This window comes from Cryptomeria japonica, chromosome 6, assembly GCF_030272615.1.
Source record: "Cryptomeria japonica chromosome 6, Sugi_1.0, whole genome shotgun sequence".
Taxonomy (NCBI): domain Eukaryota; kingdom Viridiplantae; phylum Streptophyta; class Pinopsida; order Cupressales; family Cupressaceae; genus Cryptomeria; species Cryptomeria japonica.
Window position 1 is genome coordinate 538,900,994 of NC_081410.1, and position 72,089 is coordinate 538,973,082.

A 72,089-nucleotide genomic window follows, 5' to 3' on the forward strand; every position below is an offset into this window, starting at 1 on the left:
AAAAAACTCTCAAGGAAGAGAAAATAAATATGTAATGGGACAACCTTGAATACTCATTCCAATTGACAATGCAATTGTGATAGCTTTCCACATCCACTAAGTAGTCCTCTCTTTATCATTCACCTATATTATTGGACATAGATGACCATCCCTTTTTTACGGTTTCTTGAAATGGAAGGTTCCCATATAAATATTTTCCAACCTCCTCTACTTACTTAGTTCTCTTGTCTTCTTTCCATTCCCTCTTCATGTGACACTCTCTCTCCTCTTAAAATCCTTCGCAACATGATCCGAACAGAAAATGAAGTTTATATTCTTCTCCATTATGCATGGCACCAGAAAAATCCAATCAAAATATATTTTAATTTCAGCACTAAACTAATAATTCCCTAAAGGAAATGACCCAAGAAAAATTCAATTTCACCAACGCTTGCACTCTGTGTTTTGGTGGATCATTTAATATGGTTAGCAATAGTTGGAATGCTCTAAGTAGAATAGGTGACATGTATTAAAATTCAAATTGCTAGTACTAAAAATTAGGTAATGCTTCTACACCAATTGATAATTTTTAAAAACACCTTAGAAAGTTGTTATATTGCAAAGGTCAAGTTCTCCTTAGTCAACCCCCTTGATAGGCTAACTTTATGACCCTACAAAAATATCAAATACAAATACTTTCAAGCACATAAGTTTCATAGATGTACATGGATTGCATGATTCTAATTTAGATGCTCCAATTCATTTTTAAGCTCTAAATAAAAATATTTCTAAGATAAATATTTCTTATTTGATTATATAAGTTAATTCTAATAAAGAATTCCTTTCAATAGAAAAAGATAATTAGGAAACACATAAATGTATATCAAGTTGACCTTCAAGGATTAATGAAAAGGGATGACAATTATTTAAATATTCAAATGTTGAATTTTGGAATCAAATTCATAGAACTAATGATTGAACCTATAAATCATAAGATTGATCTAATATAACAATTTAAATTTTAAGAAAAAAAACAAATATATGAAAATGAATATAAAGATAATAAAAAATAAATAAATAGTAATTACAAATAAAAATAAAAATAAAAAAATTAAAATTGAAAAAAATATATATATAATAAATAATAAGGCATTTTGTTGAAGAAAATTTACATTAATATAAACATTTCAACCTTTACAAATCTAGAAAATGGTTCAGATACTAAACTTAAAGCTTATCGAATCAAAATAGTAGACAATCAAAATTTGTGTGAGCTGACAAGGGAATGTATTCTCTTGAATTTATAGTTGGAGGCACCATTTTTAGAGGCTCTCAACATTGACATGGAGAAAGAAATTTAGAAAAATCTGGCATCTAGATTCCCATTTCTTAATAGAACCAAAAAAGTTGCAGGGTGCGATCCATAATGAGCCCATTTCTTTCAAACAATTCCTGCATTTAACTTTTGTCACTTACAGAGGATTATTACTAAAAAAATCCATATTATTCTGTTTGGCTTTTTCTTTAAAGAAGACGATGACAAATCTTGAAGGAACATGTAATATATACAAACCTTATGTGGATAGTCATTGATCTAACTGTTTTATTCAAAGAAAGCTACGAAATTCATTGTATATCATAGAGTAATGTCACTTCATCAAAAGAAAATAATCATTTTCTCTCTTAGCTTTGCATGATTCTAATTATAATTATAATAGCTAAGTTTGTATCAAATGAAGAAGGTGCAATGGTAAAGTCGATAGTAATATATACTAAAAGTTTTGCATTCTTAAATATAATATGAAATCTTGTTTTTCTTTCAAATTACTAATCCATCACAGTAATCATTATGAAATGCATCACCATATTTTAATATAAAATTTATTGACGTCTTAGATTTTTCAAAATGCATGTATGTTAATGATAAAACCAATAATTTATGATCTAAAATGGACATTTCTTTTATTATACATCATTGCTTTCTATTATTTTTATTAATTTTTTATATTTTATTCACTAAATTTTTATTTCACACCCTAAGTTTACCATTTACAATGACTTAGGTCAATCCATAACCCAAAAAAGGAAAACAAATAATAGATTTGTACGACAATAAGTGTTGCTTAAATGAGTTTCTAAGAACGGAAAATACATATTGAATCTATAAGATAATAACAGACATGCTACTAAGATTAATTGTGTAAATTTTATTTGTATGAATATTTTAGGTTACACCTTATAACAAATATTGATACAAATAAAACTCATCTAGTTGTTTCCATAAACATTCCAATCTGTTCATAAATAGCAAATAATTATTCAATTTAGGCTTCTACTTATGTTGAAACCCATGGTAAAACTTTGACACAAAAAGTTAAAGGTTATGGATTCCTTCCAAAGAAAATAGTGATTCAAAATATTTGAACCTAAAAGATCCATTAAAACTACAATTAGTTTATACAATAAGTTATATACTTTTTTCCATGCGAAAATGTTACATTTCATATATAATTGTGAATTATTTTATTTACTTCAAAATTATTTTATTTTACTTTATAATTACTTAAGATTTATTTTATTTTATTTATACTATATAATAAACAAAAATATTTATTTACATGACAATTATTGTTTCAATTATAGTTTTGAGTTTATTTTTACCAAATTTAGTTATATTTGAACGTGTTTAAGTTTCATTTCAAAAATTGAGGAAAAAGTCCTAGATTAAACTCTTAATTATCCTTAAATTGCATAGCCTTTGTACTCTGCCCTAGTTTGATGTAAAATTTCTATTTAATTAAGGGAAGGGATTCAACAATGTCTTGTCATCTTCCATCAAAACATGTTGTCATTATACAAGATCACAATAAAAAAATAAATAATAGAATAAAATTTTGTCGAGAGTCAAGTCTCCTATTGTATCTTACCTTTTATTATATAGATGCACAAATAAGATCTACTTGACTAGGATGATTGTAGATCACCTCATTAGGTGGAAGAAATTGTTTGTTGAATATTTTATATGGGAACATGAAGGTTTCATATAGAAACATCAACAATTAGAATACCATTTATTTGAAAGATGGAGAAACCTACATCACTAACTTATTGATTGTATAGGGATGTAATAACCAATAATTTCTCTCACAATCCTTAATTGACTCATTTATTATCCACGACTGTAACTATTTTAAGATAGGTTATCCTCAATGATATTATAGAATTAATATTTTGGTAGATGCATATGAACAAGTACTACTAATTAGTTATTTTGACTGATGTTATAATGTTCTTTTATTGTATACTTTTGACACTTTTCTCTTGTAGTGGTTTATTTTATGAAAGTATCTTCATATTATTTTATATTACACTATTGAGTTATTAATTAACTTCATTGCACCATTCATCAATCACATAAAATTAAATTACTTAAGCATAAGTAATCCCAAAAGATATGAAAAACAAATAGAAAATCTCATGTTTTATTGCTTTTATGGTAAAATAAAGAAGAAAGCAAACAAACACTAGAAAGTAGTGAATTAGAATGAATTATCTTGTCGTGTGACAAATATTTTAGAAGATCTAAAGATGCATCTCAAAATAAGATCATAACTCATAAAATATAAGATATAATATAAAAAAGATATTTGTTACTATGGATGAATTAAGATTGTGAGGTAAAACAATTGTGTTTCAATGATGATTGCTTCAGTATTAATACCTTGAAACTAAATTCTAAATTAGATGTAATTCAAATACATCCAATTAAATATGTTATTATTCAAATGCGAACTCATTGTCTTTGATTCAGAAGGGACCAGTCTAGAGTATAAATTTACAGCATCAAAATTTGTGTGAGGTGACAAGGGAATGGATTCCCCTGAATTTATGGTTGGAATCCCCTTTTCATTTTCAAAATAACAAAATAATACTGAGTGCGATCCATAATGTGTCTCTTTTTTTCCAAACACTTCCTGTATTCAACATTTGTCACTTTCAAATATTATGACTGAATAATGTTATGCTTGGCTTTTGCTTTAAAGCAGACGACGACGAATCTTGAAGGAACATGCAACATACACCAACCTTTTGTCGATGGTCGTTGACCTAACTTTTTTCTTCAAAGAAAGCTACGAAATTCAATGTATTTCACGACTTATGTCACTTCATCTACAGAAAATTATCATTCTTCTTCATTGGTTAATTTTTAAGAGCATTTTTTTGGGGTTTTCTTTCTTATTTATTGAAATTAAGAATTTTTAGTTTCTTATATGTCTAATCTTCTAGATTCTTAGGTTTTTAATCTAAATTTTTGGGATCATTTTATTGATTTTTTATTATGTGGATAGTATGTACATCAAGATTGATGTTTATATAAATAAAAAATTGAATTTGCTGATTTTTAGTGAGAAACATATATTAAAATTTAATATATGTATGTATGTATGTATGTTATTTGTTACTTGATGAAGAAAATGATAAAAGATTACTATTTACTTACTGTCAATTAAAAGTTACTAATTAAATTGTTTGTTATAAGATAAAAACTTCATGTGTATTAATGATCTTAATAAAGCTAAGGGTAATTAATGATGATAGGTTTCATTAACAGAATAGATTCAATATTTTCTTAAACTTTTATGCCATATAAATTACTTGAAGAAATAATAGAACTGAAGGTAATTTTTCAAGCTTAAATTCCATCTATTTCCTTAATACTCTATTTGAGACAAATGAAAGGCTTATTTTTAAAGAGACTCATTGTTCATGTCATTTGGCTTATAGTAGATATCCAAAGATACACAATGAAAATATCTTCCTCATTAACGTAAGTCAATAAATTAAATTCATGTCAATTAGAAGGAATAATAAAACAAGTGTAAGAAAGGATCTTAGAGAATGTTTGGAATGCTAACCAAGGAAATATTTTTAGTTATCAAATACAAAAATAATGTCTCCAATATTTGAAGAAAATCATTTTAGAAATCAATAAGGGATATTTGAAAGGGAAAAGGTGCACCTAAAATCATTAACATCTCTCCATGTTCAACATATTTCCATTCAATTTTTTAATTCAATTAGAGATATTAAAAATATTGTATGTTGCATCAATTTTTACCCTAATAAATGATAATAATATGATAGAATAGATAAACCTAAAATTGAGTGTACTTTGCAATAACCTTCACCTTGACAAGAGGAAACGAGGATTCCTAGAGAAAATATCATTGATACACTATTAAGACATTTTTTAAAAGAGAAATTTAATAGACAACGGCTTGGAGGGAATAATTGATCAATTGACTAAAACATCTTTATAATAAAATATAAATAGAAAAGGGTAAAGGAGACAACTTTGTCTAATAAGAAAAAAGTATCCCAAAATAAGAAGACTATTAAAAATTGATCATAATATAAAGAAAAATAATAAATAAATAATAATCGAAACAATAATTTACAAATAAGAATCAGACAATCCCAAAACTATAGTAATGAAACTAGGGAATTCTGTCAAACGTTTTCAACATCAATACAAAGATTTCAGTTATAAATCTATGGATTTCTTTGAATTTATGGAAGGAACCATTTTAGAGCCTCCCGAAAGAAATTTAGTAATATCTGCCATCTAGATTCCACTTTTCATTTAAAAGTAGAAAAAAATGGTAAGTGCATTCCATAATGAGTACATTTCGTTCAAACAATTCCTGCATTTAACATTTGTCACTTACAAATGATTATCACTGAAAAAATCTCTGTTGTTATGTTTGCCTTTTGCATTAAAGCAGACGAGGACGAATCTTAAAGGAACATGTAATATGTACCAATCTTTTGTGGATGGTCGTTCAGCTAACTTTTTTCTTCAAAGAAAGCTACAAAATTCAATGTATCTCACTAGTAATGTCACTTCATTTCCACAAAATAATCGTTCCTTTGTTTTAGCTTTGCATGATTCTAATAATGCTTGCATAAGGCATAAAATATGATTCAAAGAGTTTTTGTATGGTTTCTTAAAGTTTATATTTTATTACAATTATTAAACATCTCCTAAGGTTTAAAGGAATCTCTTTTTTTTTTTCATTTTTCTTTAATTTTTAGATCTTACGTGGATTGAAGTACTCTAATGAGAGCACACATCATAAATTATTATAGGTTTGTTACTTTCAACTATGACATCTATATCTCTACATGATTTAGACCTCTATTTCCCCTTCATGATTAGAAACACCAATAAACAATTTCATACATGGCATTGCTATTATGGATTCCTCTCTTTTAAGTTGTTATTAGACTTATTAGTAGCATAAACCTATATTTTAGGAAAATTGGTTTAAGAGTCTAATATACTAATAAAGGGAACAACATGCAATTTTGTATATTTAATTGTTAGTTTTCAATTTTGATGAAATAGAGTAAATTAAATCTTATTAATTTTCAATAGTTCTAATTTTTTTTTGAGGATGTACTCATATTTTTCAATCATTAAAAAAAAATCAATTATAGTTCAATGTTTTCTTTTTGGATTTCCTAATAAATTCATGTGAATGTGTGGAATTTTTCTCATTCTTTGGGAGATTATGGATACTCAACTAGAAGGACTAGTTCTATAGAGATAAGTTCATTGATACTATAAATCCATACATGTATACACATTGTGTATAACTCCTTTAATTGTTCATTATTTATGTTATCATTTTTTTTCAATTATTATTAAATGAGTTTCTTAATTAAGTTTTTATTCACTACTAAATTTTTAATGTTTCATGTTTATTGAGGATTAACATCCTAGTGTCCATTATAATGTGTAGTTGTGAAAACTTACTTTTTCTTTCATTTTCTATGCTTGAGTAACATATTATTAGACATTAAAACTTAAAAATATTTAGAGAATGTTTCTTTCATAAAATCCTTTTAATTTATAGCATACTTTTTTTAGTTTTCGAAAATTTTAATTTGATAAATAATTTATTTATAGGAATTTTTAATTACTTGTTTTTTATTAGAGAAAATATATGTTTTGAAGGGACCCAAAACCCACTAGAATTAGGCAAGCATCCAGAACCAACAAGGAGAATGTTGTAGCAAGATACAAAACACAAACAACCATCAACCAATTATCAAAGAAACATTATCAAGGCAACTAAGAACTAACAAATCCACCTACCAGGCTTAAGCATCAAGCAAGAGATATCAACAAGAGAATATTCAAGGGTTTTTCCAAGCACCCTTAACCTGAACATTGGGTTTTAGCAAGGATCCCCAAACCATAACAACCAAAGTCAAGAAGAGAAACCTTAAAGAACCATCTAAAGATGATAGAGCCACCCAGGCATTCAAAAACAAAACAAGGATCATGAGGTTTTGAAAGGCTCCCCAAACCTTCAGATTGGGTATTGACTTACCTCCCAAAACCAATAGGATAAAACAAGCAAAGCTTCTCTAGTATGAAGTCAACTCCCCTCCAACGAAACTCCTCTCGACCTCAATAGAAAAGAAACCCACCTCAATAGGAACTGAATAGAAATGGACCAATAGCTGAAAGAGACAAACATGGAACAACCCAACCACTTCTAGAGAAAAATGATCAACACTTAACTAAGTTTTTTGGAATATTGGGTTTTATAAAGGCTCCCAAAACCTTAAGAAAATACAAATATTCAAACATATAATACACCAAGCAAGAAAGCTCCACTAGGATCTCCACCTCCATAGGAGAAAGGTGACACAGAAGCATAAGCGGGGTGACAATATTAGCAAAACAACCTTCCACAATAACCAAGGTAGAAAAAGCCCCCAAAAAGATCCTTCCAAATTCACCCCAACCACTCTCCACCTCAAAAGGATTGACAAAGACAAAAAAAGAGGGAATGAATAACTCCACCATTGGGTTCTCCATCAAAGAAAGAAGGAAGAGAACCAAAGCAGTAGTAGAACAACCCCAGAAGAAAAAAAGGGAACCAGAGAAGCAAGCGCCATAGAACAAGTAAAAAACAAACCCCCAAATAGTTCGAAGTGACCACAAGGCTACCACAAGGAAACCGAGCCCCAACAAAGCATTTATCAAAAGCATTAACCATAGGGGAACAAACAACCTCAATGAAAGAGCCAAGCAAAAATACCATTCCCCAATGAATAGAAGCCCCAAACATAGCCCATACAAATAGGGAAATACCAAAGGTAGATTCCAAAGAGGAGGATCTAAAATAGAAAACATTTCCCAACACCACAACTCCCAAGAGAGAGAGGCACCAGAGAAGAACAGGAGTGGGAATCACAAAACATAGAGAAGACCACCCAAAGTGGCACCAAAAGGGCTTGAAAGCATAAACTAAGCCACCCAAAAGAATGGGATGAGAAAGACCTAGCAAAGCCAAGGACCATAGCTCCCAACCAACACTCCAATGAACAGAGAAGATCCTAGAAGTTTTGAGGCCATTGTAGGGAACACACCACACCGTACAACCCACCAACCACCAAAGAGAGCACAAACCACAATCTAGTAGAAGGGAGCCCGCCCAAGCCAAAGAATAACCAATGAGACAAAAAAAGGGAGGGAAAAATTGATAGCCCTAAACAGATTGAAATAATCACATTTAAAAACCAAGAGGCCATCAGCCTCATCATCGCCATCACCATCTTTCGAGTCCTCTGCAACCTCCTTCAAAACCTAGCTCCACCTTTATTCTTGCTTCCATGCTCCATTATAAATAAATTGTTTTAGTTATATTTTCAAATTTAGTTTTATAAATTTTTGTTAGATTTGAGTATGCTCAAGTTTTATTTCAAAAATTTAGGAAAAAATTCTAGATGAGATTTTCAATTATCCTTAAATTGCATAGTCTTTGTACTTTGACCTAATTTGACATAAAATATGTGTGATTCAAGTGAAGGATTCAACAATGTCTTGTTATCTTCCATCAAAAAAAGTTGTCATTATACAAGATCACAATAAAAGAATAAATTATAGAAAATAATTATTGAAGATAGGTGAAGAGTCTAGACTAATATTGGATCTTAAATTCAATTATTTAGATGCACAAATAAGCTAGAAAATAGGATGATTCTAAATCACCTCATTGTTGGCAAGTGACACTCAATTGGCTGGTTTCACTATGTTGTCATTGATGGCAACATGGTATTTTGTTCCGGCTTCATGTTTTTGTTTAGTTGTGTACCGACAAGCACTTCATAGAAATTACACCAACATCAGCATCGGCATCGACAGGACAACAGGATTTCTTTGGTTACCGGTAGTGCATGCCGACATGGTTTAGAATATGGTTATCGGTATTCGAGGCCTACATCTCTTGGATCCGACATCGGCAATTGTTTTTGATATTTATGCATTTATGTTATCTAGTCGACATGTAATTTGAGATTGTAATTATCTTTGTAAGCCGACATAAGGCATGATAAGTTGTATAGGATATATAGGTTAGTTGGATTAGATCATTTTTATATAAGATGATGGATATGCAAATGTGAAATATATCAGAGAGATTATGTATGTGAGGATATTTGTGTAACGGTTATTCTGGTAAAGGTTTAGGGTTTCAGACTAGAACAGATAGAGCTTAAACTAGAACTGTATTCTAGCATAGAAGATGTTATCTTAGCAGTTGAACACTTCTGCGGATTGTAGTCTAGGTTTATATGTAGTCAGTGAGGCTCCATTTGTGAGTGAGCAGTGTGCTCTAGGCTATAAACCTTCCTGCAAGTGCAGGCCCCTTTTATTTTTTAATATCTCTTCATATGGCCAGTGGATTGATATTGTGGGTCACAAATCCCACTGTGGTTTTTCCTCTTTGAGGTTTTCCACATATAATAATGTGTGTTATGATTCTCATTTATGTGATTGGCTTATTGGTTTCTTTACTTCTTTCAATTATGTATGTATCGGTATACCGGTTGGTGTATGCATGTTTTAATATGGTTAAAATTAATTCATCTAGTATAACACTAATTCACCCCCCCATCTCAGTGTTATTAGATTCCAACAATTGGTATCAGAGCCTTGTGCCTCGTAGGAAGTTTAACAACTTGAGGAAGATCCTGAATCCGGAACCCATGGACATGGGTTTGGAGAAATAACTTGAGATGGCACTTGAAGATTATGATGTTGAAAGGTTTAAGAACTTAAAGCTACAATATGAATTGAATTCTGCTAAGGAATTCATTCTTGTCCTACAAGAGAGGCTATCATCTATGATGGGGAGTGATACTCAAAGAGGGTCAATCCTTTATCAAAGGGCAGTCAAGTGTTGTCTTAGTGGGCTCACTTCCTTATTCTTTGGTCTATCAATCAAATTAGGAATCCAAACTCTCTAGGAGTGCTCCCAATCAAGATGTGTTCACTAGTTACTCAGTCATGGTTGAGGTTCACAAGAGTAAATCCAACCTTACACTATCAAACTCCCAACAATGCTTGCAAGGGTTGTGGTATGTGTTTATGAGGTTTTCCAAGGCCAATCAACTAGTTTTTAGTTTGGGTTTGATCCATTTCCCCATCACTCTTTCCTTTCCCTATTTTCTAGGCCTAGTAACCCTAGAGCCCCAGTTAGCCCTACCTAACCGGTTTTTCTAGATTTGTTCACAATTTCCCCAAAGACCCAAACAAAATCATTGGTGATTTGAGTACCCTTTTAGAATTATTTCAAGCTTCATGAAATGAGAAAACCCAGTCTAACCGTACAGGTACAAAACCCGAGAAAGGCTTGTTTTAAGGGGTTTTAGGCTTTTTTGGTCTTCATTCAAGGGTTTGGTGTCTTGCCTGATCTACCACACCTCCAAACTCTCAAATATTCTCTTCCACACCCCACTTTCTCATGCCAAACACTCTAAAACTCCAACCCTACTCATCCCTGCAAACACTTGCATAATTTCATTCATTTCCTAACCGGGCTATGATCGAGTTGACCTAAGAAATGATGCTCAATGGCCCTTCAATGACCCCCAAATGAAAAAAAAGACTATGTACACTGTACAAAGGTTCCATGGCTTTATTCTCAAGGGTTATTGCGAAGAACTCAAAGGACTTCAAGCTGGAACCATGTTTGGGCCTCTCAAACCCTTACTCAAGCCGAGAGCTTTCAAAATTAAGAACTTAGTTCAAACCTGCAACAAAACTAACCAAAATTATTTTTAAGTGCTACAATAAAATGTACAAAAAAATGATCAAAGAACAAAAATGCAATCAATCCATGAAGTATGGACTGCTACTCTAATTCTTAGAAAAACACAAGGTAAAAACTTAAAAATTGTCTTCAAATTGTATTAAGATCTCCTTCAGGCGTTCACCAACCTCTTTATAGTCATTCTTAGGGAATTTATATTCCATTTTAGGCCTAACTAACTCTCCATTTTTTTCCTAACTAACCCTTTGCTCAAATTTACAAAAAGTTGCTCAACGTTGCAAAATGTTGTCAAACAACTTTGACAACTTTTGCCAAAAAGTGCATTTTTGCATTACATGCTTTGTTTCCTTTTTCAAACCATCTAGGATGACTAAAAACCACTACCATAACATGTCCCAATTCCAAACAATAATTTTCAAGAAATTTTACATTAAAATGCATGATTATGCCATTTTAGGCTTGCAAGGGCTTACAAGACAAAATTGAGCAAATGCATGATCCTATGGATATCCAACCTACCAAAGAATATTAAAAACACATGAGGACCTATGAGAAGACTCTTATTCTCCATTCAAAACCAAACTAAGGACTAACACACCAAAATGAAGAAATTGCACTCAAAACTAGGTGCTCTTGCATCATACTCCCCCATGAGAAAAAAGTCAAGTGACTCCTTTAGGTAGCAAAGAAAGGGGAACTCAATGCATAGAAAATTATTCCTTAGGTATCCAAGTAGCCTCAAATTCTGGAAGGTGCTACCATTCGATCAAGTGTAGCTGGAAAGGGTAGGTCTGAAAGTGCTTGAGAGACCTCTGAGACTCTACTATCTTCTTATGGAAGTGTGCCCTTATACTGCACCAAATATGCCACATTGAAAATGGGGGATAAAGACATATCACCGAGTAAGTATATCTTGTATGAATTATTGTCATATTTGGCCAAAACATTGCAAGGACCTATCCTCCTCATCTGAAGCTTACTAGGGACACCTTTTTGAAGCCTTGCCTTGTTCAAATGAACCATCACCATGTCACTAATTGCAAATTGGATATCTTTTCTTTTCTCATCTACTCTTTCCTTGATCCTTTGATTAGTGTCCAATAGGGTTGTCTTAACCTACTCATTAGCCTCTTCCATTGTTTGAGCCATGTCTAAGGCATGTCCACTCTATTGTCCCATCTTTCCCACATCTCTGAGCTCCAAAACACCTCTAGGATGAATGCCATACACAATCTCAAAAGGGATTTTACCAGTGGACCTATTCACACTATCATTGTAGGCAAACTCGGCTTGATGGATGATCTAATCCCAAGCTTGTCCATACTCCTTTTTCAGGCATCTAAGAAGGTTTCCAAGTGTTCTATTGACCACCTCAGTTTGGCCATCTGTTTGGGGATGATAGGCTGAACTGAAAGACAAATTAGTACTCAATCTCTACCACAAAGTCTTCCAAAAATGACCAATAAACTTTGCATCTCTATCTGACACAATGCTGATAGGTAAACCATGGATTCTAATAACCTTCTTGAAAAACAAGTGAGCAATGTGACTAGCATCATGAGTGGCCTTACATGGAATAAAATAAGCCATCTTACTAAATCTATCTACCACAACATAGATGCTATCAAAACCTGATTTCGTTTTAGGCAAACCAACAACAAAGTCCATACTTACACACTCCCATGGTCGGTTGGGGATAGGTAAAGGTTGATAAAGACCAGCATTGGAAAATGTACCATTAGCTCTTTGGAAAACCACACATTGCTCAACATATCTCCTGATATCTCTTTGCATTTTAGGCCAATAGTAGAATCTTTAGACAAGTTCCAAAGTCTTGTTCAAACCAAAATGTCCACTCAAGCATCCATTGTGCTTCTCTTGCATCAAGTTTTCTCTCATAGTTATTTTAGGCACACAGAGTTGTCCTCCTTTGAACAAAATTCCATCTTTCAAGGTGTAATCTGCATATTCACTATGAAAATGGTTTCCAAACCCGTGGCAAACCTTGTAGGCAGTAGCAAAGTCTTCATCTTCTTCATACAAATTCTTGAAACTATCCACTCCAATACTTTTGAGCTGCACTTCTTGCATTGTAAGTAACCTCCTACTCAATGCATTAGCTACCTTATTACATTGTCCTTTCTTATGTTTAATGGTAAAGGTATATGACTGCAAATACTCTACCCATTTAATATGCCTATGGTTTAACTTTTCTTGAGAATTAAGAAAGCTAAGAGCTTGATTATCAGTATAAACCACAAATTCCTTAGGCACAAAATAATGCCTCCATTTCCTAAGAGATTGGACAAGTGCATACAATTCCAAATCATAAGAGGAATACCTTTTCTTTGTATCATGGAGCTTCTCATTGTAAAAGGCAACCGGTCTATTGTCTTGGCTTAAAACTGCTCCAACCGCTATGTTGCTTGCATCACATTCAATGGTGAAGAGTTTGTGAATGAGTACTAGTTGAGTAGTCACCTTTGTATTCAAGAGATAAAATCCTCTTTATGCTTCCTTTGTCCATACAAACTTGTTTCTCATACCTCCCTTGATTGTCTCAAGCATGGGTGCACATATTTCACTAAACCCTCTGATGAAGTTTCTATAAAATTGAGCCAAGCCATAAAAACTTCTTACTTCACTTGCTATCTTAGGTGTAGGCCAACTGATTATGGCTTTCACCTTAGAGGTATCCATCTTCAAATCACCTCTTGAGACTACAAACCCAAGATACACCAACTCCTATTTCATAAACTCACATTTCTCCAAATTGATGGTTAGTTGCTCATCACATAGTTTACTCAATACAATTTCTATATGCTTAAGATGTTCATCTTTAAACTTGCTAAAAATTAAGATGTCATCTAAGAAACAACAACAAATTTACCAATGTATTCCTTGAGTGCTTCATTCATGAGGCTCATGAATGTGCTAGGAGCATTTGTTAGTTCAAATGGCATAACAAGCCATTCATAGAGTCCTTATGTGGTCTTGAAGGTTTTCTACCATTCATCACCCTTATTTTGATTTGGTGGTAACCACTCTTGAGATCTATCTTGGTGAAGTATTCATCACCTCCCAAACAATCCATCAAGTCTTCAATTGTTGGGATGAGAAATCTATACCTGATAGTAATCCAGTTTATGGCTCTAGAATCAGTGCAAAATATCCAAGTACCTCCCTTCTTTGGAGCCAAAATGGTGGGTACTGCACATGGGTTGATGCTCTTTCTGATTAGTACATTGTCCAAGAGTTCTTGTATTTGTTTGGATATCTCCTTGTTCTGATCTGATGTCATTTTATAAGCTGCCTTATTGGGCAATGAAGCTCCAGGTATAAAATCAATTTGGTGACTTATGGCACATTGAGGAGGTAATGTAGTTGGTGTTCCATCACTGATGATGTCCTTAAACTAATTTAGGACTTGCTGCACTTCTTTAGGAATTCACACCTTCTTCTCTTTGTTGTCTTCTTTTGGCTTTACAACAATGGCAAACCCCACTCCTTTTCCTTCCTTGAGTGTGTTGATGAACTCTTTCCCACCAACTAGAAGCACATTAGAACCTTTGGATCTTCCTTCTACTTGATCACCTATGGACTGAATTTTGTAGGTGGTTCCATCCTTTTGAAAGGTATAAGCATTCTTCTATCCATGGTGTATTGCTTTTCTATCAAACTGCCATGGCCTACCTAGGAGTAAGTGGCAGGCATCCATGGGCAAGATGTCACACAAGATTTTGTCCTTGTAGCCTCCCATAGTGAACTCCACTCAAGTTTTCTCATTCATAAGAACATGCTGCCTCTTGTTGAGCCATGTAACTCTATAGGGATCACTATGTGGCATTTTTGGTAAATTGAGCTTACTCATCGCTTCCTCTGACACTATGTTGTCTGTGGATCCTGAATCCACCACCACTCTACATACCTTTCCCATGATCTTGCATTTTATTCTAAACAAGGTTTGTTGCATCCTCTTGAGCATAATTTACTCTCCTCTCACCTCCTTGGGATGAAGAAGACTTCTCAGGACATCTATAGGATGGGTGTCCAAGTTGATGGCAATTATAGCACTTCATTGTGGCAAAATAAGACCCTCTTCCTGATCCACTAGACCTTCCTCTACTAGAGTTTCTAGATCCCCTTCCTCTATAGCTTCTCTTGCTATTGGAATCCCCACTTTTCTCAACCAACTTGGATTCCTCTTAGGATATTTGGTCTACACTTCTTCCACCAAAGCTACCTCTTTGACCTTTTCCATCTCTTCCCCTACCTCTGCCTCTATTACTTTGCTATTGTTTCTTCTTTCTCTTTTCCTCCACTTTCAGTGCCAATTGATAGCACTTATGCATGGTATTAGGGCATAACAAACTTAATTCCTCTTGAATATTCCAACTCAAGCCATTCAAGTATCTGGCTACCTTGATGCTTTCATCATAGTTTTGTCTCCTTTAGTGAAACTAGATCTCATAATCTTCAGGGATGTATGTTTCTTTCACCTTGGCTAACATGCCTTTCCAAGTGGCTATTGGGTTCTTACCCTCTTTTTACCTCTCTTCTTGGATAAATTTTCACCAAGTCAAGGCTTCTCCTCTCAATCTAGACTTGGCCACTTTCACCTTTGGTGCCTGACCAATTCCATTACATTCAAAGTGATTCTCCAATCCCTCTATCCATTCCAAGACTACCTCAGAATCCATTTTCCCACAAAAAAGTGGCACTCCTTTCAGGGATTTTCCTCCTAAGGCTTTGATTGCTTTAAGGAAAGGTTCTTCAGGTAGAATAGGGTCTGGTTCAGGTGTTCTATCCTCTTCTACAACTTCTTTACCCTTCCCTTCATTGACCTTAATTGTCACTTTCTCAGTTTTGTCTTCAACTGTGTCTAGTTTGCTCTCCAATTGTAATAATCTTTCCTTGAGGAGCCTATTTTCTTCCTCTTGATCTTCTACCTTCTTGGCTAACTTTTCATTGGTCACCATCCTTACACTATTCTCTCCTATGGATTCTGTGTCTTTCATGTATTGGCTTCTTCCCAAATCTTGGTTGCTCTGATACCACTATGATGGGGAGTGATACTCAAAGAGATTCAATCCTTTATCAAAGGGAAGTCAAGTGTTGTCTTAGTGGGATCACTACCTTATTCTACTCTATCAATCAAATTAGGCATCCAAACTCTCTAGAAGTGCTCCCAATTAGGATGTGCTCATTGGTTGCTCAGGCATGGTTGAGATTCACAAGAGTAAATCAAACCTTACACTATCAAACTCCTAACAGATGCTTGCAGGGATTGTAGTAGGTGTCTATGATGTTTTCTAGGGCCAATCAACTAGTTTTTAGTTTGGGTTTGATCCATTTCCCCATCGCTCTTTCGTTTCCCTATTTTCTAGGCCTAGTAGCCATAGAGCCCTAATTAGCCCTACCTAACCGGTTTTTGTGGATTTGTTCACAATTTCCCCAAAGACCTAAAAAAAATCATTAGTTATCTAAGTACCCTTTTGGAAGTACTTAAAGATTCCTGAAATGAGAAAACCCAGTCTGATCATACAGGTACGAAACTTGAGAATGAATTGTTTTAAGGGGTTTTATGCTCTTTTTGGTCTTCTTTCAAGGGTTTGGTGTCTTCCCTGATCTGCCACACCTCTAAAATCTCACTTATACTCTGCCACACCCCACTTTCTCATGCCAAACACTTTGCAACTCCAACCCTGCTCATCCATGCAAGCACTTGCATAATTTCACTCATTTCCTAATTGGGCTATGACTGAGCTCACCTAGGAAATGATGCTCAATGGCCCTTAAATGACCTCCGAATGAAAAAAGGACTATGTACATTGTACAAAGGTTCCTTGGCTAGAGTCCCAAGGGTTATTGAGAAGAACTCAAAGGACTTCAAGCTGGAACCATGTTTGGGCCTCTCAAACCCTTACTTAGACTGAGAGCTTTCAAAATTAAGAACTCAAATCAGACCTACAACAAAACTAACCAAAATGATTCCTTAGTACTATAAGCACATGTTAATTTTTTTTATCAAAGAACATAAATTCAATCAATCCATGAAGTACGAACTACTGCTCTAATTCTTAGAAAAACACAAGGTAAAAACTTGAAAATGGTCTTCAAATTATATTAAGATCTCCTTCAAGAGTTCACCAACCTAATTAAATTCATGCTCAGGGAATTTATATTCCATTTTAGGCCTAACTAACTCTCCATCAATTTCCTAACTAACCCTTTGTTCAAAGTTGCAAAAAGTTGCTCAACGTTGCAAAATGTTGTCAAGCAACTTTGACAACTTTTGCCAAAAAGTGCATTTTTTCATTACATGCTTTGTTTCCTTTTTCAAACCATCTAGGATGACTAAAAACTACTAACATAACATGTCCCAATTCCAAACAAGAATTTTCAAGACATTTTACATTAAAATGCATGATTATGCCATTTTAGGCTTACAAACCAAAATTGAGCAAATGCATGATCCTATGGATATCCAACCTACCAAATCATATCACAAACACATGAGGACCTATGAGAATACTTTTATTCACCATCCAAAACTAAACTAAGGACTAGCACACCAAAATGAAGAAATTGCACTCAAAACTAGGTGCTCTTGCACCAATTTGTTCAAGCTAGGAGGAAGAAACTTTTGCAAAGTCAGGTTGATGAAGAGAAAGATGCACTTAAGGAATAATGTTACAAATTGAGTCAATATAAAATGGTTATGAGAAATAAAATGCAAGTTATAACTATGATAATGTCTAATGAGATTGAGGACCAAAAGAAAAAGGAAGAAATCTTGTTGTATCCCTGAAGAACAATTTTGAAGAATGTGGTAGGTTGGTTCATGAGAATGATATGTTGAGAATTGATTTAGTACAATCCTAGAGTAATGAACAAGATCTTGAGAGGAAAATGATAATTCTGAGAGAAGATCTAACTACTGCAAGTGATTATAAAAATAAATTCAAGATTAGCTCAACACAGCTAGATGAGTTGTTGAAGAGACAAAGGTAGATTGGAGATTCCAGCGGACTTGGATTTGAGCAAGGACAAAGTTTTGGTACTACTAATGAAGATCAAAACCTTAAGGCACCAGTAAGGAAATATAATGCTTATTAAATTTAATGATAGATGTTTTTTTTGCAATAAATTTGGTCACATGGATAGACAATGTAGAAATAGAGTAAACCAGAACCCTGATTCTGCTCTCGGTAAATGTTTTAGATGCAATAAGTATGGTCATAGGACAAAAGATTGTAGAATGAATGTTAAATTCTATGCATGTGGAGAGTTTGGACATATGGCTAATTAGTGCAGATCAAGCAATTTCACCATTTTTAGCAAAGCAACTCAAAGGAACAATGAACACACATATTATGCATGTAATGAGGTTGGACATATTGCTAAATTATATAGAAGAAAAAATTCACCGGTTGGTAATGGAGGATCAAATGAGAAAGGGAAAGAGAAGGTGACTGAAATCCGTCAAAATCATACTCATAGATGGGTTAGAAAGACTGAAGAACAATAATCAGATGGAAATGCACCAGTTACTTATTCAGCATAGGAGATTGCTCCTGCACAGGCAGGTAGCTCATCTAGTAACTAAGGAGGATGCCTTAGGGGTAGGCAAAATTCATGAAGAGGCTGCATATGCTACGGGAAGAGGTTCTGGAAGATGTTCCAGGCATTGGAGATCCTTATCTAGCATGGATATGTTCTATTCGAGATCTGGTATCTTTCACCGGCAATCATTTATGTCAATGGAAGATTAGAGTTTTTCTCGGAGGTTAAAAGGTCGAATTCACTTCATTATTGATCACCTTGCATTTAGAACAATTTCAGAGTGATTAAGAGTGACTAAGAGCAACCAAAGGCATTTTAGAGCAATCAGATTTCTTCTTGAGCGATTTCACCAATGACTAGAAGAATTTGTTAAGGGTTTTCACTGAAAGTGATCAACATGTATTTATCTTTAAACATGGAAGCATGATCATCATCTATTCCTATCTTTGTTGCAAATCCAACTATAGTAGAGGCCATAGACCACCCCAGGCCAATTTTCAAGTGGTATCTGCATGTGGCTACCCTAGAAGATTTGATTGGATCATTTTCCTGTGTTCCAGAGGGAGTTGTCTATGTTAGGGCATACATACATTGTCACGTTGAGGACTTGGGAACATTTGAAATAAAGGGAATGTACATGAGTGAGCTGATGGGAGAATCAAGAAAGATCCAACCGATATACAAGCACATGGAAGACTTAGGGTTTATCGACATTCTAGACATCCCGAAATTCAAAGATGAGATAATCAGGTATGTTTTGAGCAAAGTACATGGGGAATTTATCTGGCTAGATAGACCTTACAAGATCACCAAGGAAGTCAACAGGGCAATCATTAGTTTACCATCGGTTGGGTAACATCCTGATTAGAAGATTTCGAATGATTGCATGAATAAGATCACCGACGCACCATCTAATAGGAGATCTATGAGAATAAACACTATTACCGATATGAACATCAGATTCAGAAGCATGATCATCGAATATAAGGTAACTCGGTCAAACCGTCTGAACTCTGTTTCTAGTTCCCGCATTTTTGCTGCATACAAAATGATGAGAGAGAATGTGAAATTGGATCTATGTGGTTGAATGTTAGATGATTTATTAATAAACCTAAGAAAGATTAAGGGAGAAAAGAAAGGAACTTTCTGATATGGCAACTTAATTGGTTGTTTAGTGTTATTTTTCATGAATGACACACCCGGTTTTGGGAAGAGGCAATGTGCATTTGATATCCCGCTAGGGAGACAATTGAAACAATTAATTTCTACTTTAGGTAGTCAAAGAAATGACAAGGTATGGGGATATTTCAAAGCATTCCAAAAATCTATGAAGTCTAGGGAAAGGGTTCCTAAGCATATTGTTGAAAAATATTCAATTGGCATATGCTTCATGGTGAAGAAGGATGAAACACTTATGGAAGCGGTTAAGCCCCAGAAGATTTGGATTGAGGAAATGGGCTACGAAGTGGATGCATAGATCCTTGAGGCTTATGTAAAAATGTTGATTGATGCACCTATTGATGATGTAGTGAAGCCCTGTGGTACTGCAAAACAAAAATCACAAGAGGTTGAAACAAAGCTCAACCAGAAGAAGAGAGAGAAGCGGGAAGGAAAGGCTAGCAAATTTGTTGAGAAGGTCTCACAGGACATGAAAGAAATAATTGATGCTATCCCAGAGAAAGGCAAGAAGAGGAAGAATCTAGAAGTACACATTGAGCTTGTTACAGCAGAGTTTGAATCTGAGGATGACACACCCTTGGCATTCAAGAGGTTTGTAGGGAAGAAAACATAGGAAACAAAGGTAGAGGCTAAAAAGAAACTGGTTAGGAAGGTTACATTCAAAATACCGGCACAAAAGCAAGCACCAAAGGCAACACCTTCAGCTACATCTAGTACTGCAAAGAGGAAGAAGAAGAGTGACATCGATCTGGCAATTCAATCTGGTAAAGTGACTATAATTTCACCAAAAACTTGTGCAGAGTTAGTAGATGAAATCACTAAGAATGGCATGTTAAATAATATACAATTTTATTATGAACACTTAGAGGATGATAAACAAAGATGTTGCTCTAAAATCGAGCAAGGCAAGGGTATGAATATCAATCCTTATGACTATCTCCCACAACTTCCATAGGGACAATGTAAGCACGCTCAAACTTATGAAACCAGGTGGAGTCAATGCCTTGTACCTACAACCCTGCGTCATCAAGAAAAACATACATACATATATCCCATAACTATAGGCACACCGGTGAAGGATAGTCATGACATTCTGTGTCTCTCTGAAGTGAGTGGCAGAAGATCATCACCTCACACCTCATAAAGAATCAAACACATGTATGAAATCGAACACATGATACATCTCATAAGTTAAGAAATTATGTCAATCCATGGGTTAGTGCACACAAATAAAATCCAACATCTAATCATGAATGAATCGACATAAACCCTCACAACATGATCATATCCTAAATCTATCACTATCCACTTTAGGAGCATAATGTATTAAATAACATCATAAAATATCTCAATCAAGTAAAATTCAATCATCAATACGGAAGTCACAAGCACGCATGCGATTCATTAGCATCTAAGATAACTATCATAAGAATGATTTTTGGAGGGGCATTACATCAATCTTTCAACTTTAAAATGATTGTATTTTTTATTTTTATTTTATAGCAGTTAGACCACACATCATAAATTATTATAGGTTGTTACTTTCAATCAACCAATCGTAAACAACACACACGAAGCCTTACCAGTTAATGTGAGTGTACAAGTGCCTATTTTATTATTATTTTATAGAGATATCAACTAATTTGTAGTTTGTAAGAGTATTAAGTTGTAGTATTTAATTTATTATATATTAAATTATAAGTTTTAAATTTTTTTAATATTTTTTTGTTCTTTTAAAATTTAACAATTTTAAATATTCTTTAGGTTTTTTTTTATTGGTAATGGATCGAAGCCAATAAGGTGTACATACCCTACCCCCTTGTGGAATTTGAACTTGTGACCTCTCTTTCAAGAGCACAAGTTCTCCACCACTAGGCCAAATCAGGTTGTACTTTTAAATATTCTTTAGTTATTCATATAGTTTTATTTAATAATTGTTTTATACATAATTGCATTTTTTTTAATTTTTTTTTTGTGTGTGAATATAGATATATATAAATAATTCATTTGTTTTATTCAACCTTTTTTTAGTATTTTTAGCATATTATAATATTAAGTTGTTGGTTTGATTCACATTATATTCTTTTTTTTTTTTTTTTTGATAGGTAATTAGCCGAAGCCTGAATAGCTCTTGACTGGAGCTATGAACCAATGGGGCCACAATAGGGAGCCCCATCCCATTACATATCTTTGAATTATTATTATGATGTTTGATTAGATTGACCCCAAGACCTTCCCCATCTTTTGGAAGGCCAAGAGTCACAGCTTAGAATTTCACTTTAGATGTCCCTATTGGGAATCATTGATTTTTCTAGTGGCTAATATTCGCCAATTGGCTATTTTCTTAAATTTGAAAATCAAAATTTGGCTAATAGTTCAAGTTTTAAGGTGACATAAATCGCCACATTTTTACAAAATTTTAGTTTAGTCTTATTTAAATCGCCAAAGAGTATTTTATTAAAGTTTTGAGCTCAAAGATTTGCCAAAATTTTTGACATTCATTGTTAAAAATTAAATTAATTCACCAATAATACATTATAATTATTAGTTACTTTAGAGTTTTATTAGCAATTTTTAGTTGTCATCATTGCATTACATGAGGTAAATTGTACCTATAGTAATGCTCATGGAGGTTGAGTTGCTTTTCAATTGTTGACCTCAATAGAAATCAATGGTATAGAAACAGTTTTGGGCCCCATGAGTATTACAAATTTTAAATAAATTTTATCTGACAAAGTACAAAGAGGGATATTAGATTAATTAAAATTAATGGCAGGAACTAAATAAAGTAGTGTCTACCCTTTAAAATCATTAATGATTTCCACCTTAGGCCTCTAATTTTCTATAAGAATTTATTTATTAAAATGAAATTATTTGCAATATTAATTAATTCATACTCATATTATTTTCTTAGATTTGCCAAGATTTTCTACTAAAAAAAATATGTGTAAAACTCGCCAATAAAATTAATATTTTTCTTTTAAAAAATGAAAGATTCGCCAATAAAAATTCTTATTTTTATCCAAAATAAATAAAAATTCACCAAGATTTTATATCTTTTTTTGAGGGTGGGCTTCTTAAAGTTATCACTATTGGAAATTGAACTTGGGTCTCCACAATGAGAACCCAGTGTTTTAACCAGTTAAGCTCAACCCCTTGGACACATTATATTCTATTTTTAAGCCTATATATAATTGTAAAAAAAAGTAGTTTTTTTGTATATAAAAATTATAAAAAATAAGCATGAAATTTTAAAAATTTAATAGATTTGCAAAATTTTAAACAATAAAAACTTACCTACAATTTAAAATATTATACTTTAATATATATTAAAGTAAAATAACAAATAACTTAATTTTATTCATACTATTTGAATTATCTATAGAATTTAGTGTTTGAGATCTCATATATGTGTATATTTTTTACTATAATTTTATTTTTTTCTTTCTATAATTTAATAATTCTTGATATTGAATTAGATATCCCTCCATGGACAATATATTTTTAATATTTCAATATTTAACTTCATTTCTCTTTCAAAAATATTAATTTTAGGTTTTAAATAATTCAATGTATTACATGTTGTTATAAGAATTTTCATATATATATATATATACATATATATCTAAAATTAAATATGTTGATTTATTAATTTTTAAATATTAATATTTTTTAATTTTTTAACATAAAATCTATCTTAGATATTAAATATGTATTATTTAAATTATATTACACCAAAATTAAGCATTTTAATTTACTAGTTTTTTTAATTTTAATATTTTTAAATTTAAATATATATTATTTAAATTAATTTTGTTTCATAGATATTTCCTAGATAAAACATTAGAATGTAGAAAAAATGAAGTTAACAATATAAAAAAAAATAATTAAAATATAAAAAATAAGAAATTGACTAAAAATATATTAAAATATTCATAAAGAGTAGTTGAATAATCTTATATAAACAATGAAAAAAAAACAAAGATCTTAATTAAACAGTTTATAATTGAGAAACAAAAACAATACAAAATTTTCATTTCTTTCAAAAATCTTTAAAATAAAACCATAAAATAATTGAATACAATATAATAAGGAAACTTTTATTTTATCCTTATACTTGTGTACATAAGCATAAGTACTTCAAAATATAGATTAGAAGTTTAAATTTTTTAGAAAAAAAAACAAAACTATTAATATTAAATTTGAAGATAAAAATATTAATATTAAATGTGTATAAAGTATGCAAGAAATTTTCATGCATTACATATTCATTTAGAAGATGGCATTTGCAAACAAGGTCTTATTAATCTATATTCTATTGAAACAGTTTCATTTAAAGAGACAAAACTATTGGGATATCATCCACTTACTCTAATATTGTAGAATGGCTTTTAGAGAGCTTACAAAACCTTAAAATTATGGAAAGATTTCTAACATTCTTTCAAAATATGTTGATGTATCTATTCTATTGGGGGCATACAAGAACTTTTATAAGGAGTTGTTAACTTTAATCCACAAAAAAACTTGCTTTAATATTTCAATCCACAAAAAAGTTCTTCTAAGTTGAAATTTTTCACATGTGACATGCCTCAAGAAGAAAAGGAAAGCGTCCATATAACCACAAAATTTCAAAGTGATATTTGTCTCGTGAAGATCAAGGATTTTAAAATAAAGGAAGGAACCCATAAAATAAGTAGTTAAAGAGTAGAAACATTTTAAAGTTTTTCCCTTAATAAATAGAGAAAAATATTATAGAATGAATTAAATCATCAAGTAACAACCAATGAATATTGATTTATAAAGGATTGAATGTAATGTGTATCCATTTAAATACATGTATGTCAATGCTTAGCATGATGAACCTATTTTCGCAAAGGTTGCAGAGTCTAGCTTTGAACCTGTCGATTGCATTTTCTTGGAAGTTTTTGAGGCCTTTTCAACAAATATTTGTAGCGTATATCTTGTAATCATGAGACCACAGTTCTTTAGGGTATCCTGTCAAATGGTTGAGACACATTGTCTATTCTTGCACATAATGCATGCATGTATACTAGGGTAGTTGCAACTACGACATCCCACAAAATTTCTTACGTTTAACCTGTGCTAGATGTCCATATTCCATTCCAAAACCTCTCATTTCGACAAAGGCATGGAGGATACTGGAAAAGCTTAGAGTCAATCAGAATCAATTGAAGGTTTTGTGCATATCTTCCAATTGTACCATTCGAGGAGGCCACGTTTCTGTGCATATCTTGCAAAGTTGTTTAATGTTCAGCATTTTGCATACATGTCTACTAGAGCATTTCCTGAAGGACTTCCACATCCAGTGGCAAAGCTACCATTTTTTGCACAGACTGGGAGAATGCGTGAAAACTGTTTACGTTGGAAAGTTGTTTCTTGTATATTGAGATAATATGGTGCGCGGGATAAAACTGTTCAAAATATATTAAAATCCGTGCGGGCTTGGAAACCAACGGAAAGGGTGATGGAAATGGTAAAAAGAATGGTTAATGGACCCCAGCAACCACCTAAGCACGATCAACACTTAGTGTGCGATGGTTAAGCTAGCCCCTCTACCACTAGATGATTTAGAACTCTAGCCTATTTCCCCTTCATGATTAGGAACATTGATAAACAATTTCATACATTGCATTCCTATTAAAGAATCCTCTCTTTTAAATTGTTATTGAAGACTTATTAGTAGCATAAACTTATATTATAGGAGAATTGGTTTAGAGTCTACCACATATACTAATAATAAAGGGAACAACATGTAATTTTTGTATATTTAATTATTAGCTTTCAATTTTGATGAAATAGAGTAAATTAAATCTAATTAGTTTTCAATAAATTTAGTTTTTTTACGACGTACTTACATTTTTCAATCATTTAAATAAAATTCAATTATAATTCAATATTTTCTTTTTCGATTTCATGATAAATTTATGTGAATGTGTGAATTTTTTCTCATTCTTTGGAAGATTATGGATACTCAACCAGTAAGACTAGTTCTATAGAGATAAGTTCATTGATAGTATAAATCCATACATGTATGCACAGTGTGTACATTATTAACTATTTTTATTGTTCATCATTTATGTTATCATTTTTTTTTCACTTATTATTAAATGAGTTTCTTAATTAAGTTTGTATTCACTACTAATTTTTTAATGTTTCATGTATATTAAATGTTAACGTCTTAGTGTCCATTATATTGCGTAGTTGCGAAAACTTACTTTTTCTTTCATTTTGTATGCTTGAGCAAGATATTATTAGACATTAAAACTTCATAATATGTAGAGTGTTTCTCTCATAAAATCCTTATAATTTATAACATAGTATTTTTAGTATTAGAGTAATTTAATTTGATAAATATTTTGTTTATAGGAATTTTTAATTACTAGTATTTTATTAGAGATAAAATAGGTTTTGAAGGGGCCCAAACCCACTAGAATTAGACAAGCATCCAGAACCCACAAGCAGAATGTTGCAACAAGATGCAAAATACAGAGAAACAACAACCAACCATCAATGAAACATTAGCAAAGCAACTAAGAACTAACAAAGCCACCTATCAGGCTTAAGTCATCAAGCAAGAGATATCGACACAAGAAGAACAAAGGGTTTTCCAAGGGTTTTTCTAGGCACCCTTTGTTGGCAAATGCACACGCCAATGAGATATTGTAGGTGATTGAAGGTTTTGTCATTGATGCAACCTTACAGTCCTGTGACATCGGCAAGAGAATTTACTGGCACCGGCAAGGTCAAACTCTACACCGGCACACAGAGACCACCGATAGTAAAAGGAAGCATACCGGCACAGAAGCCAACATGAAATTTGTTTGTAATATATTTTGTTAATTATTGCAAAATCATTGTAAGCCGACTTGGCAAGTTGTAAAATGACTCATATATATAAGAGATCATTGTAGAACATTTTAAAAAGAGATGAAAGAAAATATATAGGCTCCCTTAACTTGCATCAAGCTCCAAGGGTTTTTCTAGGCACCCTCAACCTGAACATTGGGTTTTAGCAAGGATCCCAAAACCATAACACCCAAAGTCAAGAAGAGAGACCTTAAAAAACAATCTAGAGATGACAGAGCCACCTAGGTATTCAAAAATAAAACAAGGACCATGAGGTTTTGAAAGGCTCCCCAAACCTTCAGATTGAATTTTGACTTAGCTCCCAAAACCAATAGGCTGAAACAAGAAAACATTATCCAGTAGAAAGTCAACTCCCCTCTAGTGAAACTCCTCTTGACCTCAATAAAAAAGGAACCCACCTTAATAGGAACTGAAGAGCAATGGACCAACAACAGAGAGAGCCAAACATAGAACAACCCCACTACTTCCAGAGAAAAATGATCAACACTTAACAAGCTTGTTGGAATATTAAGTTTTAGAAAGACTCCCAAAACCTTAAAAAAGTGCAAAGATTCAAACTTGTCATACGCCAAGCAAACAAGATCCACCAAGATCTCCACCTCCATAGGAGAAAGGTGATAGAAAAGCAGAAGCGGAATGACAATATCAGCAAAGCAACCTTCCACAAGAAATCGGACAGTAAAAGCTCCTTCCAACTTCACCCCCCAACCACTCTCCACCTCAATAAAAGATCTATCCAAAAGATCTATCCACCTCAAAAACGAGCCCCGAATAACCCCCACCAATGGGTTGTCCATCGGAGAAATAATGAAGAGAACTAGAGAATTAGTGGAACAGCTCTAAAAGGAAAACAAGAAACCATAAAAACAAAAAAACCATTCCCCAAAGAAAAAAAGCCCAAAACATAGCCCATACAAACAAGAAAATATCAAAAGTTGAGTCCAAAGAGGACGATCTGAAACAAAGAACAGTGCCCCACACCATAGCTCCCAAGAAAGAGAGGCACCAAAGAAGAACAGGATCAGGAAACCCAAAACACAAAGAAAATCACCTGAAGCGACACCAAAAGGGCTTGGAAAAAACCCCAACCATAAATCGAGCCACCCTAAAGAATGGTTTAAAAAAGGCCTAGCAAAACCAAGGACCACATCTCCCAACCAATGCATATCCTAGAAGTTTTGAGGTCATCACAAGGGACACACCACACCGCACAACCCGGCAACCACCAAAGAGAGAACAAACCACAAGCTAGCTGATCAGGATTAAATTGGGAAAATATTGAAATCTAATTTTCAAAATTTTCTATGTTTTAGTAAATTGCAATTTTGAGGGTCTTTGATGTTTCCGAAATTTGGTTCTAGATTATTTGAATACCTTTCCAACGCATCAAACGGTTTGTAATTCGGAGCTAGGATGAGAAAGTTATGCCTTCTCAAAGTGGACTAAAATTTTATATTTAGTTTTTTGATAATTTTGATAGTTTTAGTAGTTTAATTGTAATAAACATTATGGTGACTCTTTGTTTCAATTCCAAGGGATTTGTGTGACCCTTGGGATACATTCGACTTGTATAAACTCCAATTTTGAATAGAATGGAGACAGTTTTTGGTTTGCAATCTTCTTGTTGTCAATTTTTGTGTTGAAATCTACAATACCGCAGGTATCACACCAGGTATTGTAATCTGGTTTTCATAAATCAGATCACTAGCAGAAGGCAGCTCGCCTAAGCCAAAGAAGAACCAACAAGACAAAAAATGGGAGGGAAAAACCGACAACCCAAAATAGATCGAAAGGCCCAGACTTAAAAACCAGGAGGCCATCGGCCTCATCATCGCCATCATCATCTTTCGATCCATCTACAACCTCCTTCAAAACCCTAGCTCCACCTCTGTTCCCACCTCCACGCTCCATCATAACTAGTTAGTTCTATTTATATTTTCAAAATTAGTTTTCTTGTTTGTTTAGATTTGAATATGTTCAAGTTTTATTTCAAAAATTTAGGAAAAGATCCTAGATGAGATTTCCAATTATCCTTAAATTGCATATTTGTACTCTAGCCTAGTTTGACATAAAATATGTGTGATTCAAGTGAAGGGATTCAATGATGTCTTGTTATCTTCCACCAATACAAGTTTTCCTTATACAATATCACAATAAAAGAATAAATTATGGAAAAAAAATATTGAAGATAGATGAAGAGTCAAGACTCATATTGGATCTTAAATTGAATTATTTAGATGCACAAATAAGCTAGAGACTAGGATAATTATAAATTTCCTCATAAAGTGGAAGAAATTGATTGTTGAACATTTTATATGGCAAGATGAACATTTCACATAGAATCAACCACATATAGATTGCCATTTATTTGATACTTGGAGAAATCTACATCATTAGCCTATTGATTCAATTGGGATGCAATAACCAACAATTGCTCTTACAATCCTTATTTTACTCATTTTTTATTCGACTGGTGTAACTATTTTAAGATAGGTTATCCTCAATAATATTAGAGGATTACCATTTTTTAATGATGCATATGAATAGGTGGTTCTAATTAGTTATTTAAAATGATATTATAATTTTATTTTGTTGTATTCTTTTAGACTTTTCTCCTTGTTGTGGTTTATTATAGTAAAGTATTTTCATATATTATTTTGGATTACACTATTCACTTACTAAAACTTCATTGCACCATTCATCAATCACATAAAATTAATAATCAAACATGAGCAATCCTTAAAGGCATGACAAACCACTAAAAAGTCTTATGTTTTAATGTTTTATGGTATAATAAAGAAGCCAAAAGGTGAACACTAGGAAGTGGTAAAGTAGAATGGATTATTTTGTTGAGTGTCAAACATTTTGGAACATCTAGAGATACATCTCAAGGTAAAAACAATAGCTCATAAAAAATATCATATGGTATAGAAAAGTTACTATGGATGAATTATATTTTGGGTGAGATAAAACAATGTTACTTGATTGATGGCTAATTCAATATATTGTCTTAGAACTAGATCCTAAATTAATTTTGATCTTGATGCATCCAATTAGATACATTTTTACTTATATTGTAGCATATATATAAATACACATTATAATTGTCTTTCTTATTGCATTAATATTTATGTACTATATTGATACTTCTAATGTACTTATGGTAAGCAACAAGCCACACTAATCCACCTTAAGTAGATCATAAAGACCTTTAGCTAGCCAATACCACAATACTTATACTAATTTGTTGTGTGAAATGACCCTAAAACCATTAGAGAAAGTTACATTAATATAAAAGTTGTTGGAAAAGTTATTCTCCAAAGCCTTCGTGAATACCTACCTATCAGGATCTATTTGTAGTCCAAGTTATTTGTGTGCAAAATTTGGGATCTCCATCCCCAACTTGCTCCTAACATGTTGCTCCAGCTTGTAACAAATTTATGGTGGTAGGTTAATTTGAATGTAAATTTGAGGGGGAATTTTGGTGAGGATAGCCCCAAGACAAAAGGGAAGAATATTTCTCAAGTTAGTTAGTTAAGAAGAAGATAAAATTTTGAGAATAGTAGTTCTGATTTGGTGTAGAAGGAATGGTTGCTGCAATAATGGTTGATTAGTGAGTTAGTGTTGCGAGCAATCGTTGTCCCTAACTCTTTATAGCTTCAAGTGAGCAATCCAAGAGAGCTCAGTGTAGATCCATTTAGTTTGGTGTGTGTAGCTCCAAGTGAGCAGTAGTTTGTAAGAGAGCTCAGAGAAGCTCTAGATGCTTAGTGTAAGAGACATGGTATCAAATCCATTTGGCTCTGAATCCTTATGAGTTTAAGAATTTATTTTTCTGGGTATTGGGTTTTATTGTGTAAGAGACATGGGTGGAGATGAAGGAAAGAGATAGAAATAGCCATCATCCTTTAATGGACAAAGTTATGATGTTTGGGAAAATAAGATGAAGACCATCATGGTTGCAAATGATTTATGGGAGCTTGTCATCAATGGGTTTGTGGATACAACTAACCTAGCTCAGTTTGCAACCCTCACAAACCACCAAAATACCTAGTTGAGAGAGACAAGAAGGAAAGATGCAAAGGCCCTCAATCTGATTGAAGCAACCTTGTCAAAGATAGTATTTCCAAGAATAGAAACAACTAACTATACAAAAGAATCTTGGGAAATCCTCCAAACAAGCTACAAGGGGACTGTAAGAGTCAAATTGGTGAAGCTCCAGATGCTTCGAAGAGATTTTGAGATTCTTCAAATGAAAGATAGCGAGTCTATTTTGAAGAATTTCATGCTAGAGTCTCTATTTTATTGAACCATTTGAGGATAAATGGAGAAACCATGACGAAGAAAATGTTTTTGGAGAAAATCCTTTGTAGTTTGGCCTCTAAGTTTGATGCAATCATCATTGTCATTGAAGAGGCCAAGGACTTCTCTACTTTGGTGGTAGATGAGATAAACCCATGAGAAACACCTAAATAGGTATACAACATCTTCCCAAGAGAAAGACTTCAAAGCTCAAGCCAATGCAAGAGGTGGGGGGAGAAGAAACAATGTTTCCAAGAGCTCAAGAGGAGGAGGTCGTGGCAACTCTAGGAAAGGATGTGCTCAAGGATATAGCTTAGGACAAGCTCAACTCTATGAGGGAGAAAGGTACTCTCAAACCAGCTCTAAACAAAGCCAAAAGAACAACAATTGAAATCAGAGGTATGACAAAATTAATGTTGAAAGATACTATTGTCATTAGTTTTATGATTATGCTAGTGAGTGCTAAAAAATGCATAATAATCAGTCCAAGTAAATTGAAAATGTGCTTGAAGGTAATCAATCCACAACCTTCATCATGTACACATTGGTGAAGAAGGTACCCAAAGTTTTATATTTGGATAGTGGCTATAGTAACCATTGTTGGCAAGAGACATTGTTTTAGATGAGATTATTGCTTGAGGATTGTTTTGGGGTTGTCATTGATGGCAAATCTGATCAGTAGTATCATTCGGTATACATGCAAATTCATTCTACCGACAGTTTTTCTTAAGTCTGGAAGGTGGAACATAGTGTTTGGTAGAATATGAGTATATTGTGTACAACTTGATTTTGGGTGCACATTTTTGTTTGAAGTGGAAGTGGTAGTCGATTTGTTGGTTGGAATTTCTTAGTCTCCAATCCTAGCTTTCGATGTTGACTCTTGTGCAAGTTTGATGATCTGATATCTGGTATTTCAGGAAGAACAAGGTTATTGTTATGTAGCATGTTATGCGGAATCTCCAAGATGGTTTTTTTTATTAGTGTTGTGTTCAAGGTTGTTGTGCTGACTTGTTTGAACCATATTATTAATTATTTTTGGTCCACTTGCGTATTTGTAATTGGATTTAGCCGGCTTCTTGTTACATGTTTCATGTTTTTGGAGCCGACATGTTGTAGACCTAATCAAGTGATGTGGATATATAAGATCGATCTATATGAGAATTTTGGTATTTGATGATGGTATGCGAAGATTGTATGGGCATCTATGCATAATTTAGCATGTGCTATCCTTGGATTTATGCTCTGATATATGATAGAGTAGAGCAAAATAGAGCAGTGTGCCAAAATAGTAGAAGAAGACTCCTTGTACTTAACCAGAACTACATTTTGGCATTTGTAGATGCTATTCATCAGTTCAGACAATCAGTTATCATTTGTAATCATTTCTAGGACAGTGAGTCCTCTAAGGGTTGTAGCTGGGTTCTCTTTTGTAATTGAGAAATGAGCTCTAGGCAGTGTGCCTGAATGCATGTGCATTCCCCTTGTAATATTATTATACTCCTTACCATAGTATTATAATAGTGTGGGTCTTAATCCCCCCGTATTTTTTCCTTTTCCAGGTTTCAATGTAAAAATTTTAGTGTTATGGTTTTATGCTTGTGTGTGTTGAGTTTTTGCACTTTACTCTTATTCTTTTGCATCCACTAGTTTGAGAATCAGTTAAAGAAAGTTATAAATTATAGAACACTGATTCATCCCCCCTCTTAGTGTTCATTGATTCCAACAACCACATGAGTGGTAATGAGAGTTTGTTTCCTTTTATTGATAAAAATATAAAGTCTGATATTAAGATGGAGAACAGTGGAATAGTTCTAATTGTGGGCAAAGGATCTATTATAATCGGCACCAAACAAGGTGACAAGATGGAAATAGAATTTTTTTATTTTGCCCCAGATATTAAGTGCAACTTGATGAGTGTTGGACAACTGATCCAAAAAGGATACAAATTTTTGATGGAGAAAGGTTAATACATGTCATTTTTTACAAATATGGGAGTTAGAATGTTTTTGCAGTAGTTCAAATGATAAAGACCCAGATGTTTCCATTGAGGATAGAGACTCTTTTCTCTTCTCACACTATGGCTACACCGAGCCCAAGAAAGGAAAATGTACAACAATGTAGAAATCAACCTATAAAGTAGTCATTCAAGGTCCCTCCAAGCTATGACATATCAGGAATGGACACTTGCACTATGATGGTTTAATTTATTTTTCCAAGAAAGGAATGGTACATGGTTTGCCAAAGATAGTAGAGCCTAGTAGAAAGTATGAGGCTTGCATTTTGGGAAAGCAACATAGGTAGCCCTTTCAATCAAACAACTTTAGAAGGGTAAGGGAACCATTGGATATGGTGCATATTAATTTGGTTGGCCCTATGAAAACTATATCCATTGGCAAGAGCCAATATAATATGACCCCCATTAATGATTTCAGTCATAGAAGATGGGTTTATTATTGTAGCATAAGTTTGAATAATTTGACAAGTTTTAATTGTTAAAATCCCAAACTAAAAAGGAGAGTGAAAATGTTATCAAGGGCCTAAGGTTAGATTTTGGGGGAGAGTATACCTCCAATTATTTAATAAATTTTGGCAAGAAAAATAGTGTAAAGAAGGAGCTTACAACTGCTTATACTTCACAAAAAAATGGAGTGGTCGAGAGGAAGAATAGAACCATTGCAGGGATCAAAAGGAGCATGCTAAAGGAAAAGGGACTCCCAAATGACTATTGGGGAGAGGCTATAGAATAAGGTGTATATTTGATAAATAAAAGCCCAATCAAGGAGATTCATGACAAGATCCCTCAAGAAGCATGGTCAAAAAATAAGTGGACTATTGACCACTTAAGAGTGTTTAGGTGTGTGGCATATAATCATGTGGCAAAGAGAAGTGGAAAAAGTTGGATGTCAAGGGGGAAAAATGAATTTTCATGGGCTATATTATTGATTTTGAGGCATATAGGTAGTGTAACCCCATCACCAAGAATATCATCATTAGTAGAGATGTGGAGTTCATTGAGAATGTCATGGGATGTCTTGATGGATACCTCTTCATCCAACTCAAATGGAATTCCCATTGATGATGAAGATAGTGAGTATGAATATTAGCAAGATATTGTAGTAGAAGATATAGAGAGATTTGAGTGACTCCAAGTAGCTCTCGGTGATGGTCACAAATAGCTCTGGAAAGATCCTAACATTATAAACTGGTAGTTAAACATACTATCTTAGAATTTAGTTGTCATAGAATTCTATCTAAGAGAGCTCCAAACAGATCCCAACATAAGTAGGCAAAAAGGCAAGTAGTTGTAGATAGCTAAAGAATTGGCTCCAAAAATCTCTAGACACTTTTGAGTTGCTCTAAGTGGCTCCCTATGACTCTAGTTAGAGTTTTCATAGTAGAAAAACAATAGTAGTGAGAGTTCAAACCTCACTCTCACCTCCCTAATGGAAAATAAGACCAAGAATCTAAGGGAGATATACCAAAATGAAAGATATGATGATGAGTTTGATGAGAATGTGATTTTTGCATTATTTTGTGATAGTGATCCAATTTATTTTGAGGATGCTATCAAAGAGGATAAATTGTGCGAGGCCATGTATGAGGAAATAGATACAATAGGGAGGAATAAAACATGGGAGCTAACTAATTTGTCTGCCAACAAGAAATTTATTAGGGTGAAATGAGTCTATAAGACTAGGAGTAATGCCAAAGGAAGAATAAATCAACATTAGGCATGATTGGTTGTCATGGGGGTAAAAACAATAGTTTGGGAGAGATTATTATGAAATGTATGCCCTTGTTGCAAGGACGGAAACCATGTGGGTAGTCATAGAAATTGCAGCCTAGCATAAATGGAAGGTAAATTCTAAATGGGCACGAATTTCACCTTCTTTCATGGAGTGTTAAAAGATGAAATATATGTGGAGCAACCACTTTGTTATGAAGTTTCAGTTCATGAAGGAAAGGTACATAGGATGAAGAAAGATCTCTATGGGTTGGAGAAAGCTCCATGGGAATGATACAATAGGATTGACTCATATTTGATGAGAAATGGCTTTAGTAAAAGTGATGGTGAGCGCACTCTTTACATCAAGGAAACTAATGGTAAGATTTTAATTGTTGTCTTGTATATAGATAATTTAGTTTTCACTAGGGATGATGATTTCATCATTTTTTATTTCAAAGAGGCCATGAAAAGAGAGTTTAAGATGATAAATTTAGGTCTCTTGAGGTATTTTTGAGGCATAGAAGTAAAACAAAAGCATGATCGTATTTTTATCTCTCAAGAAAAATATTCATATGAGATCTTCAAGAGATTTAGAATGCAAGGTACAAAACCTACACCAACACCAATATCCATAGGTCTTAAGTTGAGAAAGTAATATTGCAATAGCAATGTAGATCCGACCATGTATAAGAGTTTGGTTGGAAGTTTGATGTATTTGATAGTAAATAGGCTTGATATAATGAATGTAGTGAGTTTGATTTATAGATTTATGGAGACTCCAAAGGCTCCCACTAGAAAGAAGGTAAAATAATCCTAAGGTATGTGAATGGAACCTAGGAATATGGCATTTTGTATAAATCAACTAATTATTTTAGGTTGGTTAGTTACATGGATAGTAATTGGGCAGGAAGTGTGGATGATAGGAAGAGCACATTGGGCTATGTGTTTCATTCGAGTTTTGGTGTTATCTATTGGGATTATAAGAAGAAACACATTATTGCCCTATCTACAACTAAGGATGAGTATATAGTAGCAAATACAATAGAATGCCAAGCTATTTGGCTAAGAAGAATCTTGGCAAACTTGAAGGAAGAACAAGAGGATGTAACCATAATTTATTGTAACAATGTCTCGTCAATAGATTTGACAAAAAATCCCGCATTTAATGGAAGAAACAAACACATTGAAATCAAGTATCATTTTATGAAAGAGTTGGTTGAGAATCATGAAATTAAAATGGATTTTTGTGAGTCTGCACAACAACTAGCAAACATTTTCGCCAAGTTATTGAGCAAGGATAGTTTTGAGCGCCTAAGAAGAAATTTGGGCATTGTTATTTTCAATTAGGAATTATGTTTTTTGTTGGCTCAAGACAAAGGGGTGGTGTTGGAAAAATTATTTCTCCTACACCTTTGTACACATCTACCTATGAGGAGCTATTTGTAGGAAGTTACTTGTGTGTAGAATTTTGGATCTCCATCCCTAACTTGCTCTTGACATGTTGCTCTAGCTTTAAAAAAAAGTATGCTAGTAGTAATTTGAATTTGACTTTGAGGGGGAATTTTTGTGAGGACAACCCCAAGACAAAAGGGAAGATTTTTTCCCAAATTAGTTAGTTCAAGAAGAAGAAAATATTTTGAGAATAATAGTTATGATTTGGTGCAGAAGGAAAGTTTATTGCAATAGTAATTGGTTAGTGATTTAGTGTAATGAGAAACAATTGCTCCTAACTCTTTGTAGCTCTAAGTGACCAATATGTGCAAGACAATTTAGTTTATCTCCATTATTCTAGTGTGTGAGCTCCAAGTGAGTATTAGTTTGTAAGAGAGCTCAGATAAGCTCCAGTTGTTCAATGTTTGGGAGCAGCTCCAAAATTTTGCAAGTTAATTTGTAATCAGTTAGTTTATTTTCTGAGGTTGTAGTTGATGAAATAGCTTTGCTACCAATTGATGGAATAGGGGAGACAACTGAGAGGGGGGGTGAATCATTTATCTCAAAAACTCACATAGCTTAAATGTATTCTCAGATCTGATAATTAAACATGAAAGCATAAATCAACAACACATCATGAACACACATAACACCAACATTTTTTTATGTGGAAAACCTGGTCAAGGGAAAAACCATGGTGGGGATGAACCCACAAAATAGGTATACTTTGTTAGAAGTATTACAATAGGTAATGCACATGAATTCAGGCACATTGCCAAGAGCTCACTATTCAAAAAAAAATGAAGAAGGCTCACTACCTATACAAACAATCTCGGATAACATCCATAAATCATAAATTGAGAAATAGCATCTCGTTAATGCCTTGTTCAGTCCCATTGAAGCACAAATTTCTTCTTCACACTTCTTCTCTACCTTCAAAAGATGTATACATTCAATGCACATACATACTCATCTGCTCAATCGCAACCACTACCTTCCTCAAATACAAAGATATTATAATTATTTATACATGACATCAACCTTGGAGAAATCAACAAGGTCGACTCAACACTCATCACCTAATTACAAAAATACAACTACACTCAACATAATATAATATGTAGACCAAGAAATGTCAGTCAATACATAGCATGGACCCAAATATTTTTCCTTGAACACATTACACCTCGAAGAATTATGCCTTGATCATCTGCAACACGCTACAACAATCTGGTCGGCCAAGAACATGAAGAACACTAACATGCTGGAGAAAAACATAAATTATGAGCTCAACAATCAATGTAGACCACCAACACACAAGGAAAATGATCCAGAAGCATCCACAAGCATCATGAATTACCATAGAGACATTCGTACAAACACAAATTACTAGAATCACAAGCATCTTCATATCGAACCTCGGGAACACTAACTACAATGAATATCAACCTTGAAAAATCACTTGCGAACCTCCAAACCACGAAGCACTTGAATTGAGGATACACACCAATGTCCCAAACATATCTCCAAATCCTTAGATCAAGATATTACAATGTAGAGCAATGCAGATCAAAATACTGTCACTATGTCATCACTAAACAACTTAGAAACCAACTTCAACACAAATACCCATAACTCAATCAAATCTTTATGTGGAGCTCTAAAATTTGCAGTGGATCAACTACAAAGGACCCTCTACAAACCCTTTAATCCATAAATTGTGATCTTCATCACACTTACTATTCTGAATAAATTAACTCACTAAACTTCACTACATCACTGTCACAGATTGAGAAATATGTTGACATCAATGACAATAAATATCTCAAATATCTCTGAAGCACATATTTACAACATATGTCCAACAATCTCTCCCTTTGGCATTGATGGCAACATATGATGTGAAAAATATTCAATGACAAAGTAGATCAACAACTCCTCCTTAGACTTTGCATGCCACTCTTCTCTTCTTTTCATCTCAACACAATTTTTCTCTTCGCCTTTGACATCAATAGAAAAGGTGCATATTTGCAATCAAACCTCAAAAATAACTTACTGACTACTCCCCCTGAGTAGTAGTCACAAATCATCAATCCGAATTACAAGATATGATTGTGAAATGCACTAGACTAATGCATACCAATGCATATTAGTTCTAATCCGGAGGGGAAATCACCCCTAACTTCCCTATGAGATAATCAAATGTGTCATTAGGAAAAGGAATCGTGAAAATGTCTGCAGTTTGTTCCCTTGTAGGCACATATTCCAAACTTACTTTCTTCCCATTTACCTTATAGGCTCAATATAAACTACTTTGATATCTTTCAATATTTGCTTCATCCATACAACATGAGTACAATTGTTTGTAGTTGCAATATACACTGCCTCTATAGTAGATAGATAAATAGAATTCTTTTTTTTTGCTCAACCATGAAACCAATATTTTTCCCAAGAAAAATGCACCACCACTAGTACTCTTTCTGTCATCCACATCTCCTACCCAATCAGCATCGGTACAAGCACTAAAAGTAAAATCATCATCTTTAGGATACCACAAACTAAAACCAAGTGTTCCTTTCAAATATTTAAAAATTGTTTTGATAGTTACAACAAGAGATTCCCTAGGATCAACTTGAAATCTAGTAACAAGACAAACTACATTCATAATATCAGGTTTGGTATGAGTCAAATAGAGCAATCCACCAATCATAGATCTGTATCTAGTCTGATTTGTCTTAGAAGAATCATCATTTAGTCAACTTACATTTGGTCACCATAGGAGTACTGACTAGCTTTGAATCTTCCAAACCAAACTTCTTCAACAACTCTTTTACATACTTGGACTGAGATATAAAGATTCCTTTTTCTGATTGTGTGATTTGTAAACCCAAAAATAATTTCATCTCTCCAATCATAGACATTTCAAATTCATTATGCTTTTCATTAGAAAATTCTTTCCACAAACTATCATTCCCTCCCAAAATAATATCATCAACAAAAACTTCAACAATCAAAATGTTATTATGATCAATCTTGAAGTAAAAATTACTATCAGTAGTACCTTTGTTGAATCCTAGCTTCAACAGATACTTATCTAATGTGGTGTACCATGCTCTTGGGGCTTGCTTCAGTCCATACAAATCTTTCTTCAATCAGAAAACCATATCTCCTTGATCAGTCAATTGAAATCCATCTAGTTCCTCTATGTACACCTCTTCTTCCAATTCACCATTCAGGAATGCTGACTTGACATCCATCTAATAGACTTTGAAATCTTTGTAAGTATCAAAAGAAAGAAACAATCTTACAGCATCAAATCTTGCCACAGGGGAAAAAGTTTTTTCAAAATCAATTCCTTCCATTAGTGAATATCCTTTGCAAACAAGTCTTGCTTTGTTTCTAACAACTTCACCTTGCTCATTCAATTTGTTTCAGAAGACCCATTTGGTACCAATTACATTTTTGTTCTTAGGTCTAGAAACAAGAATCCATGTATTATTCTTTTCAATCTGCATCAATTTTTCTTCCATTGCTTTTACCCAATGTTCATCTTTACATGCTTCATTCACATCCTTAGGTTCAATCTTGGAAATCAAACAATACTTAACTTGGTCTTCAAAAATTCTCCTTCTTGTTTGAACACCTTTATTTCTATCTCCTATAATCTGATTTTCAAAATGATTCAATCTTACATACCTAGGAGTCTTAGGGTTTTCTTGACTTTCAGACTCTTGTTCTTTCTTCATCACTTGCACTAGTTCCTTCTCATTGAGTCACTGGGTTCACCAGAATGATTTGAACTTGATTTTGAGTTTGAGGCTACTTCCCTTTATTTGTACTATTATTCTAATCATTTGAATCATATTCGTAAGATCTGTATTGTTTCTCATTGCTTTCATCAACCCTAACATTTGCACTCTCAACTATCTTCCTCAGCCTATTATTATAACACTGGTAGGCCTTTATTTTAGTAGAATAACCAAGAAATATTCCTTCATCACATCTAGCATCAAACTTTCCTAGATCCTCATCCTTCTTGATATAACATTTACTTCCAAAAATTCTGAAATATTTAATAGTAGGAGCATGACCAAACCATAATTCATAAGGATTCCTACTAGTACCACCTCTAATATGAACCCAATTAAGAGTGTAAACAATAGTACTCACAACTTCTCTCCAATAGACATGCGAAAAATTTCCTTCTAACATCATTGTCTTGGCAGTATCTTGAATAGTTTCATTCTTTCTTTCCACAACTCCATTTTTCTAAGGGGTTCTCAGAGAAGACAATTGTCTTCTTATCCCATATTCTGTACAAAATGAATTGAACTCACTAGAATTGAATTCACCACCTCTGTTAGATTTTAGACACTTCATATTCAAACCTATCTTAGTCTCAATCATAGCCTTGAAAATTTTGAACTTGTATAGAGTTTCAGACTTCTCCCTCAAGAAAGTAACCCACATCATCCTAGAATAATCATCAATCGACAACATGAAATATTTATCTCATTGCAAGATTCTAACTCTAAAAGGACCACACAAATCAGTATGTACAGGATCCAATAATCCACTTGAAAAATGCTTCTTACTCTTGAAAGTAACTCTGGTTTGTTTTCCTAACTAACATTCCTTACACATCGAGTTAACAGGTTTCATTAACCTAGGAAGATCTCTCACAACCTGAGTAGAACTTATCTTAACAATGTTATCAAAATTCACAAGTGACACATTCTTCTATGCCATAACCAACTTTCATCACCCCGAGCAATCAAGCATCTTTTATCAACACTATTTAAGTGAAAGATATTACCTTTAGTCTTTGTATCTAATGCAATCTCAATTTCGGAGCTACCCAAGATTCTACACTTGCTATTTTTGAATTGAAGATCATATCCCTTGTCAACCATTTGTCCAACACTCAAAATATTATGCTTTAGTTCTTCTACATACAAGATATCATCAGTATTGTTCTTACCATTAAGAGAGATGAATCCTCTACGACGTATTATACCAACTTTATCATTACCAAACTTCACAACTCCACCTTCATAATTTTCCAAACTCACAAACTTACTCTTGTAACTTGTCATATGGTGAGAGCATCCACTATCAATCACCCATTCATCTTTCTCTTCAACTTTTGCAGCCAGAGCTCCTTTTACATTCATGCAGCTAGTAGAATTTTTAGGCATTGGATCATCTTCCTTGATAGAAATAAACACCCATTCACTATCACTTGTACCTCTTTTATTAGATTCATCATCTAACACACCTTCATCAACAACACAATAACATCTCTTCTAAAATATAGGATTGAAAGGTTTCTTAGGAACTCTTTTCGGACACCTTGAGGAAAAATGACCTATCTTATTGCAAGAAAAACATTTAAGAGGCAATTTTCCTTCATACTTATTGGCTCCTTTAGGTAATATCTTGGCAATAAATACTTCAAGCTCCTCAATCTCTCGCTCTTCTTCTTCAATTTTCTTCCTCTCCTTCTCATATCTGGACATCCACCTTGAAGAAATCACTCCCAGATCATATCTTTGCTTATCCTTTCTATAAATAGTATCTTTGATTGCAAATTCTACTTTAGGAAGAGAATCACCAAACACACTCAACTCAAAGGCTGAAAGATTACCAATCAACATGTCCCTGGTCACATCTTTCATAGTTCTGATCTCCTCAATAGTCGTAATTTTACATTTGTAGGATGCAGGTAAAGATTAGAGCACTTTAGCAATAATTTGATTCTTCCAACTTTCCAATGGCACATCTAATATTGCACACAAGTTCATTCACCTTCTGCATGAAAGAAGCAATGTTCTCATCTTCACCCATCCTCAATATCTCATACTTTTCTTTTAGGCTCCGCAACTTGGCAATCTTCATATAACTGTCTCCTTCATACAAGGTTTCCAACTTCTTCCAAATCTCATGAGCAGTCTATAGTTCCACAACATTTGTCATCTCGGAGTCAGTCTGAGCACTCAACAATGCTTCATTAGCCCTAATATTGTATTCAACACTTTTGATCTCATCCAAAGTTGAAGGTCCATTTGCAGAAATAATATACTTGCCTTTAGTAATATCTGAGTAAGGTTCACCAATGCAACTCAAATGACACTCCATTCGATTCTTCCTAATATAGTAGTTAGTACCATCAAATTTCAGACTGTCCTTGTAAGTTGCCATCCTGGATCACTTTAAGTGATTAAGCTTCTTTAGAGAAACCTTCACTGATACCAATTGATGAAGTAGATTTGATACTAGTTGATGAAATAGTTTTCATACCAATTGATGGAATAGGGTAGACAATTGAGGGGGGGGGGAGGTGAATCAGTTGTCTCAAAAACTCACACAACTTAAGCTTATTCTCAAATTTGATAATTAAACATGAAAGCATAAATCAACAACACATCATGAATACACATAACACCAAGATTTTTGACATGGAAAACCTAGTCAAGGGAAAAACCATGGTGAGGATGAAGCCACAAAATAGGTATACTCTGTTAGATGTATTACAATGGGGAATGCACATGCATTCAGGCACACTACCTAGACCTCACTGTTTGTACAAAAAATTTGGATCACATCCAGAAATCATGAACTGAGAAATAACATCTTCTTAGTGTCTGATTTAGTCCTGTTGAAGCACAACTTTATTCTTCACACTTCTTGTCTGCCTTCAAAAGATATATACATTCAGTGCACATACATACTCATCCACTCACTCACAACCACTACCTTCCTCAAATACAAAGATATTACAATTATTTATACATGACATCAACCTTGGAGAAATCAACAAGGTCGGCTCCACACTCATCACCTAATTACAAAAATACAACCACATTCAACACAATATATTATGCAAACAAAGAAATGTCGGTTAAGACATAACACGAACCCAAATCTTTCACCTCGAACACATTACACCTCCAAGAATTATGCCTCGATCATCCGCAACATTCTACAAGCATCGAGTTGGCCAAGAACATGAAGAACACTAACATACCAGAGAAAAACATCAATTATGAGCTCAACGATCAATGTGGACTACCAACACAAAAGGCACACGATCTATAAACATCCATAAGCATCATGAATTACCATAGCAACATCCACACAAACAAAAATTACTAGAATCACCAACATCTTCATACTGAACCTCAAGAACACTAACTGCAATGACTGTCAAACTTGAAAAATCACTTGCGGACCACCAAACCATGAACCACTTGAATTGAGGATACACACCAACATCCCAAACATATCTCCAAATCCACATATCAAGATATTACAATGCGGAGCAATGCACATCAAAATATAGTCACTCTGTCACCACTGAACAAGGTTGAAAAACCAGCCTCAACACAAATACCCATAACTTGATCAAATATTTATGTGGACCTCTGAAACTTGCACTGAATCAACTACCGACAACCCTCTACAAACCCTTTAATCCGTAAACTTTGATCTTCATCACACTTACTATGTTGAACAAATTAACTCACTAAACTTCACCGCATCACTATCACAGAAAAAGAAACATTTTGACATCAATGACAACACATCTCTCAAATATCTCTCAAGCACATATTTGCAACATACTTCCAACAATAGTTTATTTTGTAGTTAAATTTCCAAATTTAAAGAAAGTCCCCATTTTTTTGTTTATGCTTCCACTATTGCATTGCCATTGACTGGCAATTGAGTTGCAATCTCATATTTATTTATGCTTTTGAGTTTCTCAGAATTAGAGATTTATCGGTGCCAGAACTTAATCTCTACTCTGAGAATTTTAGTTTTTTTACATTTCACCGTTATAGATCTACAAAATAATTTAGAAAGTAAACATAAAGCTTATCTAACATAAACAAATGAATCTTGTTCTGATTCAGCCTCTTGGAATATTCGTATGCTCATCATGTATCAATCAATTCCACTAGAGATTTTTGTTTACCACCTTCTAAGAAAAGACAATAATGTCCGAACGGAGCCAAATCTTGTCATCTCTTCTGATATTTTTATTTTTATTTTTTTGGACTAATTTTGGTAAACTTTGGATTGTTTTATTATATTCCATCACCTAAGTTGTTACAAATCAAGTTTTGTTGATTATTTGTCTTTCATATAGAAGGGACCATTCTGGAGTATAAATTTTGTAAGGTGACAATAGAATTGATTCCCTTAAATTCAGAGGCTCTCAATGTTGACATGGAGAGAGAAATTTAGAAAAATCTGCCATCTAGATATCCCTTTTCATTTAAAATACTATTGAACGGATTCCATAATGACTCAATTTCTTTCAAACTTTTCTCGCATTTAATATTTGTCACTTACAAATGATTAAATCATTGAAAAAAATATACGTTGTTTTGTTTGGCTCTAGATTTTCAATGGCTCTAGATTTTTTGAGGATGTATTCTTATTTTTCAATCATTTAAAATAAAATTTAATATAGTTCAATATTTTCTTTTTGAATTTCATGATAAATTGATGTGAATAGTTTGGATTGTTCTCATTCTGTGGGATATTTTGGACAATCAACTACAAGGACTACTTTTTAACAAATAAGTTCATTGTTTTGCATGCATGTACATTGTGTACATTATTCACTCTTGTTTTTGTTCATCATTTTTGTTATTTTTTTATTTAATTTTTATTAAATGAGTTGCTTAATTAAATTTGTATTCTCTACTAATTTTTTAATGTTTCATGTATATGGAGTATTAACATGTTATTTATCCATAATTTTTTGTATTTCTGAAAAATTGTTTTTCTTTCATTTTGTAGGCTTAAGTGAAATATTAGAAACTAAAACTTTAAAATATGCAGAGAATTCTTCTTTGATAAAATTCTTTAATTCATAGCATAGTTAGTTTTAGTATTAGAAATTTTTATTTTGATAAATAATTTACTTTAAAATCATAAGAATTTTTATTTAGTTGTTAGTTTCAATTATAATTACGAATTTATTACAACTTAATTTAGTTATCTTTGACTATGTTGAAGTTTTATTTCAAAAATTAAGAAAAAGGCCCTAGATGAGATTCTCAATTATCCTTAAATTGCATAGCCTAATTTGACATAAAATATCTATTGACTTAAGTGAAGTGATTGAATAATGTCTTGTCATCTCCCATCAAAAAAAGTTGTCCTTATACAATATCACAATAAAATAATAAATTATAAAATAAAATTTTATTAAGAATTTGAAACTCATATCAAATATTAACTTTAATTATTTTGATCAACAAATAAGCTAGAGACTAAGATAATTGCCAATCAACTCATCAAGTGGAAGAAGTTGCTTGAGAAGATTTAGATTTCACATATAAGCATCAACATTTAGAGTACCATTTATTTGAAAGTTGGAGAAAGCTACATTCATTAACCTATTGATTGTACTAGGATGTAAAACCCAAGAATTGCTCTCACAATCCTTATTTGACTCATTTATTATTCCACAAGTGTAACTATTTTAAGATATGTTATGCTCAATGATATTAGAGAATTAATATTTTTTTATGATGCATATGAATAGGTGGTACTGATTAGTTATTTATAATGATGTTATAATTTTCTTTTATTCTATTTTTTTTTTAACTTTCCTCTTTGTAGTGGTTTATTATAGTAAAGTATTTTCATATTATTTTTTATTTCACTATTCATTTATTAATTACTCGCATTTCATTATTTATCAATCACTTAAAATTATTAGTCAAACATAAGTAATCCTAAAAGACAAGACAAACCACTAAAAATATCTCATATTTTAATATTTTTTATGGTTCAATAAAGAAGCAAGTAGACGAACACTAAGAAGTAGTGAATTAGAATTTATTATCTTATTGTGTGACAAATGGTTTAAAAGGTTGAGCAATACATCTCAAGATAACAACAATAAGCGATAAAAAATATCATATGCTATAGAAAAGATGTTTGTTACTTCAAATGAATTATATTTTGGGTGAAGTAAAACAATGGTTCTTGATTGATGGTTGGTTCAATATATTATCTTACTATTAAATCCTAAATTAGAAATGGTTTTAGTTAATCTAACTAGAATTTTTTTATTCATTGTAAAATATATATAGATACACATTATAATTGTATTTTTAATGTACATATATGTTATGCTAAGAAGCAAGCCACAATAACCCACCTCAAGCAGATATTAAAGACCTTTTGTAGACCAAAACAAATCGAAAACCATAATAATTATATGAAGGCATTGTGTCAAATGACCTTAGAAACATAAGCAAAAGTCACACTAATATAAAAAATTTCAACATTATAAATCTACAAAACGGTTCAGGATGTAAACATAAAACTTATCTAATAAAAATAAATGAGCCTTATTCTTATGTAGCCTCTTGGAATCTTCGTATGCTCATGATATATCAATACATTATGTTGGAGATTATTGTTTATCACCTTTAGTGCACCTAAATCATCTTTTCCTCCATGTTTTATGGGATTATTATTGTGGATTAATGGATAAAACTATTTTTGCTTAGTTTTAAGCTAACTAAGGAATATCTCTAATTTTCTAGTTTTATTCTTGTTTTTCCTTTGTTTTTTGCTTTGATAGTGGCTCTATATATTTCTTGATTCCTTCATAAATTAATCAATGAAATAGTTTTACTCTCATTCTTTCTCTCAAATTTTCTCTTTGTTCTACAAGTTTATTTCTTTCTTTCTAGCTAGATCTTAATGTGCTGTGTAGGTTTAGATAAAATTTTACATGGTATCAAAGCACACGATTGCTGGAAAGAAGAAGCATAACAATCTTTTATAGTTTTTGAATATTAGAGTTGTTTTAGAATGACTTTTTTCATTGCCTTGGGGGTTATCTTTTAATTTATTTTATATGTACATTTGTGAACTGAAATAAAGTTCCAAAAGGGGGTAATCTAAGTCTAGAATGGCAATAAAATATCATCCATCTATCATCACTTTGGAAGAAGGAAATTACAAGTCCTGACGTAATGGAATCCAAAAGCATTATTGATGGATTCATCTATTGCCACATTTGTATGGGCTTATTCTTGAGCCAAGTGCTTGTTGGCCAAAATATGCATGGGAAAGTAGAAATGATCATGCCTTAGGATTAATTGGTTTAAGTGTTGGGGACCACACTCCATGGGCTCTATCACACATTGAGTTCCCTCACACTCTTGGGGCCACTTTATGGGAAATGTATGGAGATCCCACTGAACCTCCATTACCAGATGATCGAATAATAGACATGCTTCTCTCTCTTGATAATGATGATGATCCTATGTATGATGATGATACTGAAGAGGAAATTGCTTATTGGAAGATTCTTGATTGTCTTGATTACACACATACATCTCTTCTTGATTCTCCTCTTTCTACAACTCCAGTATTGGTAGCTATTTAGTCACCTCCACCTACTAGTTTGACAGAGATTTTGGATTCTCGAAATGCTATCTTAGATTCTAATCAGCAAGTTCATTCTTGTCCTCTTGATGAGTGAGCTATCATCATATTAGATCTTTATCATTTTTTTGTTGATTCTCTTCTTGATCACGATGAAAATATTGAGGAAACATGTCATCTCTCCAATGTCAGCTCACATCCAAATGCATATTCTTTTGGTTTGGATTCTCTTGTTCTCTCTCAGCCACTGCATACTACTATCTTGCCACATCTTGATTCACATCCAAACAAATATCACACTTCAGTGGTCACTATTCTTGAGTCTTGTATGGAAGAGTCGCAATTCAATGTGAAATATGAGTATTTTTTAGTACCATTCATCTTGATTCCTTCATACATTTCACTTGATTTGGAATTCAACATTTTGACAGATTAAGGTTTCTATCTTCCAAAAGGAAGGGGCATCATTTTTTGTAGAGGAACCTACTACATCATTCACCATGCTACAATCTATATTTACCTTCTTTCTCTTCTTTGTGGAGGCACAAAGAGACCCTATCTTTTCATTTTCACTTTCTATGAGACCTTCTTGGGGTGAAGGACATTGTAGCATAAAAGCAAAATCAGTGTAAATTTTGAGGGGGGGTTTTGTTCCCACTGGGTTTTCGCTCTTTCCTCTTTCCTTGCCTTGGGCTTTAGCCTCCTTGGGGTGAAGGACATTGTAGCATAAAAGCAAAATCAGTGTAAATTTTGAGGGGGGGTTTTGTTCCCACTGGGTTTTCCCTCTTTCCTCATTCCTTGCCTTGGGCTTTAGCCTCCTTAGTTAGACTTAAGGGGGGGTGTTAGTGTACATAAATCAACTTGTCTTCCATGTTTTATGGGATTATTATTGTGGATTTTTGTTTTAATCCCATCAATTGGATAAAACTATTTTTCACTTAGTCGTTAAGATAACTAAGGAATATCTCTGTTTTTCAGCTTTATTCTTGTTTTATCTTCCTTCTTGGCTTTGACGAAGGCTATAAATTTTGTGATTCCTTCATAAATCAATCAATGAAATAGTTTTACTGTCATTCTTTCTCTCAAATTTTCTCTTTGTTTTGCAAGTTTACTTCTTTCTTTCTAACTAGATCTTACTGTGTTATGCAAGTTTAGATTAAAAATTACACTTCTAAGGAATGACAATAATATCTACATATGACCAACTATTGTCATCTCATCCAATCTTTTTTTTTCATTTTTTTTTTACTCATTTCGGTAAACTCTAGATCATTTAATTATATTCCATCACCTTAGTTGTTACAAAACAAGTTTCGCTGATTATTTGTCTTTCATTTTAAAGCATAAATTAAGTGCATCAAAAATTTTATGAGGTGACAAGGGAATGGATTCCCTTGAAATTATAGTTGGAGGCACCTTTTTTAGAGGTTCTCGACCTCAACATGGAAAAATAAATTTAGAAAATTTTGGCATCTAGAGTTTCCCTTTTCATTTTAAAGAACAAAACACTATTAAGTGCATTCCATAATGAGCCCATTTCTTTCAAATGATTCTTGCATTTAATATTTGTCACTTACAAATGATTATCATTGAAAAAATATACGTTGTTTTGTTTGCCTTTTTCTTTAAAGAAGATGAGGACAAATCTTGAAGGAACTTGTAATAAATACTGACCTTTTGTCAATGGTTGTTGAGCTAAAATATTTTCTCCAAAGAAAGCTATGAAATTCAAGGTATCTCACTACTAAAGTCACTTCATATGAAGAAATTAATCATTCTTCTCTCTCAGCTTAGATTTGCATGATTCTAACAAGTGCAAGTTGTGTATTTTCATGTAGGTTTTAAACATTTGTACATTGATATGTTAATGTTGAAGTACCCTAGAATATAGATAAGGCTTTGACTGAGAGCAATTGTCATTGCCTCACTAATACTTGCTATGATATTTGAAAGTGTTGTTGTTGGTTTGGCATAAAGATAACAAATAGAAAGTATTTTTCCATGAAGTATACACAAGATCAATAGTGCTTCAACATTTTCAAGTGTTAATGTTGTTGTATTCAACACATGTTTCTTTTTATTTTAACATAAGTCAAGATTTAGCATTCACAATGTAAACGTGACTTTCTTCAAATTATCTACTTGATTTGAAGTATTTCACATAAAATATGTTTTAAATTAATGATCAATAAATTGACTGTGTGTATGTAAAATTCATCTTAAAAACAATAATCAATTAGAAACAAAGGGAAATCACGAATCGCTATCTAATCAAAGAATCTTAACAAACTAACAATGAAATAACATAATCAAGCAAATAGGAATTAAAATAATTCAAATCAAACTCCCTATTCCAAGATTGCATATAGCGTCCATTGCTCTTCTCTTCTCTATGGTATGATGGCTCTCAGATATTGCGTTGGTAACCTGCAAGTGACACAAAGATTCAAAGTTCGTGATTTAGAGAATAATTGTTCAGATTGAGGAGGATTGAAAATGGAGATTGGATGCTGAATTTATAGATTTTTGGAGAAGAATTATTGAAAGGTGGAACATATTGATCAAGAGGTGGAACTCAGGTGAGCTCACATGTAGATTGATAGTTGAAATGCTAATTTAAAGGTGAAACAGAATAGATTGAATAGGAGTTAACTGATTGAGAAAAAGCTAACTGAAGGAAGAAAAAGAATGATTGGAGGATATAAAGAAGATGACAAAGAGAACTAGAAGATAAAAATAGAGACTCGAGAGATAAATGATTTAATTAATTAATTGATTTAATTAATTAATTTAGCATGTGCTTGCATTTAGACTTAGATTTTCAATTTAATCTTTGCATGAAATTTATTCAAATAATTGAATTTATTTTAATTCAATTTAGCATTTGAATATATTTAGAACTTAACTTTGATTTTAAATTTGGTTTTTGAAATCATGCACATGTAATTGAATTTGGAAGAAATTAGAAGAACTAATTAATTAATTAAATAATTTAAAGAAACTATTTAATTATTTAGAAATTGAAGAATTAATGAAATTAAATGAAATTAAAATTTGGGGATTTGGAAGTAAATTAGAAGAATTAATTAGTTAATTAAAAAATTTAAAGAAACTATTTAATTATGCTAGAAATGGACTTTAATTAAATAATAAAGATTATTTGAATTAAAGGAATTAAATCATAATTAATTAAATAATAAATATTTAATTAATATTTAGAGTAGGGTTAATGATTTAGATGATGATAGGATTGAAATAGAAATTGAGAAATTGGAATTTATTTAAATAATAAAGATTATTTAAATTGAGGATTAAAATCATAATTAATTAGGTAATTAAATAATTTAAAGAAACTATATAATTATTTAGAAATTGAATTTAATTAAATAATAAAGATTATTTAAATAAAGGATTAAATCACAATTAATTAAATAATAAATATTTAATTAATATTTAGAAAAGGGTTAATGATTAGAGGATTAGAGATAGAAATTGAGAACAAAATTATTTTAAATAATAAAGATTATTTAAATTTTTGAATTAATCAGAATTAATTAAATAATAAATATTTAATTAATATTAGAAAATGATTAAATGATGAAAGAATAGGAAATAGAATGATTAGTAAGATTATGAGGATGAAATTAGAAGAATAAGATTAATTAACTTAATTAAATAATTATAGAATTATTTAATCAATTAGAAGAATAATTAGTACATGATCAATGGGACATTTTTAGGTGTCTACATTTTCCCCTCTTTGAGACAATGTCAGAATGATATTGTTTCAAAGAAAACAAAAAAATTCTGCCCCAATATGCCTTGTCGATACTTAGGGTGTAATGCCCCCTCGAGAGATTGTTTGTGCATTAAAGACATGAATGATCTCTCAAAAAAAAAGAATGTGAGATAGAATAATATAAGAATGGTTAGTTGATTAGAGATAGAGATAGGTGATGTGAAGATAATATTGAGATAAAATATGAGAGAATGAACCTTAGAATGAAATAGAATAATGATTTAGAAGGAAGATGATCAGAAAAGAATCAACAAACTAGCAAGAAGCAAATGAGATGAAATGAGAATGAAATTGATTGAATCAAGAACCTATGTCATTTATTTTATTGCACCAATATATATTCATCACTAAGCCTTATTATTGAACAATGAAGCTTAGCACATTAGGGTATAAGGAACCAAGATGCAAAGATATCTCATTGAAGAAACAAACACATAGAAAACAAGCATCAAACAAAGAAAAAGATAATGCCCATCTCAGCTCCTCTAGTCACTTGTGGACATCCTTGAGTAGCATAGAAACATAATCTGTCACCAAATGATAAAGATAAAGACTAACCCGGACAAAATTCAGCAGCTATATTGACCTTGTGCCTTCGTTCTCAGTTGCTTGATGTGATGGTTGATAATGTCTGATCTCAGAAAGTTGCGGACCCTGTTTAAGACTAACCTGTTTGATTTCGAGTGTATCCTCTTCTGTTTAAGACAAGATAATGATCACGTGATATGAATATGATACAATTGATAAGACAGTTTGATCAGTTGATTGCAGATGTTTGACTGGATAGTCGTATCCTTTGTTAACTTCGTGTGAAGTGTTTGTTGGATATCTGCTAGGGTATTTGTTTCTTGTGAGACATTTTATTGTAAGTTTTTCTGATTGATTTTCGATTTTTAGTTCTTTTTTAAGAGCTTTTTTGATGTTTTTGGATTATGTAGATCGATATTTGAATGTTTTTTATTGATTTTTTCAAGACATTATATGGATGTTTTTGGTTGATTTTTTCAAGATCATATTTGGATGTTTTTGGATTGATTTTTCACTATTTTTGGATTTTAAGTTTTTCATTGTTTTTGGATTTTAAGTTTTTCACTGTTTTTTGGATATTTCAAGTTTTTCAGTGTTTTTTGGATTTTGAGTTTTTCATTGTTTTTGGATTTTGAGTTTTTCATTGTTTTTGGATTTTGAGTTTTGCATTGTTTTCGATTTTTTCAGGACTTTATATGATTTTTTGGATTTTTTTTAGGACTTTATATGATTTTTTGGATTTTTTCAGTTATGCCCCCAGTGTGTAGACCTGTATGACATGATGATCTGTAGAATGTATGTGGAGACAAATGAATTTTTGAAATGACCTATGTGAATGCAATATGTAGGATGAAGATGCATTTCCTATTCGAACAAGGTTGACTGTGTTTGTTTTTGCATTTGTAATACACCAATTGAAATGGAGGTGCAAAACCTTTCATAGATAAGTGGTCAATCAATCCCTAAGGTCCCTTGGATCATTCAAATCTACACACTTAGTGACTAGGATTTACAAATGGAGACGCAAAAAACTTCCCCACTAGTTCTTGAAACTTAGATCTTTGTTTGCCCATGTGTGTGCAAATGAGTTAATTCTTGCTCTTGTGTTCACTAAAGATCCTTAGCATCCTATATGACTAGCTACATGGATTATTCTAACTTAAAAAGTATCCCGAATAGAGCCTCGTTGCCAGCAAGCCTTGATGGAGTTACATGGATTATTCTAGCTTCAAAAGCATCCTTAGGTTATAGACTGTAATTTCTCAAATATTACTCCATTGCTAGTAGGCGTTCATATCCCTGATGGAGTTACTTGCATGTTCCCATAGTCAAGCTTTTTATCGTACTTGTATGTGTGATATTTCAGTTATATATCATTGCTCTTTTTCCTTGAGATGGATATTTGGCATAGCTCTTTTTCTTTTTCTTTTCTTGCCTTGACTTGTAAGTAATGAAACCTACTTGGGTGTGACAATTACAGTGGCGCTGAAGCAGAATTTTAGATTTTTCACTAGTCATATGATCAACTAGGTGTCTCGAGTAAATTAGAGATTTATTGTGTTTGAAATATAGCAATTGATAGATTTTGGGTTAACAAGTCTCAAATAGTGAAATTGCTACCCAACCATAAGTAAAGCGTCATCATAGGGTAATGTTGAAAATGAATGACCTTAGGATCTCAAAGACTTCATGTCTGGATATCTAAGAAAGGAGAAGACCCTTGTTTCTCTTAAATACAAACAAATGATAAACTTGGACATTTGCCTTGTTTTATTGGTGCTGCTATATGAAAATGCAAAAACTTTTGCAAATGTGACTTCTAAATATGACGGTGCTTGGATAGAAACTTTATGCAATGCAGTCCTCTGAATAAAATGATATGCAATGCATAAAATAAAACCTAAACTAACCCAACCTTTAGGTATAATATCATGTAGGTAGTTCATTGGTCTTTGTTTGAAGAGTCGAATAAAGATGTGTTTTCCAATAGGATATAAGGACTCAGCTAAGTGCACATGTTCAAAATCTCCAATATTGATTTTATTATTTTTTGGATTTTGTGAATCATCAGAAGGAAATCTAGCTCAATTTAGCTACGGTGTTCTCATTTTCAAAGCAATCCAACCGTGGTAGATTCTCTTTCCCCCAGTCTTTCAAGTGTGGGTGTATGAGGCAAATTGGTTTTGAAGTTATGACATGAGCGGGTGTTATGCTTATTTTTATTGATGCACTTGAAGAGGATGATGAAACCAACCAGGTGTTGATCTTATTAGCTAGTGTTATGCTTGTGCATGAATAAGATGATGAAATAATTTGAGTGTTGATTTCATTAGCTAGTGCCATGCTTGTTTCTGTCACCACTTTGGCATTTGATGATGGCTCACATACAATTGTTGATAAGTTTCTCTATGTAGTATGATCTAGATTAGTGATTTCATTGATAAGGGGTTCATGAACAACTTGTATAGAGGGACTGGGATCACGAGGAGAAATGGTAAGTTCATTTGAGAGGAAATATTATGAAGAACATGGAGGATTATGACATGGAGATGAAGGGATGGAAGGACCTTGATCAGGATTTGGAGAAATGATGGGATCTTGTTTAGGACATGAAGGTAAAGGTATGCTTTGATCTTGGTTTGTAAAGGGATTATTAGGGAGGATGGAAGGGATGTCTTGATCTTGTTTAGGAGGTGGATGTTGGATGGGACTCGAAAGGACACTTTGTTCTTGAGATGAAAGGGTGTCATTATGAATGGAATAGAAAAGAGCAAGGGGATCATCATAAGATTCTTGGTCAGTGGGATCTTGATCAAAAATTGGGTAGGATGGAAGTGGTTTTTCTTGATCTTTATTTGTTTCAGGACTCATTTCTTCTAATTTTGGATCATCTTGACATGAGGAAGGAGTTTGGATATTCCTGTGAGATTCTTGGAATGTTTCAACATGTTGGCTTGATGAGAAAGGATTTTGAATGAGATCCTGTGAATCATGACATGAATTAGATTCGATTTGTATGATGGATAGTGATTGGGAGGTTATGTTATTAGATAAAGATGGCATGGATTGGTCTTGCGTGACTTTAGGGGATGATGAAATGGTGGATAGATATGGTTGGTTTGAGATTTGTTTGAAAGGGATTTGATTTTGGTTGAAAGTGGTACTTTGAATGTTGGGTTGGTGTGAATTTCAATTTGGACTTTGATTAAATGGGATTTGATTTTGGTTGAAAGGGTTTTGATTGTTGGGTTTATGTCAATTTTGATTTGGAATTTGGTTGAATGGAGTTTGATTTTGGTTGAAAGGGGTTTGATTGTTGGGTTGATGTGATTAGTATGATTGATGTAGTGGGTTGAAAGAAAAAGAAGGTTTACATGACTAATGTTGGTTGAACTGAGGTAGGAATGATTTTGTTGAAGAATGAAGGTTGGTATGTTTGAATGGTCTCACAAGAATAAGAATGTTGGTCTGATATTGATTCCCTCATGGCCATCACTTCTCTCATCATGTTTTCTAACCAGCCCCTATGGTTGTCAGGACTAGCCATGTCTGTCACTTGTTGTTGCAACATTTTGATTTGTTGAGATAATATTTCTATGGATGGCAATGGAATAGGAATGGAAGGGATGAATCCTCCACCTTCCCTACAAAATGTATAATTAGAATCCATGATGTTTGCTTGCTTGGTTTGGACCTAGGATCACAAAATGTAAGATATTTTCTCCATTTCTTTGAATGTGACAATGTTTGATTGAACTTGACCAACTTGTTTTAGTTGAGGTTGAGTTTGACTGATCCTCTGATTGTGTTTTGGATGTTTGGGGTATGAATTTCTAGGATGATTATGCAAATGATGATGAACTAAGACAAACATATATGAGGTCTAGACAAGGATGTATATGAGAATGATAATGAGGACTTTGTAAGGACTTATGTGAAGATTATGGCGACGTATATGGGACTATGCAAAAAACTTTAGGATGATAATGAGGACATAAGTGGGACTATGCAAAAGATGTTGGATGATAATGAGGACGTAAGTGGGACTATGTAAAAGACATAGGGCGATAATGAGGACATAAGTGGGACTATGTAAAAGACTACCTAGGGTCACAAGTTTGTAAGGACTTTAAGTTTTTGGTTTCAAAGTGGACTTTATTTTTGGTAACTTCGTGTATATGACAAGTTTTGTAGTTTTCCAAATTTGAGAACAATTGCTGGGAGGCAGGTATAGCTGACTGACTCAATTTTCATACAATCTCAAAAAATTTGGAGATACGTAGGATAGGGCTTGAAATAGCCCAAAGGATTGACTCAATACTAGTCTAGCACAATGATACATAAAAAAGAACGGAATACAATCTTAGGCTGGAAAGTGGACACCATTCAATGAGGCCCTTACGAAATACCGAGACAAAACAAATAGATAGAGAGTCTAGCAGCACTGGCTCCACTCCACGACACACACTTCTCGAGCATGCCAGTCTCTCTTACCCCAAAGATCCGAAGATCTTATAGCCGAGGGATTTCTGTATCATAGTGTAAGGTACATGAAGGGTATCTATGGGGTGTGATCCGCACTCCCGGATTCACTGAATTTAGGATTTTTGGCAACTAAATTGGTTCGTAGTATTAGGTTTTGTGGGGTCCCGATCCAACGACAGATTCTCAGAGCAAGCCACTTAAGACTTTATTTGAGCTTATAGGTGCAGGGAAGGCCCCCGCATATGTCAAATTTACTCAACACTCTAGCCGCCTAACCAGTATATTTATATAGCGACTCGAAAAACCCACTCGAGAGTATGCTAGGAGAGATGATATCCCCAATGCATCCCAATTTGAAGTACCTCTGTGGGGTGATGAAATCCCCAGTCAAAGAAACCCCTCACTACGTAGAATAAAATAAAATTTGGATGTCGTTGTCACCTTCCTCCTTTCTCCCAAGACCTCGAAGGCGGGTGGAAAGTTGGTTAATGCAACAGTAGGTCCACCCTAAACATGATAAAAATTATTTACCTTAAGAAAAAAGAAAAATGATTTAATCTAATGCAACCTGATTCACATTCGTTTTATAGCCCAAATTTAGGTGTTGAATACGCATGTGCATATCCATTTTAAACACCAAATCGAAATATGAAAGCATACATGTCAATTTTAACCATTTTTTTTATTTTAAGCACCAAAAGAAAAAAGTGTGAGATACATGCATGTCAATTTTAGCCCATCATTATTTTAAGCACCAAACAATGAAGTGTGAGATTATCCATGCATGTCCAATTTAACTGTTGTTGATTTTAAGAACCAAAAGATGAAGTTTTAGGTGATGCGTGCAAAAATACTAATCTAATCCTTTCTGTAAATCTGACACAAGCTGTAAATAGGAGATTAGTAGTAAAATCAAACTAACAGAAAACAAAAACTCAAAACTTGACAGAAGCGAATGTGGAAGTTTACCTATGTGATTGCGTGATATTTACAGATCGAATGCATAATTCTGACAGAGTGAATGCATAATTCTGGTATACTGAATGCATGATGATACCTGATCGATTGCATAGCACTAACAGGTCGATTGCATGACAGACAAGCAGACAAAAAATTAAAAAATAAAAGAAAACCAAACCCAATTAGAAACTTGGAAAACCAATTGTGAAGCCCTAGCCAAATCTCTAATCATCCATTCAATATTGATTAGATCATATTAAACTTGATAAGAAAGAACTAAGCTATTATATCTATCAAAGGCCAATTGCTCTTCCGAATCTTGTATCAATTTCTCTGCCTGGAGAACCTTTTGATAGCATTTGGCTTCTCTTCTTTGTTGTTTTGTCCTTCTTGCACCTGAAATCCTGAACTGTACTTTTCTTGACATAAACTGTTATAATCAAATCATAAAATAGAAGCAATTTGATCCAAGATTAACCCAATTTTAGACAAATCAAATAATAGACATAATAAAAAATTACACAACAGTTTTCCCTACGAATGCGTAATCCAGAAAGGGTGATTGCGTAACCCTGTCAGAGTGAATGTGTGACCCCGAAGGGTCAAATGCGTCATGCTATCTATGTGATTTTGGGATGATGTAATCACGATTGCGTGACAGAATATCTATTCTCTAAATCAATGCGAAATCTGTAAAAAAAATGCAAAAATCTGTACGACCTACAAAAATTACACAGAGAACAGAGAAGGTAAGTTAGTTGCGTTTCATGTTGGGTTCACCAAAATGTGTGCATGTAAAATTCATCTTATAAACAATAATCAATTAGAAACAAAGGGAAATCATGAATCCCTATCTAATCAAAGAATCTTAACAAACTAACAATGAAATAAAACAATCGAGCAAATAGGAATTAAAATAATTCAAATCAAACTCCCTATTCCAAGATTGCATATAGCTTCCATTGCTCTTTTCTTCTCTATGGTATGATGGCTCTCAGATATTGCGCTGGTAACTTGCAAGTGACACAAAGATTCGAAGTTCATGATTTAGAGAATAATTGTTTAGATTGAGGAGGAGGATTGAAAATGGAGATTGGATGCTCAATTTATAGATTTTTGGAGAAGATTGATTGAAAGGTGGAACAAATTGATCAAGAGGTGGAACTTAGGTGAGCTCACATGCTGATTGATAGTTGAGCTACTAATTTAAAGGTGAAACAAAATAGATTGAATAGGAGTTAACTGATTGAGAAAAAGCTAACTAAAGGAAGAAAAGGAATGATTGGAGGATATAAAGAAGATGACAAAGAGAACTAGAAGATGAAAATAGAGACTAGAGAGATAAATGATTTAATTAATTAATTAATTTAGCATGTGCTTGCATTTAGACTTAGATTTTCAATTTAATCTTTGCATGAAATTTATTCAAATAATTGAATTTATTTTAATTCAATTTAGCATTTGAATATATTTAGAACTTGACTTTGATTTTCAATTTGATTTTTGAAATCATGCACATGTAATTGAATTCGGAAGAAATTAGAAGAACTAATTAGTTAATTAAATAATTTAAAGAAACTATTTAATTATTTAGAAATTGAAGATTTAATGAAATTAAAATTTGGGGATTTGGAACTAAATTAGAAGAATTAATTAGTTAATTAAAAAATTTAAAGAAACTATTTAATTATGCTAGAAATGGACTTTAATTAAATAATAAAGATTATTTGAATTAAAGGAATTAAATCATAACTAATTAAATAATAAATATTTAATTAATATTTAGAAGAGGGTTAATGATTTAGATTATGATAGGATTGAGATGGAAATTTAGAAATCAGAATTTATTTAAATAATAAAGATTATTTAAATTGAGGATTAAAATCAGAATTAATTAGGTAATTAAATAATTTAAAGAAAGTATTTAATTATTAAGAAATTGAATTTAATTAAATAATAAAGATTATTTAAATTATGGAATTAATCAGAATTAATTAAATAATAAATATTTAATTAATATTAGAAAATCATTAAATGATGAAAGAATGGGAAATAGAATGATTAGTAAGATTATGAGGAAATATGAAATTAGAAGAATAAGATTAATTAACTTAATTAAATAATTATAGAATTATTTAATCAATTAGAAGAATAATTAGTACATGATCAATGAGACATTTTTAGGTGTCTACAGTGACCATGTTGAGGCATTTTATAAAGGAATCCATTCACTTTGGCATATAAGTTTAAGCGACAAAGGCCTACTCATAGTGTAAAAAAAAAAAAGATATAAACATCTTACCAAATTTGATGTCCTTCATGAATTTTCTTGATGGATGGTGAGAAATGTTAGACACATAAACCTAAAATATCCTTTCAAATTTGGTCACCAAATTTGAGCCAATGGAACCTAGTCTCAATTTCTCTCCCTTAAGGTACATAAGCATTTGCAAAGTGCTTCTAGTGTTTAAGTTGAGCCATATAAAGCTATGTTGTACAATCAAATGACTACACTTCCAAAGTAGTTTTTTTCTTAATGAGCTTTAAGGTGTTATCCTTATGTGAGAAATCAAAGAAACAAGGTAAATATCACCCATAAATATTGAAAAAGCTATTAATATAGATTATGGTGGCATTTCACTAGGACATACAACTAGAGTGGAATGCATTAGGTAAGGCTTCAAATTCTATATATATTATATTCGGGCTAAAGTGACCTTATGATTGAGAACTAACATGTTGAGAAAAGAATGCAACTTCATGCCCTTTGGAATGGTAGCTTTCAATTCTATACAATAACCTATTGTTATTGGAATGTGGTTTGAAAGGACAAGTCTACCAAGGGCTACACTAAAAAATGATAATAGCTATCAAATTAAAATAAAGATTAAGTTATTATCATGGTATGATAAAGTCTATTTATAATTAGTATTAGGACCAATCTAAGTTTTTCTTATGTAAAACACAAAATTATCATGGTAGAAACCATTATTGGGATTAAGCATCAACACTTTTAAATTAATGTAAAACAATTATTCCCCTTTCCAACTACCCAACACACAAGAAAAGAACCATAATTTTTATAGGCCATCTTTATCATATTAAAATATTTCAATAGAACCCAAGTTGTGCTAGGAATTGAATTGGTAATTCATCTCTAAAGAGAAGTTATCTTAATAGTATCATTAAAATTATAACCACCAATAATCCCAAGGAAATTATTATTAATCTTAATTTTTGAAGAGGGCCTAATATCTCAGTTTAAGGGGTCACATCTTTGATCAACTAAATACAACTATCATCTAAGAGATAAAAGGGTGACACTCACATCTTTCTTCATGATGACTATAGAATATGTAGCTAAAAGACCAATAGCACATAAAAATTAGGAGAAATATAAAAACTAGAAACTTTTGTTGATATGTGGCGATTGATCAGCAAAGTACTGTACACTTAGCACATATTCTCGTTGCGGGGGTTTGGGGGCGGCAGCCCCCAAAGCGGGCGAAGCTCGCTACGGGGCTTCGGGGGCGGTAGCCCTCGATAAATTTTTTTTTGCCATTTTTTGTTGATGAAAACCAACATTGTAATAAATTCTTAAAAAGGCTGACGCATGTTATAAGTGGCGGCTGGGGTGCTTAAGGCATTGTAAAATTGATGTACTATTTTTGCTGGATAATAAGAAAGATTGGACGACTGTGTATGGTGGACGTAACCCATTCTGGGTGAACCACGTTAAATCTCTGTGTTATCTGTGTCCTATTTTATTTCTTTATCTTTTGTATTTAAATCTGCATATAATTGTTAGTTCATATTTGCTTCGGATCTACTTGAAACCCTAACAACTTTAACCTCCATTTTTAGAGAATATCTAAACTAATGAATTATAGATGAACTTCATGAATGTATTGTTTTTGTTGGGAGTCTTTCACGCCCCTCACATTTCAAGATATTTAATTTATGAGTGAGTTTCAAGAGGCATATTTGAAGCATCTAGCTCAACCAAAAAAATTACTATTTTATATTGTCACTCCTTAGGGTCAAAAGCTTCCTATCTAGAAGTAAAGAGAAACCTATTGAATCTTGGCTAGAAGTTCTCAATCCTTTAATCATTCTTGTATAATGTAAGAACTTTTGTATCTAGAAAGAGGAGATGAAGTAGGATGAGCTTTAATGACATTTGGTTGAGTTATTGTTAATTTCAAAGAGAGGAACAAGTTTCTTTCATCTCACTAGATTATCCCTTTTATTAGGAAGGTATAACCCTACCTAATTGTAAAGGTTTTGAAATATGTTATTCAACTCAATTCCTTGAACATGAAGGTGTGGCTTGAAAATACTTGTTTTGATGAAATTTATTTTCCTAATTATTAATAATAATAGATCAGCGTAGGTCCTCTTCTTTCATGGAAGGTGATAGCCTAGAAGAGGGATGAGTAGTGTCCTTTAGGCATAGAGAAGGTAAGTGGTAGTATGTTCTAATGGTTGACATCAATAGTAAGTGTTCAAAAGGTTGATATTATGAACACATTGTGAGTATATCTTTTTTGACTAGCTAGGATATTCGAAATATCCTTGAGATATTTAAAAAGTCCACCTCAATATAAACTCACCACTATAAACAAGAATAATAGAACTTGTCTATCTCAACATGGATAATGGATCATTTAGACAAGGCTATCTAGCTTAGTAAATTCCTCCAAGGTAGGGATAAATCAAGGAATTTGACCTAGATGGAGAATTTTAAGGACTTTTATAATTTAAGGTAAAAAAATAACATGTCCATGATTTTAAGATAAGAAGCAAGGAATGGACAAGAAACGGGCCATGACTAACCACTATCCAAACATGACTAACATTAGAATATGAAAAATAAAAAATTCTTTGGTTAGGTTTTGCAAGGTGAAAAAGTAGATCCCATGAAAGGTCCAAGTCCTACTAACCCATTCGTTTAGCATGGTTTTAAGAAGGGGCCTACAAAAAAACTATCCAACCAAAATATAATATTCTAGCCAATTACATGCATTATCAAACTCTAGATTAAAAGGTACAACAAAAAGACATTTCTCATGAAAACAAATTGGAACAAATTTTCAAAGATGTTTTGATGGGAGTGCCTTCAGTTGTGAATATCAACCTGTAAACTCTAATAGTAGTTATTGTAGAGGTAGGAAAGGTTAAGGCCATATAAGAGGTCAAATAATTTATTCAAGCTTAGAAGAAAAAATAAGATCATAAGAACTACAAACAAAATCATATAACCTATATTTTTTGAAGCAAAATAAAACTTATAAGAATGCATGTAAGAAGTCATAATAGATCCAAGAACTCCTCAATTATATACAACTATAACTCATACATTTTTGAAGTAGATTGTTCAATCTCTTTCTAGAACTCCCCAGTACAACTAAATTTTTAAACATATTATTTAATTACACGTTTCTCTTAAAATATATATTGATTTTTTAAATTTTTACATTGAAACAAAGATATTTACATGGATTGGAGCACATCTTTTAATATATTTTTAATAAAAATTTTCTAGTGTCTTGAAGGAAGGTAATTAGTTTTGTTTTTTTGTAATGGAACTACATTTATTATAAACTGATTATTATTAACCTATTTTGAAAAAAATTTAAGTGTTTGTAGATGAAACTTTAAAAACTATAAATATATTTGTTATATTACATCTTAATTAATTAACTTATATCTATTTATTAAATATAATGTATAAATTCTTAATAAATACATAAACATTATTTGTTTTATGGAAAATCACTCAATATTTTTTAAAAAAATATTAAAAATAATAATTTAATATTTATTTTAAAATATTATAGCATACATCACTATATCATTTATATGTTTGTTGAAAAAAGAAAAGTATTAATGTTTGGTGAAGGAACAAAAGTTTTTCCATTTAAAATACAAAATAATTTAATAAAAAATACATCAAGTGGAAATTCTAATGGATCTAAATGAAGAGGATGAATAGGTTGATGGATAGGTTAATGTAGACAATGGGGTGAAGAAAACGTGGATTGCTTTTTTAGATGAGGAGGAAGAAATGTTAATGAATGTTTATCTAGAGGCTCAATAACAAACATACGATTTCTCTATGGCTTAACATGTTCTTGCCAAAAAATTGTGATCTATTGTGGAGGTCTCAAGTGTCACTACTTTCCAAAGTGATTTTGCCACCATGAGGGGTATTAGGGATTTTTCATCTCTAACCACCATGAAATATAATAATCTTATTGTTGTCTCTATCTTGAGGCATGATTTGAGATAAGGTTTTCTCATCCACCATTGTGTATTTATATGCAATATTAGGAAACATGTGAGTATCAATAATTTCAATGCAAATAATGGCTAGGATTTACAAGTTGTGACTAACATTTTTTATTACTAGTAGTTGTAAATAGTTAGTGATGGGATCCATTTACCCCCTTCAATGACATTTTAAGAGAAATTATTTTACTCTTCTCTTTAACTTTGATTGATGGTGTAGTTCTAATGTAACAAGAAAGGATGTAACGAAGGTTTTTTCTAGTGGAGGGATCCTTTTACTTGTAGTGGTTTTATTTTGAGCCTTAAGAAATCCCAGAAATATTGAGCAAAAGTGATAAAAGAATATTCCTATTCATTTCTACTCTTTTAAATCATTTTTAGATGAGAAGAAGACTCTTCTTAGTGTTCCTATTTTAGGTATTGAAATATCATCCTAAAGGCTATAAAAATTCCTTATTTGGGTGAATTTCCAAGTTCTAGACTAAACATTGATGTGGTTAGAATATGGACAAATAAACTGGAAACAATGTGGGTAAGTTGTGATCTTATTTTTAATGAACAACTTTTTATCTATTATATCATGAGGATTATGTTTGAACCTTCTTTCATGATCCTTGATGTCCTAGAAAATAGTGTTCTTTCTAAAATAATGGATACTATGTTTAGATATTGATAACAAGTGCATTTATCGAGAGTGTTCGTTTGGGTTAACTTCTAGAACTACCATTAGAATAATAAGAGTTATGTTTTATAAATTGCTAGCTTTTTTGCTCAAATCATGGCTCTTGCTACAAAACTTCCAAATCTAGAATTTAATGTGATAAGCATAACTTCCATCTTTAGTTACCTTGTCTTTAAAATGTGGTATTGGAGGAAACCAATTGAGTAGGGGAACTCACTAAAAAAAATCATAGTTCCACAAATCTAGTCATGTTTATGTTATGTTTACATTGAATAGGAAGAAGCAAAAATTTTGAAGAAAGAAGGAAAGTAATGAGCTTAGTCTATCTTAACAAAATGAATAGCTCAGAAAATGCTTTGCTCCGCTAATGACTCTCCTGCTCATATACGTTTGAATTCTCTTGTTGCTTCAGGAAAGGATTTTTCTCTATTCGTCATTGGGTCTCCTAGTGCCTTGCTTGTTTTTGTGTTGAGAGAATTGGGCCCCCCTCCCCCTCTTGTGGTTGTCATAATGGGTGGTGTCACCATTGGTGCTACTAGTGTTGGTTTTGTTGTAGTAGATGGGCTGGACGCCCCCCCTTGGGTGCCTTCCCATTGGTGTTTGTGTTGGGAATGCTCATGTTGGTGTTGCTCTTGCCTATGTTGTTGATGGTGACCATGTTGTGGGGATTCATCCTCTTCCTTGTGCCAAGACCTCCCTTGTGGTGCTTTATGGACCAGATGTTGTGGACAATGTTGATTTCTACCAACAGTACATTGGTCTGTAGATTTGTTGAGTTTTTGACCTCCTCTCCTAAACCTCCTTTGTTGGGTGAGTGGTTCCTGGAAGCCTTTAGTTGCTCACAACATTGAGATTTTTTCTTGTGCTAAAGGATTTTTCATTGCTTCCTTTACCTCCTCTCAGGATCATGACTTTGTGTTGGGAAATTTGTGGCCTTGGGGAATTCATCCTAATCTCCCCCTTCATTTATGGAAGCATTCTTATTATGAGGCCATTGGTAACTCTATAGGCCAATTCTTGAAGGTGGATGATGTCATGTCATCCATGGGTCATTCTACCTTTCTCTGCCTTTTAATTAATTTTCACATCTCTTCTCCTCTTGAGAGAGATGTGGGTCTTATGGCTGGGGATAGATCATGGACTCAATTGTTGGATTATGAGGGCCTCCCCCTTTGTTGTTGAAGATGCTTCTCAATGGGTCACTTAGCTTCAAATTGATCTCTCTCATACCATAGAGGCGTTGTTAGTTGGTGGAAGGATTATACTAATGGTATGATGAAAGAATAAGGATCTAGCCAGCTACTAACGGGGGGGGGGGGGGGGGGGGGGTGAATCAGTAGATAGAAATCTGACATAAACTTTTCACCAAACAAAAACAACCTCTCAAAGAAAACTCAAAACTGACTGGTTTAAACAATGAACTTCAAATGCAATAAGTAAACTGATTGACTGTTATAACAAACTAACAGAAAAACATCTTTGAAAATATCAAAAACTTTTAACTGAATCATTCAAATACTTTACTAACAGTAGTTAAAACATATTTCAGATTGTTGTCGGTTAACATAATATATCAAAGTGGATTTAGCAGTTAAGCAATTCAGCCATAGTAAACATAATCACAAAAACATTCACCACTTGACACAATATTTTTGATGTGGAAACCCAAATGGGGAAAACCACGGTGGGGATTAATACCCACAAGTATTCTGAACTCTTCTAAAGTTCGCCTTGTTAGGAGCCAAGCCTGTTAAAGCTTTACAATAAGTCCTGTTAAGAACTGATCCTGTTAGGGACCACTCGGTAAAGAGAATGACTATAATGCCCTATTAGAAGCAATACTCTACTAGGAGTAACCTTGGTAGAGGATTTGAAATCCAAGCTAATGGATCAACTAGTTAGAGGATTTGAATAACACTAAGCTTGTTAGAGCTTACTCGGTTAGGGGATTTGACTATTGTAATTGTTAGAAAATAACATGGGTTTGCTTATCTATTTGAATAGAACTACACTTACTTGTTTAGATCCTTTTCATGCTCCTATTTTCCTTTACACATACTATAGATACATCATCTGGTTTAGCAACCACACTCTCTTACTCTCAACTACAAATTGCCAAATCTTCAACAAAACAACTCATCGACCTTATAAAAAAAAAAATAGGTTGGTAACACATCACAAACCTAATTCTCTCATAGAGATTACAGACAAATGAGTTCAAGTATGACCATTGGATTACATAACAATCACTGCACATCATTCAAGATAACCTCGACCACTCCTTGATCTTCGCTTCATCAAACACTATAACTCATCATGTGGTTTACATTACATGCAATGAACTTTCTCATTCCCAAGACAAAAATATTTATCTCTATGTGCCAAAAACCATATGAAACTCTTCTCATACAAAATGTATACATGGCATAATCATTACCGCTCATCATAAGATCATAAACCAATACAACCGATTCACTAAACTCTATCGGTTAGGGTTTACAGGTAGGGTTTACTGGTTCATATCTCTTCTTCTCTAGTAATATCGATTTGCTCCACAAACTCACCTACTGGTTGCAGTTCCCTTCACTACCTCTTCCTATCGGTTAGAAAATAACATTATAACAACATCATTACTAGTTAATTGACATCAATGACAACATAACATTTCATTAATGCAATCTTCATGCAAATGCCCACAATCTCCCCCTTTGGCATTGATGGCATTAGAAGTATAAATACCCTTGATTGCTATGATTGTGAATAGGAATCCTACTTTACATTTTACCATGTACTCTCCTTGTCTTGAGCTGGCTATAGACCTTCTCTCTATCAATCATACAATTCTTCTCATATAGTTACTCCCCCATAATCACATAGTTCTTCTCCCCCTTTGACAACAATGCCAAAGTGAAAGTAAAACATGCACTGTCAAACTTCACTGTTAAGCATCATCAACCTGCAACTTGATGTCCCCCTTGTGGAATAACTCCACTCTACACCAATCTTGCTTGAAGATTCTACAATTAGCTCCAGGACTGATGTATTCTACATCATGGTCAATTGACCTCATGTAGGGGCACAACCCCTAGCTGATCTCTAAGATACTCAAAAGTAGTCTTAGGCAGAGGCTTTGTAAAGATATCCACAAGTTGCTTCTTGGTAGAAACATGCTCCAATATCACATCTTTACTCTGCACTTTTTCTCTCAAGAAATGATATTTCAGCTCAATATGCTTAGTTCGTGCATGCAAAACAGAGTTCTTTGAAATATTGATTGTGTTGGTATTATCACGTAAAATCCAAACTGTATCTGTAATCTTCAACTTGAATCCTTCCAGAATGTGTTTCATCCAAATAGCCTAGGTATAGATCATATACGCTGCAACATACTCAGCTTCAACAGTAGACTGTGATGTACAACTATTCTTATTGCTACTCCATGAAACAAGTCTTCCACCAAGAAAGAATGCTCCACCAGTTGTGCTCTTCCTATCATCAATACTACATGCCCAGTCTATCAAAGTGTAGCGTCCTAAAATTGCGACACTTGCAATTTCGACCGCATTTGGGTCTTCACGATGGCGGCGCAACACTGAACCTGAATGGAGACCCTGAAACTTGTTCATGACACCAAAAACTGCATTTTTCAGCATCCTGGCCTGATCCTCCTTGCACCCCGTTGTCCCTGGAGGTGGGACCATGGCGCCCAATGCCCTGGTCCCTTAGGACCATGGCGCCCAGTGCCCTGGTCCCTGGCCCTATTTTGGGCCCGGTCTCTTTTGGGGCTTCGGGTCTTTAAGTTTGAAAATTGGAAAATAATATTTCCTGGTCGGCCTAAGGTCGGGAAAATCAGTCTTTCAACCCTAATTGACAAGTATAAAAACTGCATTTCCTCTCTCATTTTAGAAGATGAAAAAAAAAGGCGGAAACGATATTCAAACATTCAAACATTCAAGCATTCAAGCATTCAAGCATTTCCTTAAAGCAATTGATCATTCTAAGTCTCCATTCAAGGCTAAGTGTTGCATTCAAGACAAGGATTCAACCATTGAAGAGGAGATCACATACAACATACAACATACAACAACATTTACACCTTCGCATGTAAGAATACAAACATTCTTACAACAAGGTATCAAGTACTTGTTTACATTACAAACATTTACATTTACAGCATTCTCATTTCTTGGTTACTTCCAAAACCGGGGTTTGACCTAAAGGCAAACCCCTCATCCCTAACCCCCCAATCATCCTCTCTTTTCTGTGTGTAGGTTGCAGGTACGTGGTTGTAATTGAAGATCTGGAATCCTTGTGCAGAGACGAACAGATCCCCCTTCGTTTCACGGATTTTTCAGAGGACCGTGTGCACGCCGGGCGCCATCGTCCTGTCAACTTTTGCTCAAATTTGCAGAACAGCACCATCTCGACATTTTACTGCTAATTCCAAGTCCGCAGCTTCATCCCATATCCCTATCTCTGTTTATAAGTGAATCTTTCTTGCTTTACATGCATTCCTAGTTCAATCATTCTTTCCACATTTCTTTACAAAAGAGGGTATCCTTGATGTCCTAACCCTTGAAACTCATTTAGAATCCAATCTCGCATTGCGTGGGATTGGATCTTGTGGGTTTCAACCCCTCTTTTGAATGCAAAGTCTCCCCTAAGTGAAAACCATCAACCCTAGTGACTCTCCCTTCTCTCTCCTTGGAGTTGGGGAGGGGAGAACGACTAGGGTTTGATTTTTCCGCTTTACATTTTGGTGAACCTGACGTGAACATCATCATTCTGATTATTCATGGTTAGATCTGAAATTTTTTTGCTTCCTTAATTACATTTCCATGTTTGATCTTTTGCAAATTTTAGAGGCTAATTGCATAAAAACCCTAAAATTTTCTTTTTAGTAATTAAGCTTGTGAAATGTTTAACTGTTAATGCTTGTTTTAGATCTACCCTTCTATTGCAAATTGTCAATTCATATTTGTGCTTTAATTCTGAAAATTAAGTGGTTAAATGTCAAAACCCTAATTTTTAAGACCTTCTTGATTCAACCTTTGACTGATAATTTCACTAATCAAAACACCTCCAAATCGGCTGTAACTTTGGATTCCGCAATAAAATCACAATATCTTTCATCCTTGAAAATTTGGAAAAAAGTTGCGAGGACCGTGTGCACCCCGAGCGCCATCGTCCCCGACATTTTTTCCGAAATTTCGGGTGCTAGATCTTACTGTATTTTTCTGCTAAAATTCAGAATTTTGGCTGATTTTATCGATTTTAACACCTTCAAAATTAAAATCAAAGTTGGTCTAGCGATTGCTTGGATTGAGGCTTCTAATCATTCAAAAATTGTTGAAATTGGAATTCATATCAAAATTGTGTTTCTTACTGTCCTAAATCTGAAAAGTGTGTTGGCATTCAATCGAAATTTCAATGTTTTGTTCAAATTTTTGTAGTTTGTGACTTTTGAAATTAAGTGTTTAATTGCATCAACCTTGATTTCCACTTTCAAATTCGAATTTTGCATGAAATCGAGTCAACTTTTAAATTTCAAAACTTGCATTGCTTTCAGCATTCCCTCTAAAATCATAAAATTCAAAATTTCAGTTTCCCTCTCTTTTTCAAGATTCAAAATTTGCATTTTTCAACAATCTTGGTAGGGTTCAATTTTGAGATTGCAACTTTAATTTGGCCTATCTACAGATCGTAAAATCACTCAATTTTTTTAGATTAGCTTTAAAATCATCATAACTTTCATCCCTGAAAATTCCGAAAAAAGTTGCGAGGACCGTGTGCACTCCGTTCGCCACGGTCCCGGACATGTTTTCCGAAATTTCAGGAGATTGTCCTGATTGCATTTAACAGCTTAAATCTAGGAGATTGGCTGATTTTATTGAAATTTGCTACCTCTAAAATTCAAAATTCTCTCTCTCTCTTTAGTGCATGAGTTTTACAACAATAAGCCCTACTTACATTATTCCCGTTAGATGAAGCCTTAGAATTAAGTCTTTCCAAGGTGTAATTACCGAGGAGATGGAACCTAATTTGAATGGCCTTTTTAACGAGGACATGGGTAATTCCTCTAATCCTCTTAATGATGAAGAAGCTCTCCATGAGGTTTCTGTAGAACAACTTTCAAAATTGGATAACCAATTTGATGATTTTCAACAATGGATGTCTCAAGAATACCCTGATAGTGAAGCTGTTTCATTAATTGAGGGTCTAAAACGTATGGTTTAAAGTGATAAGAATGGAATTGATATATTGCGTGGTATTGCACACATTGTGGATTCGAATGTGATGCCTATGAAAAGTTGTGCTGAAACTTTAGGTTATACACAACCTCCTACTCAAGTTAATCATTCTATTCCTTTGACAACTCCTATTGCTAGTATACCTACTTTTACATCAAACATAATGACTACTTCAATACAAGACATTCCTCCTATGATCACCAGTCATGGGGGCAATCCCTCTTCTTCAATCAATCCTCTTCCTTCATTCAATCTGACTTCTTCATTCATTCCTTCAATGAGTGTCCCTATTATATCACCACAAATGAACATGACGCAAGGGGGCAATTCGTTTAATCATTCCATTCCTCCTTGTAGTGTTCCTCATGTCCAATCATTTCCTATGACTAACTATCATAGTGTCCCACCACCTTACTCTCTACCTTCTTTCAATAACATAATACCTCCATCACAATCTAACACATCCAATATGAACTCTTCAACTGAAGCGACCATTAACAATCTTGCACAAACTGTCTCTTCTTTACAGCAACAAATTGCCTCTATGAATCAATCTAAGTTTAGTGTGCCCACATTTGATGTTGCAAGCCCACTTTCTCTTGACATTGTCCGAGCTATTCCCACTAAACATGTTGAAATTCCATTTGGAGCTTTATAATGGTAAGGGTGATCCTCTAACACATGTTAAGACCTTTCAAACAATATGTACTGATTTTGCTTATGACCAAAGGTTGCTTGCAAAATTGTTTACTAGAACATTAAGAGATAAAGCCCTACAATGGTATTGCTCGTTGCCTTCCTATTCTATTACTTCTTTCGAACAACTTGCAAATGCTTTTATTCAACAATTTCAAAACAATATAAGTCCTAAAGTTACTTTGATTGATTTAATGCATTGTAAACAAGGTGTTAAAGAAAAAGTGACTAATTTCATTGGTAGATATAAGCATTTGTATGCTCAAATTTCTTTTCCAGTGCTTGACAATGATATTCAACGAATCTTTATTTCTAATTTACAAAAAGACATTAGAGAAAAACTCTTGTTTTCTGAGTTTACTTCTTTCCAACAGTTGTGCGCAACTCTTCACAATTATCAACTGACTGTGAGTCAAATGGAACAATCACATCCTATGGCTCCGAGTGATAAGGGTGATAGTAGTCAACAACCATTTGGGAAGTTTAAACCAAACAGAGAGTCCATTAAATTCAATGAAAACATCATCAACAACAATGTGAATGTGGCATCAGGTGTGCCTCCTATTTCTAAGTTTTTCAAGAAAGAAAGAAAGTTTACTCCTTTGAATGAATCATTGCATAGTATTATGAATAAGTTATTGGAACAAAATGTGCTTACTCTTCCTCCTATAAGGCAAATAGATCCTGCAAAAATTAATCCACCCTATTTTGATAACAAATCTTTTTGTCAATTTCATCGTCAACCTGGGCATGATACTGAAAAATGTTTTTCTTT